This window comes from Zalophus californianus, chromosome 3 (assembly GCF_009762305.2).
Source record: "Zalophus californianus isolate mZalCal1 chromosome 3, mZalCal1.pri.v2, whole genome shotgun sequence".
Lineage (NCBI taxonomy): Eukaryota > Metazoa > Chordata > Mammalia > Carnivora > Otariidae > Zalophus > Zalophus californianus.
This window is the reverse complement of record NC_045597.1, coordinates 46,450,918-46,523,006: the sequence shown is the minus strand read 5'-3', so window position 1 is coordinate 46,523,006 and position 72,089 is coordinate 46,450,918. Positions and strand designations below refer to the sequence as shown.

The 72,089-nt window shown below is 34.7% G+C and overlaps 1 pseudogene; it reads left to right on the top strand.

Annotated features, from left to right (window-relative positions):
- Nucleotides 1-19,517: 19,517 nt before the first annotated feature.
- LOC118356842 lies at nucleotides 19,518-47,759 on the top strand (annotated as a pseudogene).
- The last annotated feature ends 24,330 nt before the right edge of the window (nucleotides 47,760-72,089 follow it).

Here is a 72,089-nt window from a genome sequence, read left to right as displayed (position 1 = left end):
GCCACTGCTTCACAGCCATGGTCATTTGGCTATGAGGAATAGCTCCTGGATAGGCTTTCAAGAAAACCAGTAACCGTCATTCAAAGACAGAAAGAGGGGGAAATTATCTGCCTATCTTCAGGCTCTTTCCTTTTGTTTTCTAATTCTCATTAAGTGAAGTTCCTCACCACTTCCCCCAACTCCCCACCCCTTGGTGGTGGTGGTGGTCATATTGTGGTGGTGATTAAATTCTACTCACAATACTTCTGGGTAACCTGGGCCTTGCAGCAGCTGCTGGGGAAACCAGCATGTCTCAAGGTATGGAGCTTCTTTGGGGCTTGGTAATGGCTGTAAGAGCCAGAGCCTCTGTGAATCATAATGAGTGGATCTAGGTGCCATTATAAACTTCATAAATACAGCATTTGGCTCATCAGTGGCATGTAACCCAAGTCAGGCTGTTTCATTCCCCAAGTACATTATTCTCACCCAAAAGAGAGATACTTTATAAGCTTACTAAGGGCTGATGATGTAACCCTTGGGTTGCCTGTGGTCCTCTCTTTCTTTGGAGGAAACCATATCCAGCAAAAGAGAGAGAAGCAACAATGAGACAAATGAGTGGAGAAAGTTTAAATGATTTGGTGTCTTTGGTGTCATTCCTTTGAGGTGGTAGATAACCCTAGGTTCCAACAGCTTTTCATTTGATTTAGTCAGCTACTGCAAAATCTTTACTAGACCACTTTGTTTAAGCTGCTTTGTGTTGGGATTCTGTCATTCACAATTGAAATAAATCCTGCCTAATGCAGCATGTATTATTTTCTTCATTTTTCAAAAAATAAAATGGAGACATTAAGTCATTTGCTAAGCATCATTGATTTAGTTATTTTGACTAAATCATAGCAGCCACTCTGGTATGTGTGCCATTGATAGCAATCAATTGTTACATATTTACTGAGAATTACTATATAGGAAAGTACATGAGGACACTAAGTTATATCAAATATAAATTAATCTGACAGTTGATTCAAAAAGTACTTTCCTATATTCCAGAGTTTCAGGCTAATCATTAGGAATGCAAATATAAATTGTATGCAACTCTAGACATTTTTAGGAATTTATAGTAAGTTTTGCAATAGGCATTTTGCCTGTTTGTCATTTCGGTCTTATAGTAAGAATGGGAGCTAATGTTTACTCTATCCTACTATACACCAGGCATATATGTGTTTCACATATAATATCTCACTAATCACACTTGTTTTCCTCCCCACAACCTTGTTATCCCTCTTCCGCAATGTAGAAACTGGCCCTCAAAATGGTTAAGTAATTTCCTGTTAAGTTGCTAGTATTTGGAGGAGATGGGGCTGAGTCTAGGTATCCCTGACCCTGGAACCTTTAATACATCATGAAACAAAATAATAGTACTAATATTTATGTTATTGTGGGCTTTGGATATATGGTAAATTTAAGGAAATTCTGTGTATTTTTGGCAGTAAACCAAATAAAAGTTATAAAGTATAAATATGTCATACACCAAATATCTCTCTTGTAGATACTAACTGAAATGTAAACTAGGATAAACTGCTTACTTACTTACCCTAGTTTTGCACAAATGTAGTCTTAAAACTCTAAGAATTTTGAATTCTGTTTTAAAATAGTTTCCTCAAATGTATGAAAGCCACATACAATAGATTAGTGCTAAAAAAAAAAGTAAACTGGAATTTTAATCAGATATCAATGCAAAGCTAGTGAATTAACATATACCAGAAGGTCTCCTTTCTTTTCTCCAGCATCTAATTACTCTAAATATATTAGCGCATATATTAGCATAATTGTTTCACATATTGCAGAGTACTCTTAAATACTCATAGAAAAGATGTACATACTATTCTATATCATTCAATTCACTGAATATTTCAATTAGTTAAACACAAGATTAAAAGTATATGTAAGTGTGTATGCACACACATATATTCAGGTGTTAGAAATGCATTGCCCCAGGTAATCTGAATATGCAGATTAGCCTTGATAAACACTGAGAGTGCTTTCTATGTTTGATTTGCTTGTTCAGATATTTTAACTCATTCATCTCCTTAAAAATCCTACAGAATATTTTATTCAAATTTTCTTCAAATATATTCCAAAGCTTATACCATGGCTCATGGAATATAATGAAACAGGAAGGGAGGGCTTCATATCTAACAATTATACAACCAAAAAAAAAAAAAAAACAGTTTAAACATGATAACAAGTTCACCTCCAGATACACAGGCAAGAAAAGAAAGAAAGAAAGAAAGAAAGAAAGAAAGAAAGAACACATATCAATGAGACACCAACATCCAATCATGACCTATTCTTTTATACTAGTTCAATCAACAAATTGGTACAGAAAATAATGTTACACACTTAGGAACACTTAATGTTTATAAACAAATTCAATTACATGTCTTTGAAAATTATCAGGTTTAATAGCTTAATATTTTATCAGAGCAAATATGAGAGATTTGCAGAAGTTACAAATAAAAACAGAATTAAATTGGAAAATACTAAGAAACATTACAGAACAAACTGTGTCAAACTACTTGATGCCCCAAAATAGAAGAAAAGACTAATGAGGGATATTTAAGATAGACATAAATACATATTAATATGTATATATTTATCTGTTGGGACATGAGATCTTTCCAAATAGTTGAGTTTGTATTTTAATAATAGTCTTCAAAAAATTAGTAGTGTTCACATTGTTAAAACACTCTATTAAATTCACCTGTAGTGTTGTTTACCAACTATTTCCAGCTCTGCATTCTCCAGACACGATGGCATGGCCTATATCCCTGGAGATTGGATTGTGAAGTTGTAAGAAGGGAAGGGAATTCATGTGATTGTTATGGCAAATGAATTATGAGGAGGCCAGAGCATAGATTAACTGATGAGAGACTCTGCAGAGCTTTCTTTCCTTCTGCCTAGAAGACTAGCTATTTCAAGACAGAGCCACATTTTTGGGGATGCAGCATGCTGGGTCAAGCCTAGGTCAAAAGCACTGAAGAGATGTGAATCAGAACCCTGAGTAGGACTGCAGAGGACATGTCAATTGAGCAAGAAACATTTTCATTATAATCTGTCATTAAAATTTGAGCCTTTCCTGTTAACGCAGCATAAATTATCCTATCCTGATTGATAGAGAAACACAATGTTTGTTCTTTTCAAATAGAGTAATAATTTATTTGGTGACATCCTGGTGATAAAAAAAAGTCAGAAAGATGTGTAATAGTTATAAATGTATTTCCAAGTAGTAGTTTAAGTAACATAAGATTGTCTCTCAAATTCTATCTCAGCATTTTAAAAGTAAACTCTAGAAATAAATGACAACATGGAGATCCCAGAGGAAACTAAGCCAAGGATTCACCCTGCATTAGACATAAATGGCTGTACCCCCAATGACTTTGGCATACTTCAAAATATACCTATAATGGTAAAGGATCTCACAGATAGAAAACACAAAAATGTAGCAACACTTAAGTTATCACTATTTAGTCTCTGTAAAATCAGAATTTGAAAATGTTTTTCTCATTAAAAGCAATTATCAGATTAAACTGTTTTGTAGCTCATGGCAAGATAGCACAGGAACTATAAAGGGGGTTTCATAAGAAAAGTGGTGCCAGAAGGGGTGACTAAAAGTTGAGATGTCAGGTAAGCTCTTCCAAGTGGGGATTACATAGGGTGAAAGGGATGGAATTGAAGACAGCCAACTTGGATTTCCATCTCTAACTCCGAATGGGAAACTGGTACAGCTATCAAAGCCCTGATCTGGTCTGAATCTCATTCTTTCTGATCATCTCAGAACCTAACTTTCTCTATGACATATTCACTCTCCTTTGTGCCCTGCACTTTCTCCTCCACTGGCTTCTGGGGAGCTTCGTTAGGTTCCTTTACTCTCCTCTAACTAAAAGATAATCCTTCCTAAATTTTCCTAACAATTTTCCTATCTACCTCTCTTCTTTACAGAGTTCCTGTATTGTCCCCTTCCAATTTCTGATCATTTACTTTTTTGATCTCCAGTTTTTCAAACCTGAGTCATCTCTCTTCCTCCCCAAACACCTTATAAACTGTTCTCACCTCCATAATGCTAAACTGAAGAAATGATTTCAAGAATGTCCACTTGTGGATCTTTCAACAACATTTGACGGTGTTAACACCTGCTTTCTTTCAAAGCAAAGCACTCTCTGCCCTCACTTTTCCATAGTGATGGCACAATGGTTTCTATATAAGGGGGATTAGGGACAAAAATTTGATTGTAAACACCTGCTGGGAAATATGCATTATAGCTGGATTTGCCTAACAACTTTTTCATGTATTGAAAAGTGAATTTCTGCATCAAAAGTGAGGTGAGGCCCGTGGAACAACTGGGGTGGGGATGGTGCCCTGCCAGAGCTTCCCTGACCCTGACCTCCTCTGCCTTTTCTTCTGCCTCTCTGATCACTCATCCCAGTGTCCCTTTCAGACTCCTCTTTATTTCACTTGTACCTTAAAGTTGCTGTTCATCAAGACTTACCCTAGGCCATCTGACCATGATGCCATTCGCCCTCTGATCCAGTCCCATAAAAATTTTAACTGACGTAAAAATAAAACTCATTTAAATAAACTCATAAAGCTCGGGATTCTCCAGAAGGGGAGTGGTGATCTACTGGAGCGATGCAATGAACAGCAATTCTGATGAACAGGAGGACAGGCATTGTCCCTGTTCCCCTAAGGGCTGAAGCCAGTCATGGGAAAGCAGCAGCTGCCTAAATTCCCTCTACCTCTCCCTGCGCATGAACCGCATCCCCTTCGCACTCTTTGGGTAGGCTTGCTCTATTTTCTGTTCCCAGGTTACAGATCTAGGTACCATGGAATGACTGCTTGATTTCCGGAATTTACATACAATAATTCTAGTTACCAACACAGATTGGCTGGCCCCTGCAAGTCCTAACTCCATGCCTCAGGAGGGAATCTTATTACACACATAGCTTCTTCTACCTATTAAAATGAGTCTGCTCTGATATTAAAACTGTCTTTCTTTCCCTAATTTTAATATACTTGAGTTGTTTCCCAATAAAATTTTTCATAATTTAGCAATTATAATGTATTTCAACTTTTAAACACCCCAGATATTTCATCCTGCATAACACCCTCTTACCACCCTCGCACTTGCACAAAGAAAAAGAAAAATATAGTATCAGTGTTGAAAGGTAAGCTCAGTTAGGCCAGTTCCTGTCTTGTCAGGAATTTTAGTCAAGAAAAACATCCCTTTTTGTGTGTGCCAGGCCACTGGAACAAGTCAAAAGCAGAGAAACACTACGCCCCAGTTTCCCCAAGTGCAGTCCATTGCTACAGTTGCTCACTACACTGGAAGTGGTCCCTCTGCTCCTGCAGTTTAATAAAGGTAGAAAAGATTGAATTTCCTAACTTCACCCAAACCAATTAATCAGCCAGCAAATTAAAGTCAGCCGTGGACTGAAACCCTCAGTCACAGTTTGGACACTCTACCATTAGTTATATTATTGACAAAGAGAATCAGATTTATAGATAGCAGCAGGGTATTCAGACACTTTTGGAAATGAATATGATTTTCATATTATTTTTCTTAGGTTGCCTGCTGTAGACTTATCCTCACACATCATTATTGAAAAAAAATAGCATAAGTGTTGCCATTTTAAGCCCACTTGCCAATACAGCGTTTTAACAATTAAATTCTGTAGTTATAATACTGCAAACTTTGCTTTGTCAAAGGATGTTTCCTTGTTTAAAATGTCATGTTCGTACTAAGCAGAATAGTTCTCTTCTAAAGTAAATGTATCAGTCTTAAGTTAATTGGAAAAACAAAACAAACATAAAAAATTGTAACATTTTATCCTTAAAATACCAGGTTTAAGCTCTTGCTACCACTGTGATTTTGCAGAGGCCTGGAATTATGTGCTTGAAGGCTATTTGTATTTTTTTTCTGAATTGGTGTCTACTAACTCCCCAGTAGCTATCATACCAGGTTTGGTAACACTTCAAATTTAATGACACTAATTATACCTAAAATGCTCTTGAAACAAGTATGTCAGTATTTTATATATTTTGTTCATAAATAAATGAATTTGAAGAGAAATACAGCACTCCAAGGCTTATAAATTGCATGATTACGCATTTGGTAGTCTTAAATCTCAATAATCTGAATATACGTCAATGGCACACCAAAAACCTCTGGAATTAGTTAGCAATAATGGTGCTTTTGAACATCTAATCTTCCTATCTGAAGGTTTACTGGGCATGTTGATTACCTTTTCACACTCTCTCATATATATTGTGCTATTTCTAGACATGCATATTCTAACTAATGAGATCATAGAGCAAAAGGAGAGAAGAAGAAATTAAAATCTTGGTGTAGGAACTTCTATTTCACTACCCTCCAATTTTAAAATAAATTATGTTCTCTGCTCTAATCATTTACCACTTCCTTATTTATGAACCCACTCAAAGACCTATTATACAATAGCATACATACCTATGTATTTTTTCAAAAAAAGTAATTCCATCACTTTTTTCAAAAGAAGTTCAAATATATAATTCACCATTTAAAAATACTTTAAATATGACAGTGAGCAGATGCCATTTGTTGAACACTTGTTCATGAAATGTTGTGAAGGCATGAAAATTCTGAGGTATGAACAACAATGACAAAATAAAATCAGCAACAGTATTCTTGTACATGTCTACATCAATCTATATAGAGTATCTATATAGAGTATCACTGTTAAAACCTTAAAAATAAACTCAGTTGTTTAAGTGTGAGGTGCACTCACAGACTAAATTAACTGAATAAAATTAGAGAAAGAGTCTGATTCTGGAAAATTAATATAAAATATCAAGAGTCATAACATCACATTATTTCCATGTGCATTTTAGTGTTTGATAGAACCTATTTATAAAACATAAATTCAATTAATGTAAATAAAATAATATAACCTGCTAATGTTATCTTGAGTACATAACAGCACAGCAGATCTAGACGCAGACTTTACAACTTTTGCAAAAATTATCTTAAAATGGATCATAGATCTAACTGTGAAACACAAAACTATACAACTCCTAGAAGACAACGTAGGAGAAAACCAAGAAGGCCTTGGTTAACAATGACTTTTTAGATACAACACCAAAGCCATTATCCATGAAAGAAATAATTGATAAGGTGGACTTCAATAAAATTAAAACGTCTGCCCTATGAAAGACAGTGTCAACAGAATGAGAAGACAAGCCACAAACTGGGAGAAATTATTTGTGAAAGACACGTCTGCTAAAGGACTGTTATCCAAACTATAGAAAGAACTCTTAAAACTCAAAAATAAGAATAGAACAGTCTAATTAAAAAATGGCTGAGAGATCTTACCAAACACCTCACCAACGAAGACATACAGAGGGCAAATAAGCATATGAGAAGATGCTCCAACATCATATGTCACAAGGAAAATTCACATTAAAACAATGAGATACTACTACACACTTATTAGAAGGGCCAAATTCCTAAACATGGACAACACCAAATGCTGGCAAGGATGTGGAATAACAGGAACTCTCATACATTGAACATGGGAACGCAAAATAGTACAGCCACTTTGAAAGACAGTTTGTTGGTTTCTTACAAAACTAAACATACTCTTGCCATGCAATCAAGCATCTGCACTCCTTGGTATTTACCCAAAGGAATGGAAAATTTATGTCAACACAAAAACCTGTACGTGTATGTTTATAGCAGCTTTACTCCTTTTTTTTTTTAAGATTTTATTTATTTATTTGATAGAGAGAGAGAGAGTGAGAGAGCACAAGCAGGGGGAGGGGCAGAGGCAGAGGGAGAAGCAGATACTCCACTGAGCAGGGAGTCTGACCTGGAGCTAGTTTCCAGGACCCTGAGATCAGGACCGGAGCCGAAGGCAGACGCTTAACTGACTGAGCCACCCAGGTGCCCCACAGCTTTATTAACAGACAAAACTTGGAAGCAACCAAAATGTCTTTCAGTAGGTAAATGGATAATTAAACTGTGATACATCTAGAAGAATGAAGTATTAGTCAGTGCTCAAAAGAAATGAGCTGTCAAGACATGAAGAGATATGGAGGAAACTTAACTGCATATTACTAAATGAAAGAAGCCAATCTGAGAAGGCTACATACTGTATGGTTCCAACTATATGAATTGCTGGAAAAGGCAAAACTATGGAAACCGTAAAAAGATCAGTGATTGCTAGGGGTTAAGGGGTGGGGCTGAATAGGTGGAGCACAGAGGATTTTAGGGCAGTGAAAATTGTCTATGATACTAAAATGGTGGACACATGGCATCAAACATTTGTCTAAAACTACAGAATGTACAATACCAGGGTAAACCCAAATATAAAGTATGTACTTTGGGTGATTATGATCTGTCGGTGTAGGTTTCTCAATTATAACAAATGGACCACTCTGATGGGGGGTACTGGTAATGAGGGAGACTACACACGTGTGAGGGCAGGCCAGAGGGTAGAGGGACATCTCTGTACCTTCTCAATTTATCTGTGAACCTAAAACTGCTCTAAAAAATAAAATCTTTTTTTGTTGTTGTTAAAGTTTTATTTACTTATTTATTTGACAGAGAGAGAGACCCAGTGAGAGAGGGAACACAAGCAGGGGGAGTGGGAGAGGGAAAAGCAGGCTTCCTGCCAAGCAGGGAGCCCGATGCGGGGCTGGATCGCAGGACTCAGGGATCATGACCTGAGCCGAAGGCAGACATTTAACAACTGAGCCACCCAGGCGCCCCTAAACGATAAAATCTTAATAAACAATCAAACAACCCAGATTGTAGACCTTAGGAACTTAAGTGGCATAAAAATGTAACAGTTATTTTTTAAATTTATTACACATTGAATATTTCTGATACTGCTGTAGCTTTTTACAAGAAAGAACAACTGTATATAAGTATACCCTTCCCTATGTGAAAAAGACAAATGATATATATCTTATTATAACTTTAAAATTTTGATTTTAGTAGTCTGAGAAATCTCAATGATCTGTACTGAGCTCTGCTAAAAGTAGAAGTTAAAAAGAGCATAAGGAATTAGTTTTTTTAATTGTATTATTCACATTAAGGTTTATAGGCACTAATCCTTTATATCACAACAGACAGCTCTCCACAATTCCACTGTGAATGTCTGACTTTTCTAGTCACATCAACCCCAGCTTTTGAAGTCTACTATGTCTTATATTATTTTCTTATCATACTTTTAACCCAGTCTATCTTCTACAATAACAACCAATGTGTTTTAGTTGCATATATCTTCTATCTTTGGAATTGTCTGGAATAGGTTTCCTCCTATCCTGCCACTCCATACTTCTTTTCGATATTTTAAACCTGTTATTTTGGATACTGTAGTATTCCACTCAGAACTCCTCTTCAAAGTTCATGCACTCATACCCCAGCTTCTGGGGATAGTAACTGCTGAACTCACAGATCTGCTCTTAAGGGAGAACTGCCCTTAAGCACAGGGGACTTCTTTGCCCAGAAGCTGCTCACAGTCAACAACAGGTTCATATACAGAAATAAAGGCCTTACCAGGTCTATCACCTGCCTCAAATTGGTACAACTATAAAAAATATCCCAGATCCAAAGCTTTGCATAATATACAGCAAAATCTGAAGTTGCAAATGCAGTGGAGGTCAACTTCTGATGTTTGGCCCAGCAATTCTCACTTCCTTACAGCTGTATCTCCTAAGACTGCTGCTCAGAGAATCTTCTGCATGCAACTTCCTACCTCAGTATCTGTTTCCAGAAAATCCAGTCTAAGACACCAACTCTTGAATTCTCTAAAATATATGGAGAACAGAGAAAGTTGAAGAAAAGAACACTTTGTTACGAGTAGGAGTTTTGCCCTAACCTCAGTATGAAACCCTAATGAATCAAGCTGCATTGCTTTTACTTACACCAGTGGTAGGCCTAATACTTAGAACTGAGTCCAAAGCCAGCAGCCTCTATTGCTCCATTCCTTTTGAGACCATACCTGAATCCTATTTCTTCAGAAATCCTGTCTCTGAATCCTATTACAGAATGGACAAACTTGTCCTAGGTAGAGCACACCAGCCATAAGGAGAAGCTGGCCAAAGCTGACTAATCTAAATCTTACTCAGGAAGGCTTAGCACCCGCTTAGCAGCTCTGGGATGCTCTTACGACCCCAGATAGACAGAACACAACATTCTTAAAAAACAAGCAAACAAAAAAGAAGGTGCACTTGATCAGATAAGACTCACCATTGCTATTAATGTTTGGTCCTCTAGAAACTTAGCCCATCCAGTGGATGTCTTTGGACTTCACCATAAAAATCATCACTACTTCTTGGGAAGGTAAAAATGGAGAGAAATTATGAACTCCTTCTAGCAAACATTACTAATTACGAAGTCTATTACATAGGACTTTATATATAGGGACTGACATATTTTAGTATTATTTTAATTATTAAGACAGATTCCCAGCCAAACTGTAGGCACCCTAAAAAAAAGGACCATGCCCTTTTACTTGTTTCTCAGCTTCAGTAATATAGCCTGTGACATATTATAAGCATACAGATTGTTTTTCAACAATAAATAATCATTTAATAAGAAAATTTGATAAAATATGTGTTTATCCAAGAAATTGATAATAGTTTGGAAAAATTGAGTACTGATCCATTTATGTGCTATTAGGAATTTTTCTAGTTTTGCACTGCTCTATTAATCAACAGAGAGTTCAATCATCTATGTTGTCTTCATAAGAATATTAACTCGAAGGTTTATCAAATGTACTCCTAAAGTTAAGCTAAGTGATTACATATATCTGCGTATATAGGGCCAGTACAGGTGACCATATAAATTGCTCACTACATTGTTGTGGGAACATCACTTGAATGGCACTGGTGAAGTTGTTCAATCAGGCAGTCCTCTAAAATCTCTCTGAAATGTGATCTACAGATTTACTGGAAAGAAATTATTTCTTCACATTGTCCATGATGAATGTATGTGGACTAATTGTGACCATTGATTTTATTTCTAACTACTTTCAAGTTATATGTTAAATTTGGCAGAATATATATTTTCCCTTTTTGCAAACAGAACATGTACTCATTACCAATACTGGAAAATCTTTAGTGTTTCTCATATTTCTCATGGATTACTTACAGTGGCTTTGTGGTTAAAACTATAACATATTTAAATATCTTGTAATTCTTCCAGTTCTGGAGACATAAGATTATCTAAATGATGAATTGCTTTTTGTGTTTATGTGCCACTTTATAATAGACATTGTCAGTGGTCTGTTCATGGCCTCTCAAATCCCTTTCCATTTTTACACATACTGGCTCCCACTGTGTTTTCATCCCTCAAGGCCAGTTTCTGCACTCCTTTATTAGAGTCTTGTTATTAGACTCTAGGTCTAGATTTGGGAGTGGCTGGGAAGTTATGTCCACCTGGGGCAGCCACTAATCAAAGAATAATAATACAATGGCATAAATACTCTCATTTTCTTATTCTTGAATAAGACAACTCTGAGGGCAGGCTGCAGTGTGTGCAGAGGTTGAAGTCCAAATCCCCATTACCTCAGAATATGACCTTATTTTGAAATAGGTTTGTTACAGAGGGAATAAATTAAAATGAGGCCACTAGTGTGGGACTTAATCCAGTATGACCAGTGTGTTTATAAGAAGAGAGAATTTGGGCAAACACACACACACAGGGGGAACAGCATGTGGAGATGAAAACGGAGATGGGGTGACATACCTACAAGCCAAGGAAAATCACAGATTGCCTACAAACCCCAGAAGCTGGGAAAAACATGGAACAGTTTCTCCTTCACAGCTCTCAGAAGGAACCAACCCTGCTGACACCTAGCTCTCAGATGTCTCCTCTTCAAAACTGAAAGAATGCATTCCTGTTGTTTATGCCAGCCAGTTTGTGGTACTTTGTTATAATATTCCTGGAAACTAACCACTCCTGTGTAACACTTTCCTACTCCCTCCCTACTGCACTGGGAATGTTCTCTGAAAAATCATTTTTATATATGGTACCCATCTCAGTGTTTGCCTCTGGGAAATCCAATCTAAGACAAACTCCTAATTTTATCTCAAATTATTGGTGTCTGAAAAGGATTATTAGGAGAGAATTGGAAAGCCTAGTCTTCTTACAGAAGAAATCAGACGTATTCAGGAATTGAGCATTTAGCCTTCATTATGCCATCGATGAATATCATACCTTTCTCTCTAAGAGATGACAATTACCTCATTAACTTCTCCTCTTATTCTAACAACAGATATCAGCACTTCTCTCATTAACTGAACTTATTTCTGGATTTAAGTACTTTAATTCTATTCTTAGAATTTCTTGGTTTCCATTTTCCTTTTGCCTTGGTTTTGTGGCCTTCCTTTCATCTTTGGAAAATGCTTATAGATTTGAGCCTATTAAAGATTTCCCCAAACTGTCATTTAGGATCCATTTACTGTCTCCTACTTTTCTTCTGCATTGCAGTTATGCAGAAATGTATCATCCAAATTTACTTGAGAGCCTTTGAACACTGTCAACACACATACACTTTAGAGTTACAGATTAGATCATGGGTTCACATTTACCTTTTTAAGCTTTCCGAAAGTCAAGAGTATGTCTTTGAATCTACTGAGCAATTCTGTCCTTCAATATTCTAAATTCTAAATAGGCACAGCCACTTTAATTGAAAGGTTTCCATCACACTCACATCCCCAGCCAATTTTCTTCCCTCATCTGAATGAAATCCAGCAATTGCCCATTTGCTTCCTCATGTAAGATGAAATTGTCAACAAGGTAAATAATAAATTTATTAAATGCCATCCTTTTAGCAGAATTAGATTTCTAACAGATGTTCACAGAGTTTAAGGCCTCCATTATTTCCATACAGATGGTTTGGTGTTAATTTGGAAAATCTATGAATTTTTATCCATAATCATCATTTGATTTGAATATATATCAGTCTTTCAAAACATATTTATTTTGCATTTATGTTGTATTTCTAGCAGTCAGATTTTGGCAGAGTATTAACCCACAATGACACTAATTCTGCTTATTTTCTTTTTTTTCACCTGTTTTACTCATAGACTCTGCTTCATAAAGCATGTATATGAAAATGAGGCATAAAATTATAAATGTTCTCAATGTTTGTCTTCTGTTGTCTTTTCTTTTGAATAAGATAGTAGTCATCTTGGGCTGCCATAAGAAAATACCACAGGCTAAGTGACTTAAACAACAGAATTTTTTTCTGTCACAGTTCTGGAGGCTGGAAGTCTGAGATCAGGCCTCCCAAGCTGCTGGATTTTGTTATGCAGGTAGCTGCCTTCTAATTGTGTCCTCACATGAGAGAGAGGGAGTGAAGTTTCTCGTACCTCTTCTTATAAGGGCAATGCCCTACCCTCATGACCTCATCTAAAGCTAATTACCCCTCAGAGGCTGCATCTCCAAATACCATCATATAAAGGGTTAGCTCTTCAACATACAAATTTTAGGGGGACATAAACATTAAGTCCATAACAATGTCCATTGCTCTGCTCTGCCAAGTCTTATTAATACCTACGGAAGCATACTGTCATACAATCTCAAGCTTACTTAATATGCAATATGAACTTCAAAATGCTATATAGATATCTTAAGGCATAATGTAATTTAAAGCCCTCTTTTACTTACTTCTAAGAAGTACTGGTTACTCCTTCAATATGGTCTTTCTCTATGTGTGCATGTGCATCTATGTGTATATCTGCGTATGTGACATACTAGAAGAGCATCACATTTCAAGTGGATATTTTCTTACCAATTTCAATAATTTTGATTACACTGGCAAGTCTGACAATGAATCTGTCTTCCCAGTCTTCATGAGTTTCAACTATCTCCTGCTAGGAGAACATTACTTTGTCACCAGAAACCAGAGTACTAAAAAACTGGTATTCTTTTTCAAATAGACTTTATTTATTTATGTTAGAGAGAGAGAGAGTGCAAGCGGCGGGAGGGTAAGGGAGGGTCAGAGGGAGAGGGAGAGAGAGAGAACCCTAAGTTGATCCCACAACCCTGAGATCAAGACCTGAGCTGAAATCAAGAGTTGGGTGCTTAACTGACTGAGCCACCCACGTGGCCCCCCAAAATTGGTATTCTTGAATATCAATAAAATGATCACCCTCCTTGCCCTCATTCTTTTCCAAAGTTTTGACTATCAATATGAAGACATGACTACTTTGCAGGTGTTTTTAAGACTTTCAGGTTTTTTTCACTCAAGTCTTCAAAGGCAATGAGAGACACATCAAGTTTCTCCCAACCAAATTACCTGTTTCAGGCATGAACCAGCATAAATGGATGCCACCACATACTGTCATTCTAGCAGCCACATCTCAGGTTTATGTCTCAAGTTATAAGACATATATATAACCACTTTTTTTCCATTTAATAAACGTCATCAGCTACATTTTAACACAGGTACCATTTTTTTAAATTATTTCATTAGCTTGTCTTACCAATTAGATTATAAACTCATGGGTGCCTGGGTGGCTCAGTTGGTTAAGCGACTGCCTTCGGCTCAGGTCATGATCCTGGAGTCCCCGGATCGAGTCCCGCATCGGGCTCCCTGCTCGGCAGGGAGCCTGCTTCTCCCTCTGACCCTCCCCCTTCTCATGCTCTTTCTCTCTCTCAAATAAATAAAATTAAAAAAATTATAAACTCATTTATATCTAGTAAATATTTTAAACTATAAGTGGCACTTGATAAATATCTAATTAATTAGCCATGTATGTGTTTGAAAAAGTTACATTAATTTAGTATGCTGGAAATAAAGTTTCTAAATGAGTTGTAATGGTATAAATTTGACATGGGATCCCTCATATAATGAGCAAAAGATTGTAACCACACGCTTTGCACAAAGTAATCACTCAATAAGAATTAGCTATTGATGTTTATAATAACAGCACCTACTCAAATTAATAATTATTAGATGTATATTTTTTAAGAGTAATTATTCAATCTTACTATTTTGTGGTCAGATGTTAAAAATTCATTAAGACAATTTCGTGAAGAGTAACTGTAGTCTTGACTCTGTGTTGGGATCCTTAAAGGGGCAGAGACAGGGAAGTGATATGCTCACAGTGGCAGATGGGACAGACTGGAAGACAGAGATTGAAGGCAGGCACTTTGTAAAGGACTTCACTTTTAAATGTGGATTTCTCTCTAATACAAATGTCAACAACGCTGTGTAAAAATGGCGATGCTTGAGGAATTCTGAATCCATAATGAAACATCATCTTTCAACTAATCCACTGTGGCCAGACACATGAAACACCTGCCTGCTTTGTAGATTCTATGTACTGCCTGGACTTGTTGAATGCCTAGATTCTGTAATGCTTAAAGCAGAAAATGTCACCATGATTTCAAAGGGAGTTCTTCATGGTTAGGAACTGCTATAAATGATTGATTTCCATGTCAGCTTAAAATTTGCTAGCTTTGTCAGTTCAAGCCATGCCCTTAATGTAGTTTTAATGTTGCTGGGTTTTTTTAAATTATTATTTAATATAGTCAGTGTACATACTTAACAAAACCTACCTGCAAGTGAGGCACTTTCCAATCAATATTTTAGATTTACCTGATTAAGAAAAAAGTGTGCAACTAAATTATAAGAATTTTCTCAGTGTTTCCTGATAACTTTGATGTGGTACATTTCATTTTATGTAAATATAGACTCCTCTTTTGCCAGAAATAATTGTTATAAATCAATGGAGGAATTGACATCAGTTTTTCAAGGTAAAGTTTTGAGTCATGCTGACACAATATAGATAAAAACCTTCAAAAACAGCTAAGCAACATCATAGGAAGTGAAATATAGGATTTAATTGTCATGATTGCTATGAATGAGCATTAGATTTTCAGTTTCTTTTTATAAGAAAATTTATATTTATTTTTCTGTAAAATTCTGTTATATTAACATATACAAATAAATTCACATTTGAATAATTTGTAACGTTCTTAAATATCTCAAAAAGATAAAATAGAATCAAGGGATGCAGTAAGGTTATATCTCCTAGGCAAATTTTCCAATACTTGTTTGATAAATATGCATAAACTTGTACATAGTTAATAATATATGTAGTTTCTTATACTTTTGAGACATGTCCTATTACTGAGAAGACAATCCTTTTTAGAATTATTGTAATTCATTAAAATCAATAAAGTTTCTCATTTTTGTCAAAACCAGGAACAATACAAAACTAACATAAAATCTCAGGTCTAAAAATCACTTCTAAAAATAATTTAATCATATATTCACTGAATAAATCACCACCAAAAAAGTAAAAACTTGAAGCTCCAAGTATTTTAGCAAACTGCCCAATGTCACAGGGTTAGTTTGTGGTGGAGTCAACAGTAGCACCCACTCTTTGTGTATTTGCTTTTACTTCAAAAACCACATTCTTCCTGCCATGCAATGCTTCTTCTCTAAAGCCCTAGTGTGTTGGCCAATTAATTATGTGTCATCTTTACATTTAAACAAATATTCTCTAATTTCATGCAAATATTTGTTCAGAAACTTTGAAGAGAGCTCCTTAATTTCACAAATACTCATTTGGTATCTACCATGTACTAGACACGATGTACCACTAAAAAAATGCATGTGGTCTTTGCCTTCATGTAGCTTGCCATCTGAAGAAATGATATCCCTGGGCTAAGTCCTTTAATACACATGACCTCATTTATCATAAAGTGAAATAAATACTGGTGTTCCTTTTTTTTTTTTTTTTTTACATTCAAGGATGAACAACTGAAAATAGTTTTAACTTGCCCAAAGTCACACAGTTCATTAAGTGGTAGATCTGGGGCACCTGGGTGGGTCAGCTGGTTAAGCATCTGACTCTTGATTTTGGCTCATATCATGATCTCAGGGTCATGAGAGTGAGTCCCCGCAAAACAGAAAAAAGTGGAAGATCTGGAATCCATCTTTTCTACATCTACCTAAGCCCTCCTAGTTTCATTGCAATTACAACTATTGATGTTCTTCACCTGTAACTTCAGGCCCTCCCCAGTATCTGAAACAAAAATAAGAGAAACAATAGAAGCAACATGTATAACCATGTTCTCCTCCCAGTTCCTTCTTATCTACTTGAATATAAAATCAAGTGAACTTACAAGCGCAGGGAGCATAACTCAGTTCTTAGCTACTTGGTCCACATTACCTGCTTATGTCTCTTCCTGGCTTCAGAGTTAACACATAAGAATGAGAGCCAGATCCCTAGATGGTACCAAATTAAAAAACTCTATTGCATTTTGTCTTCATGTTGGTCCAGTCTAAAGAACTAGGTTTCTGACTAGAGTCATTTCTTTAGTAGTTACTTTGATTAATATTCCTACTACTCTTCGCTGAATACAAAGTCCTGACTGGAAACCCAGGTTACTGTTAGCAGTAATACTATTAAGCTGCTGCTACCAATTATTTTTTCTTTTCTTTTCTTTTCTTTTCTTTTCTTTTTTCTTTTCTTTCTTTTCTTTTCTTTTCTTTTCCTTCCTTCCTTCCTTCCTTCCTTCCTTCCTTCCTTCCTTCCTTCCTTCCTTCCTTCCTTCCTTCCTTCCTTCCTTCCCTTCTTTCTTTCTTTTCTTTCTTTCTTTCTTCTTCCTTCCTTTCTTTCTTTTCCTTCTTTCCTTCTTTTTTTTTCCTTCCTTTCTTCTTTCTTTCTTTCTTACCATCATTATTTATTTGGTAATAGTAAAGTCCTCTTGGTTCTTACCAGTATCCCTCTCCATAATGGATAACCATGTTTTCAACCAAATAGCTACATTCCTATGCAAATTAAATGAAATTTTGCTGCTTCCTAAATCCCAAATACCTACCATTATTTGTAATCCCCAATTCTGATTCTGGAAGTCTCACTTACCAAGACAGCATTGACAGTTTTTTTAAATATATATATTATGAAAGGTTTTAGTAGTCTTTAGACACCATGACTTGTTACCTGGATTTTCTTTGAAATTATGTGTTCTAAGAAGCTCAGACCTTTAAGACACTCCTGTGCCTCATCAAACACACACACACACACACACACACACACACACACACACACACACACACGACACTAGATCTGGGATATGGCGTTTTCTGGACAAGTAGAAGACCAACCTTATTCTCTGTTCACGCTATGCTTATCCTCTCTACACCAGCTCAGCTCTGTGTCTGAGTACTCACTCTGCCTTGATGGCAACGTTGCATCTATCGTGGGTACCTTGTTCTTTCTGCTTCTCTAGACTCTGCCCCACTGCTTTCCATTCATGATGGTGGCTTGTCCTCTTCCTACCAGCTTTACCTGTTTAAAATGGTAAAAGACTAGCCAGAGCCTGGTTTGGTTAGTTATAGCTATATCTGAATCTCTATTTCTTATCTAATAACTAGATTGATTCACTATCCTTATCATGCCACGATTCATGTTTCATTCTTTATTCCAGGACATCAAGCAAATTCATGAAAGATGCTTCCCTGAAATTGAGGTACACTGTACTGACAGATTTATGCTGATCTTTAGCCTTGCTAGACTGCCAAAAGGAGAAATTAAAGAAGAAAAGAACCTTATTTTTGCCACGTAGAGCCAATCAAGAAGCATTCATTGCCCTGAAAGGAGATCACCAAACATTTTGCCATGTTTTGTTTTCAGTGAATCCATGCTGGTGTTGAACAGTTGTTACTTCTCATAAGCCACTCTTTAAAAAGTGGTCCTGGATTTGGTCTGAGATCAACATTTAGCCCCCTAGTCAATCACTAGGCAGCTTATGGCTTTTCCTCTCCTCTTACTCTCTATGTTGTTGTTATTACTATTATTAGTTTGAGAAACATTCGCTAATATTTTAGCACCTTTTCTTCTCTTTAAAAATGCCAAAGATCGGTTACAGTGGTTTGTTTGTCTCATGGGCAAATTCCTTCATTGTTTGGGATATATTTCATCTGAGCCAGATAAGCTGAACTATTCAGAGTGACTATTAGAATCTTTTACCCACTTTGAACTGAAATCCCTCTAAACATTCATTCTATCCTTTTTAGTTCATACCTCATCATTCACAGTGACAGAGAAGACAAGTAAAATAGAGTTGAGTGGTTTTGCCATGTTATCACGTATCAACATTCAATCATTAGCTCCAGGAAGCATACCTATCCCACCTTTTTTTTTTATTTTTTTATTTTTGAAACAACTTAAAAACCCTTTGAATTTATTACATTTTTTCTTTGGAATGCCTTGCAAAACTCAACTGCCTTGAAACTTCACCATCTTAGTGCCTTTTCTCCTGCCTGGTTCTGTCAAATATTATGCTGGTTATACCCTCCTCTTTACAACTTCCCTGCAGAGCCTTTTATCATTTGCTACTTTATAAATAGTGAATCCTGGTACTTGACTTCCACAAGCATAACAAATGTCACATTTTAAAGCTAAACTATGAGTGAGGAGAGGGCTGTCCGATTCTGTAAGAGCGCCCAGTACTGACCCCTGACGAGGTTCGGATGTTGGGAGAGAGTAGAGGAGACCTTGAAGAAGGAGGACAGAGAATGGACGGTAAGGAGAAATGAAACAGAAGCTTTAAGGAGTATAGGTGTTTACAACGGTCTAGCAGGCGGGAGGAATATGATGGAAATTTTTTTAAAAGTTGTGAGATATAAATGTGGGTGTGTATATTTTCTAAGCATCTATCTAGTGGATATCTTTATACATTTTCCATGTATCTATCTAGTAACTATCTTGACACATTGATCTTTATTAACTAAAAAGAAGAATTATCTTCCTTTTCAAATTGTCCCATTTTCCACAGTCATTTTTAAACACAGACAGTTTTATTTCCTTGACATACTAACTGCTAATAAGTAAAATATGTTTCTATCACTTTCCTGTTCCTATTAAATTGCTCATTTTTAATGCAAGTAAACATGGGGGTAAAAAGTTGTATCCTTCATCTTATAAGTTTTTGCACTAGATTTTCCAATGTAATGTGTTCTAAAATTATTAGAGAAGATATTTTGGTAGACACTGGAAATTTGCTTTCATTTCATCCCATAAATATACAACTACATCTATAAGTAAATATTTTATTCATGTTATATTTTAACTATGAATATAAATCAATGGATTATAGAGACCATATGCATAATTTTGCTTGTATAGGGGCACCTGGGTGGCTCAGTCATCAAGCGTCTGCCTTCGGCTTGGGTCATGATCCCAGGGTCCTGGGATCAAGCCCCACATCGGGAGTCAGACGCGCTACCGTTGCGCCACGAGGTCACCAAGCCCCACATCGGGCTCCCTGCTCCGCGGGAGGCCTGCTTCTGCCTTTCCCACTCCCCCTGTTTGTGTTACTGCTCTCTGTCAAATAAATAAAATCTTTAAAAAAATTTTTTGCTTGTATACCTTAGGTTTTCTTATTTTACTATTAGTCATAACTTCTGAATACATATTAAGCTAAGTATTTCTCAGTTTGTTCACAGGTTATTTGTTTTATTTGTAAAAAGAAAGTTTAATATTTAACTGTCAATTAAAATATTGATGTTGCCTAATACTGAACATTTCAGTAAAAAAAAAATTCTCAGGTAAATCAGAAATAAATATATTTTTTCTGAATTCTTAAATCTCTGTAATCCCACTTTTTGGCTAGAAGTTTAGAATTAAGCATAATTAAAAGAAGCACTCCATCGTCATGGCTATTGGTTCCTGTCACAGGGAAGAACTCTGCCTTTTTTGCCCAGGGTGGATATTTTCATTCACTTACCTGTTATTAAATTCGATTTCAAAAGGTGCAAACTAAAGTGTTGCCTGATTTGATAAAATTAAAACTGTAGTTTAGGATTATGTTAATGATTGGGATATTAGAAATCCACCAATACTGAACTCAAAAGTTACTTGAGCAGTAAATTTACCAGGAGACTAGAAATCTAGCCTCCTTTAGTGAGCATAACTCTCAGGTGGAAACTTGGTCCCTAGATGTATTTTGTTCTACTTGTGTTTGTTTCTAAAATAATTTTAAAGAAGCTAAATCTTCTTTCCTGTCTTAGAGGTTTTTCTTAGCTACTGGTGTAGTCTTTTGCCATGGTATTTCTGAGGACATGCAGGAAAATGAAGAACTGTGATTGGCCGTTGTCCAGTTTGGCCATTCGTTGAAGGAATATTATAGATATAATTCTCATTTTGGGTGAAAAGCTGAATCATAGAATCTCCAACACCTAGAAGTCGTAAGACCACAACATTCTTTAATATATGTGAAGAAAAAGTGGAGTTCAGCATATGTGGGGAAGGTAGAAAAAATATAAGAGGCTAGAAACGTATTATACAGTTTAATAGTGATCATCATTACGCACCCCATACCAGTTTACCATCATTTTAGTTTTAGGAAGCTATTGTTGACACTGGCTTCTTCAGAAGCCCAATTCTCTTCTCAATCAGATTCTACCAGGGGGCGGGGGGCAGAGACAAAGTATCGTTTCCAAGGTCCCTCTGTGTCCAAGAAGCCATCCTGTCTCTGTTTCTTGATTTTATATCAGAAACAGACTGAAGCTATTTTTCCCCCAAGATCTTTCACTAAACCCCAAACTTTTGAGAAATGTGCTTAAACAAGATGATCATGAAGGTATCTAACCTATTATGATTCTTAAAGTCCTTTCTTCTCCCCAAGTTTAAGTCCGTGCACCCTGGAGTGGGGAGAATCAAGCTCATTATGTTGTTTATCCCAGGTAACTATAAAAAGTGGGAACTTCTAAGTTTCATACCCAACAATTAGCTACTTTTCTATCTTTACTACTGTGAGTATAATTGGATTTGAATGAACAGGATAAATATAAGAGTAGTCTCTATATGGGGTGCCTGAAAAATTCAATAAACTGAATCCTATGTGAGCATTATAAATATATACTATGTTAAAAAATAATAAAAATATTATGGAAAATATAACAAACTCATATTAATGTCAGCATTCTATAAATCAATTTCTACATCACCGTTTAATATATATCTCTCATAACTGAACTCTATAATTTTATTTGAAGTATTTTCTGTGCTGTTTCTTTCTTCTGGTCCTCTTAGAAAAACTTAGCTCATAACTAACGTGTAAGCATTTAATACATGACTACTGACTGAGATTACTGACAAAAAGAATGAATGAAATAGGTAAATGGCATGACTACAAAATCTAATTCTAACAAATTTTTAAATAAAATTCAAACTATTTAAGTCACTCCAAGTTTAAAAACATGACAATTTATATCTCAGAGTACTAACAGATACAGATTTCTATCTTTCCTAACTATTTAAAGATAGAGAAGACCATTTTCCTATACAAAAATAATCCTTCTTCTTGTACTTGAGATTCCATACCCTGGTACTTATATCTAAATCATTTTCATTCCTGGTAATTTCTTTTTTTTTCAATGTGTAAAATTGCTTAGGATGCTTCATTTTTAACTACAACATCAAAAACAAAAGTGTTTGCCCTTTTCTCATCCCTCTCGCTACAATCAGTCTTCTTTGTCTAATAATTAAACTTTTAATCTGTCCTTTCCTTCATAACACCACTAACACTTAGTTGTCAAAATGCAAATATATGTTTCACTATTGCCAAAAGCAGGTTCATTTCAATCTCAATCTGACCTAATATCTCCATGGTATTTGAGATTGAAGCCCACTCTCTTGTCTCTTGGCTGCCATCTTATCTTTTTCTTGGATTTTCCTTTCCATTTAAGAGTTCTCTGACTATACAGATTTTTTCACTCTTTTAACTATTGGCTTTTTCTTCTATCTTTTGTTTTTCTCTTTTCATCTAATTTTAGTTTACACTAAAGGGGCGCCTGGGTGGCTCAGATGGTTAAGCGTCTGCCTTCGGCTCAGGTCATGATCCCAGGGTCCTGGGATCAAGCCCCACATCAGGCTCCTGGCTCAGTGGGGAGCCTGCTTCTCCCTCTCCCTCTGCCTCTCTCCCTGCTCATGCTCTCTCTCTATCTCTGTGTCTCAAATGAATAAATACAATCTTAAAAAAAAAAAAGAAAAAGAAAAACTCCTCTAATTCATGACTCAGTCACCCAATGATTTCCAAATCTACAACTCCAAGCAAACTTCTCACTTGAACTCAGGCATTGTATTTTTGTCCCTTTAATGGATATCTCTGTATATGTGTGTATAAATGAAAGCTCAGCTTTATTCTCCAAAATGAACTCATAGATCCTTAATACCTTCTTTGGTGCATCTCCCTTCCATTTTTATGTTCATATTAGTGAAAGTTACTCAACTAAATTCATTTTCCTCTCCTTATAACTGAAACACAATTAAAATATATGTTTCAACCTTCCTTGCTCTTAGATGTAGTCATAGGACTGAGTTCCAATGGATGTAATAGGAGAGTAAATAATATATTCTATTTACAAATATGGCCCCAAACAGTCCCCAGTCTCCTTTGTTCTAATTTTCTTTCAGTGAGAAGGAAGCGAGACAAAACTGATTGTTATAAATTGGAAATGAGAAAAATCTGTCAGTTTAGAAACCTGAATGTGTTGAGAGCTGCCCCACACAATCCCATTCTATGAGGAAGGAATACCTTCTATTGTACTTACACCATTAGCCATTTGGGGGACTTTACTAATTTAAATGCCCCCCAAAAATGGACACAGGTAAGCCCAAAACTTGGATGTCACTGTGGACTTCTGCATTTTTCTGACTGACTCAGTCATGTAGATATAGGCATATCCATACATGTGTACATACATATTATCTAGCGACCTATCTAGCTATTCATCTCTTTTTTCCTTTTAGGTCCCCACCATCATTTAATTCAGGCACCCATCTCTTCTTACCTAAAAATTTTCAATGAACTCTTAATAAGTTTTCCTAACTACAGCTTCACCCTTACTTATCCCCATCTCCGCTCAATCTTGTATACAAAGTAATGCTTCACAATTAAATGCTTATTTAACTCACCTATTTGAAATATTTTAATTACTGTCATTTTTAAATTATGTGATATTTAATGAGTGCTATGATTCATGCATCTCTAGATTGGCATATAAAAAAAGCATAATCCTTAATTTTAAGGTAGAATGAGACACATAAAAATAACAATAAGAACACAGACCTTCTCCCCTTGTGCACAGGATAAAAGTCAACCACTTGACATGGCATGAAAGGACTTAGTGAATTTCTAGAAGATACTAAACAGATGGTTTGAGAGCATTTGGGAGAAAAAGCAATGATCACTAGGAGCCAGCATGGGCTTACAAAGAATAACTTCTTTTTGATAGAGTTGTTAGACTGGCAAATTAGGTGAATTTTATAGACAAACTTTGTTGATTTCAGCAAAGCTTTGTGTGTCCTCAGTAAAGTTCTTTCACTAAAAATTTGGGAAAATATTAGTTAGGAGGCAAAATATTAGAATGTCATTTGATGGATACATAATTAAAGTCCTTCATATGTTTGTTAGTAAGTTCTTCCCACCTGATCCTTTTCGAAAATTTAATGATGTGTTTGAAATCATAAAAGACAAGCTAATACAATTTTAAATTTAAAAACCTGATTAAAATGATTAAATGCATTAAATGAAAAAACCTCAATTCAGAAAACTATTTCATCACACTAGGCTTAAATCGACAAAGATGATAAGGTATCTAAAATATATTTATTGTAAAACTTCATTCCAGGCATTGTGCTAGACTACTTAAAATATCAATTTTCTTCTCACCACTTTAATGAACTTATGAATTAGGAATTCATATTGTGCCTCCATCTTATAGATGAAGAATTCCAAGTTCCCACAAATTAGAAGTCACAATTAAAGCCATTCATCCCTTAAAGCTGTAAAACTAGATTTGGGACATAATCTTCTTACTATGAAGAACATGATCTCACAATCAGCTAGCACTGCATTTCTGTTGATATTTAATTAAAATATGTTTTAAATTATGTGCTTTATGTGTTTGTATTCAAATAACTCACATCACCAGCACAGCACTACAGAAATGTGACTTAGCAACAGCCATATGAAAAATAAAATGACAGCAGTTTAGGTAACTACAACTTCAAATAGTAGAGATCGAATCCACTAGGAAATCTTCAGTTACGCGTAATTGAAAACCCAGCTCAAACTGACTTAAACCAAAAGAAAATCTATTATCTCAACTAGAAGGAAATCCATAGGTAGGTGGCTCCAGGCCAGATGTGATAAATGACTCAGTGATGTTCCCATGGTCTGAGCTCCTTTCTAGCTCTTCTTGTTTTTTCTTACACTCCAATCTCAGCGTTTAAGTTTTGCCTGACCTGTTTTCAGGTAAAGCTGACTGGAGAGACATAGTTTTAGGCAGTTCCAGACATTCTTTATTTATGAAAACAAACAATCTTATGTTTTAGTGTCCCTTCTCAGAGAAGAGGAATCCTTTCCCAGAAGACCAGAATAGGTCAGAATCGGCTCAAATGGTCATCCACAAACAAAGAGAACTAAATCAAAAATATTATCTTACACCAAATATGATTTGCCCCTGGAGCTGGAGAAGGTGTCACCCTGCCTTAAATTTTTCTGGGGAGGTGGAAGACATCCAAACAAAATCAGTCTGTACTAAAAAGAAGAAGGAAAACTGAATGATTAATAATCAAAATGTCTACTATAACATCAATGTAATATCAATTACTTTCCCTCCAAATTCAGTCCTATGTGTTATTCACAAAGGTGGTCTTTGATTATAAACCAAATACTGTGAGGTGCCTTTAACTATATGAACTTTTTGTTTTCATTTCATATCCAGTCAACATATTTTTGAGATTCAGCTCCCAAATTCCTCTTAATAAATGAGCATTACAGAAGTGGCTGATGATTGTGTAAAGAACCGATATTGTGGGGAAAAGGGAATGGGCAGTGTTAATCAATGTAAATAAATTTCCCTATAATTAAAAATTCACTTTGTAAGGCATAATTAATAAACACAATTTATTTTATTACTATTGTTATTTCTATTATTATTTCACAATTGCCCTTCTCAGCCATAAAACCCTCGGTCTTCTTCCCTTTCTAATCATCTTCCCCCATGAGCAGTCAAATTTCCTGTAGTACTGTCCCCAACTCCTACCTATTAAACATTGATATCAAAACTCAGTATGGCTTGCCAAAACCCTAGCTCCTTAATTAGAACAAACAACCTTCCTTTAAATACTGTTTAGCACCTCTCTTTTTTACTTGAATATGCAACACTCAGCAACACCATCTGATATTATTTTTGAGACTATATCTTCCAAATACATAAGATATTCTCTCAAAGAGGAAGTCTGAAGAAAAGAAATTTCCATGAGATGTGGTATTTTCCAGTTCACATCAGTGGGACTATGCTTATTACTGGACACTACAATTTCAAAAGATACCATCTATGTCAGTGAGGCTTGTGGAAACTACCCCAGCTGCTAAGAAAAGCAAATAATCTGAAGATGAAATGACCAATAGAAAAAAAAAAGTTATTTTCAAATGTTTGAAAAACTTGAAAGGCAGAAAATGCAGAGAATGAAAGGTAAATCATTTTTAATCAAATATACATATTCTTCACTTTAGGAGGATTTTTATACAGATATACAAACACATAAAATGTAGGCAACAACTTTTCAAACTTAGAATACTATCATTTCATAAATTGGTATTTTTTAATGTCTAATGTGAAAATTTTTTCATGGAATTACATATTTTTAAGAGTATGCTTTTAATCAAAGAGTTTTTGAGCATGGGAATAATGTAATAAAAATTATTCATTATTAATATTAAACTAGGACTAGTCTGTGTGATTGATTTGATTACAGAAAAACTGGAGACAACAGAACTAGTTATCACTGCACCTTCCAAAATGGTAGACAAATAGCTGAATGTGACTTTTGAGAACTTGAAATGTGACCAGCATCACTAAAAAGCTAAATTTTTAATTTATTGAATTTAATTAACTCAAATTTGAATACCCACATGTGGTTAGAAGCTAGTGTATTGACAATAGAGATCTAGCACCTTTCCATCATTGCAGAAAGTTCTGGGATAGTCCTGATTTGATAGATATGAGAAAACCACAGACAACGGTGATGGGTTTGTGATAGAAAAGGAACTATCTCACACAGAAATCATTTCAAAGAAAAGGTCGATGAGCTTTTAAAACTGATTGACAACTGAAGTTTGAATGAATGAAGAAGTTCCCCAGCTCATGGGTTGGACTGATGCCTGAAAAGAAAACCTTTAAAATGTACACTTTTAAGCTACTTAGAAAAAGGTAAACATAAAATTTTTAAAAAGTAATTTTCATATATGCAGTAACAACAGGTAATTTAGACCTGGAATAGTATAATTATTTAATATTTAGTCAGTGTTTATTGCATTTGAGCTACTATTGTAGCACTTACTATATTGTTTTATTTAATCCTCAATGTAATACTATGATATAGTGTTAATTCAATGTGCAATGTTACTATTATCCCAATAGTGAGTATTCAGAAACAAAGGTTTAGAAAAAGTTAAATGCCATTTAGAATGCTACAAAACTAGATAATGACAGAGCAGGAATTTCAACTCTCATCTATTCAACACTGGCATCCACATTTTTTAAAAAGATTTTATTTATTTATTTGAGAGAGAGAGAGCATGCACAAGTCGGGGGGGAAGGCAGAGGAAGAGGGAGAAGCAGACACCCTGCTGATCAGGGAGCCCGACATGGGACTCGATCCCAGGACTCTGGGATCATGGCCTGAACTGAAGGCAGATGCTTAACTGACTAGCCACCCAGGCACCCGGGCATCCACATTTTTAATTGCTAGGCTCCACTACCTTGTATTCTATAGGGTGCTGCTTAAAGAGTCTTATCTAATATATTCTTCCTTTAGTCTTTACTAGTGTGAGAGGTAGCTGCCATCGATGGATATGCAGTGCTGTGATCAGTTAATACAGATATTTCAAAATCTATAATAAATCTGATATTCTTTTATTCTCTGAACACATGACCAAAGCACTTGTATTCTACATAGAAAATGTTCATTATGAATTTACTGAGGCAAAACTAAGTCCTATAATTAATATGAATTATAAATTAAAATATATACTATTAACATTATAGTAATTACTATAAAGTAAATTGTATTTTAAGTCATATTGTAACAATTTTATTTCTTGTGAGTAAAATCTGAGAACTATAAAGGCTGTGCATCAATAAATGTATCATCATGGCTATATAGTTTAGATTTTTAATTTCCAATCTCCTCATGTTTTTACTCCAACTCAAGAAATTATTCAAACTTATCACTATTTCTATTCCAACCCCAGAGTGTCCTGCACATGTTAATATGTAATTTGAATTAATAATTTATTACACACTTGCCTTGTGAAAAAGAATAAAACACTTTGCAATTACAACAAAATGAAATTATTAAGGCTAAAATGTGTTTCTATTTCCCTTGGCTCTTAGTAATAGAAAGAGAGGACACCTTGAAAGAAATCCATTGACTTCTTTGTCTTTTCTTCTCTGCTAGCAAGTAGCTTGCTTAGAACATAATCTACAGGATTTTCACCTCTCAGAAAGTCTGTTTCAAAAGAGTCTCTTTCACATGATTGTAAATAATGTGTTTGGTTGGCAGAAACTTCTATTATTTGGAGACGGACCCCAGAGTATAAAGAGCAATTCATGTTCAAAGAAAAGAGACAAATGAGATGTTTGTTGATGATATTAGAGACATTATTGATACTTTTCTCTCTGATACTATCCTAAGAAATGGAGGTCACCTTTCCACATCATAACCAAAGATACAAAAACTATATAGAAAAGGAAGCATTGTAAAATCAGTAACATTTGCTAGCAAAAAGAAGGAACCAAAGGCCTTAAGACTCTTTAGAGAAATGAAACTCAGAACTGGTAGCAAGAATACTATAGATAGACAGGTCCTTAAAGGGAGGGAAATGTTTAAAGAGAAAGAATAAGGAGGAATTAAGAGTGAGGAAGCATGCATCTAGGTCTTATCCTGAAGACTTGAGGCCTTTGTCTCTTACAGGTACAAACAAGGTAGACCCAGGCCTAACTTGTCTACTCATCCTTGCCCAGGACCATACAACTTTGGTACAATTCCAGTATGCTTAAGGTAATAAATATTTCAACTTGTATTACTGTTCACTAGTGAATATTAAAATCCTTTTTTCTTTCTTTTTTTTTTTTAAGATTTTCTTTATTTGTCAGAGAAAGAGCATGCTCACAAGCATGGAGAGTGGCAGGCAGATAGAGAAGCAGACTCCCTGCTGAGCAGGGAGCCCGATGAGGGATTCCATCCCAGGACCCTAGGATCATGACCTGAGCCAAAGACGCTCAACCGACAGAGCCACCCAGGCATCCCTAAAATTCTTTTTTCAATCCTGAGAAACGGCAAAAGTATGTGACTTGGTAATTTTTATTGTTTGAGAATTTTCTGATAGTTCCTTGGAGGGGAAAAAAAAAAAGGAAGAAAGAAATTTGTAACTGGTGTCTTTACTAGTTAGCCGTTATCTGACACTGTTAAAAAATAAAATTTTCTTGCTCAGTATCTCTGATCAGCAGCCACAGATGTGTTCTGTATTATTTGTTGCTTACTACAGTTTATTAAGAGTCACAGGTTCATAAGCTTATTATTTCTGATTAATGATCCACAGGTTGCCTGAGGTGGCAACTTCAGGTGATGGCTCCAACATGTCATGACCTAGGTTAATTTATATCATGATAAAGATGGAGTAGTTTCCTATCCTGCAATATAAACAAAAAGCTTGGGTCTATCCTCATGATCTTATGCAATTATTTCATGGGTATTTATGTTCTTTACCTACAAATTTTTGTTAAATTATCTGACAATTTAGTCTTCTTGCTGGTGCTATTGTTAGTAAAACTTTCACACACACTTAAGATCAATTTGTCTAAGACATTTGGTTTAAAAGGGGGTATTCCATATGGGTTCATGAAGAACAACTCCAGGGTAATTCCCCAGGGATCATCAGAAGGGACAACCTCCATCTGACAACCTGACCAGATAGGCTTGTCCACTTCTGTATATACATTCCACAGGACTAGAATTCTTATAAAATACAGTATGCCCAGTGAAATTTAAATTTCAGATACAGCATTGTTTACCTATAATGTATGGGATATAATTATATTTAAAAAGTATTTGTTATTCATCTGAAATTCAAATTTAACTAGTCACAGATCAGAGAAGGAAATAGCTGGAAACAGGTTATATAACTTGCCGAAAATCTTTCAAGAATAGAAATGATATCCTTCAAAACATGTCATTTGGAGAAATAAGTAGGAAGAGGTGGAGTTAGAGCCCCTAGCAAAAAGAGAGGCACTATAAAAGTAGGAAGAAGTAGGAAGAAGACTACAGGCATTAGAATTGGTTACTTTCTTTTGGGGGAGGGGGGTTCAGCTCTTATAGGAAATTGAATAAAGCATGGACCTTGCTACATTGTCACATTGGTTCACATTTCATCAGAAATCAAAAACAAACAAATAACAATTCCCTTTATTAATCCATACGCTAGCTTTGAACATGAAGGCATTTATATAATTTCATGTGACAATAACGGGATTGAAATTAAAAGTTTTTCCTCTGATTAACTGGGCAAAATATATCCTATTATCTAATCTCTCCAAAACTCACTTTTCTCATTTTAAATCAGCAAAACACCTAAGAGCTGTGAGAAGTTTTCATATAAGTAAGATACTCAATTCAGCGCCTGAATTATATTAATCACTCCATACAGTTTAACTAGTATCATTAAGACAATATAGCTCTAATGTATAAATAAAAATAAATGTTGGTGATTATTTTTTATCTAAATAAATATTTTTTACAAAACTAGATTTCATGTTGCCACAGTATCCTTTACTCCTGAAGCAGTGTTCTGGGACACAGTAATACTAAAAAAAATTTGTTAAAGGAATGAGTATGTTCAATTTAAGCATACAACTTATTGTCCTATAACAACTTAGAACCAGTTTCTACTATCACGCCTTGGATTTTCAGAACTTTGACTTTGGTCCTAGAAAAGTTATTTCTATGAAGCTATATTTTAATTTGCATATCATTATTAAAGATTTTGATTTTCTTGTGGCCTGACTGAATTTTATTTGATTAATCTATGATGGAAGATGCAAAACTCACATCTTAATTATCAATATGTTATTATAAATAAAGGTTTTAAAAGTATATAATATATAAAATGTATACAAATTATATAAAAATAAAGTTATTTTATTTTTAACTTTTCTTCCCTTATAGGAGTTTATAGCTACCTTGTTCATAAGCTATTGTGAACATGAATACTCTGGTTTCTCTTCAGATCGCATAAATCTTTCCCCTTTTTATTGTGAACATGAAATTGTTACTTTTGATTTCCAGATTAAAAAGGAAATAATTATGAAAATGATTATATGGTAAACTATAAATTATTGCTAAAACTATTGTTTTAATAGCATAACATTAGTTTTCATTATTCATAATTATTGAGGGAAAATATTAGTGAAATAAAACAATTCCTTGCCTCCAAATTTCCACATTTAACATTGTTCTTCCCAGCATTTGTGTACATGTCAACCATAACTCAGTAACTAAAAAAGATAAAGGAACTTTCTCTCTCCCACTAACAGAAACCAACTTCTAAATTAAAACTACTTCATGTATACAGTCTCTTCACAATAGGAATTGATGATCTATTATTTCACTGGATTTGGGACTTTTGACAAGAAGATCTGGTGACTCAGAGAATTAAACTGTGTGGATGAGCAAGATTAAATTCTGTATAAAAACAAAAAGAAAGAGCTAGAGAGAAATTCATATTGATATTGGACAAATGTTTTGATGAAGCCTTAGGAAAAAAGAATAGACACTAATCAAAGTAAGTATCATTTATGCACTATATTCAATGCAACCAAGAACAGATGTGAAAGGCTGATGTTAGAGAAATAATGAATAATGAAGTTGTTCAATGCCAACTCTCATTTTACCTGATTATTACTGTTTCTTTGATTGAATTATAGATGAGAAAAGTGCATTTGTAAAGCACTAAATATATTTCAATTATTGAATTCACCATGAATCTATCACCAAAAATGATCCACCACTAATATTCTGGATTGCCTACAAAGTGGCTGAATCAGAACGCCGCATTGTTAAAAAAGAAAAACAAAAACTACAGTAAATAAAAGCTGTGTTATTGTAAAATAATAATTGTCACTGTAGCTGAACACTATTTATGTAGCTGGTCAATGTGCCATATGCTTTATTTTTATTTTCTTGTTAACTTTTTCCAGAAACACCAAGGTAGATATTACTGTCATTTCCATTTTATAGGTAAGAAAACTAGCTTAAAGAACTTAACTAGATTACTAAATCTCATATGACCAATAAGCGGAAGAGCCAGGATTGACCCCTCTCTCTTTCTCTCTCTCTTTCTCTCGTCTGTCTATCCTTAGGGCCTCTGACCAAAAAACTCATATGATGCAGGCTCTGACTGGTCAATATGTAATCACAACCTGATTCAATTTTTCATCAGTAGAATAAAGTAAATAGTGATACTTAGCCCTGGGGGTTATTGTGGTACCAAATGAGAAAATGTTTGAAATCTGTGAAAAATGTAAACTGACACCATTATAGATACTTTTTACTATTAACAAATGGAATGTTCAGGCACTGGGTTTAATAAGAAAATAAGATATGGTGATTACAGCATAGTGTGACAATCTTATATATATAATTAAATATAGATGATGGCATGAAAGTTTCATAAGGAGTTCAGAGGAAGGAGAGATTTCATGTGAGAGACAGTGTGTTCAGGAAGGAAGGGAGAAGTCCAAATAGATACGAAAACTAGTACAGGGTGTTTTAGAACAGGGGCAGGGACAAAGCAGAAGTATTCAGGAGAATTTACATAACTCAGTTGGCTAAGTTTTGTGCAACATATGACAGTTTCTGATTTTTCATATCCTGATCAATATGTTCTACTCTTTAGTAATAACATAGGTAAAAAGTAATGTTAATTTTAATGAGCATTGTTTTTTTTTAAAAAAAGTGATTTTGGACATCTTTTATGGATTAAACATTTATAATTAATTGTTTGTGGAGATGTCTACGTGTATTGTCTCACTACTTGCTATTGATGCCAAGTAGTTCTTCACCAGTTAGAGAAGCTTTTCATGTGTTAGGATGTTAGTCTTATGTTTTATGAGTTAAAAATATTTTTCAAATTAATATGTCTTTTGACTATGCTTATATTGATTTTGCTGTGGAATTTAAAACATTTAAAACATATTAGTTTTTTTTTTTTTTACTTTATGGATTCTGAGTTTTGTGCCATGCTGAGGAAAGCCCTGTCCATTTTCAGACATATTTTTTAAAATTATTCTTTCATTTTTTTTCTAGGATTTTTGTGGTTTTTATTTTTTATATTTAAATATTTGATTCGTATGGAATTCTCCCTGGAGTAAAAATGTGAGACAGCATTCAAATGTTTTTCATTGGTTTACATAATTGTTGAAATAGCATTTATTATGAAAATAAAACTCCAACTCAATATATTTCTATGTTTTGGGTATGTTTATAAATTTTCTCTTATTTTCCAATAGTCTGTTTATGCATCATTACTATATTTTTTAAAAGATTTATTTATTTATTTGAGAGAGAGAGAGAAAGAGAGAGAGAGGGAGGGAGTAGGGGGAGGGGCAGAGGGAGAGAAACTCAAGCAGGCTCTGTGCTGAGCATGGAGTCCAATGCAGGGCTTGACGGGGGCTCGATACCACAGCATTGAGATCATGACCTGAGCCAAAATCAAGATTCAGGCACTCAACCGACTGAGCCACCCAGGTGTCCCAATATTACAGTATTTTAAAAAGCATTATAATTTTATAAAATGTGTTATAATGTAGTAGAGCTAGTCTTTCAACATTAGTCTTCATTTTCAGAAATTTTGTGGATACTTCTTACTTGATTATTTTTCCACATAAACTTTACATTCAGTTTTTGTAGTTCAAATATCTCTTATTTTTATTTGAGACCCCCTTAAATTTATTGATTATCTGAGGAGAAATTTCAGAGTTATTATGTTGAACCTCCTGGTTTTCAAGTAGCAAATAGCATAATTAAGGTCTCCTGGCATTTTCTCCCTCAATAAATATCCACAGCAGCTCAAGACATAGCAAAATAAACCTGACAGTCTAGCCTGATCATGGAGGCCTGTACGTTGAGCCTCACTGTACCTCTCACAGTACTTGTATAAAAAAGTCCCCTTATTTTAGACTCAACATAGAAGGACAAAATCAGCCCACAGCAGAGGCTAGGGTAGACCCCCAGGCTCCTGCACAAGTTGGAGAAAGGAGACGGGGGCATAGGGTCCACAGCCAGTGACGACGAGGGAGATTAAGACAACCCAGAGAAAATGGCCTCATTACCCAGAAGCCTCGTCTAAAGCCAAAGGAATAAACCAAACCAAACACCCAGCAGCATCATTGAGTCCAGCAGGGCTATCAAGTGTCCTTGCAGGGGAAACACTGCATTTTCCATAGACATCCTTCTCACAGTGTGAGTCAAATCAGCAGCAGCCCACTCCAGCCCAATTGTGTTACTTATTTATTGTCTATCTTCCCTCTTTAGAATATCAGTTTCTGAGTGTGGAAACTTGTCTAGCTTAATTACCTATTATATCTCCAGCAATTACAACACTACACTCCCATTTTTTTAGATGAAAATTCAATAAATGTATATCGAATAAATGAATTAAAAAACCCATGAATAAATGGAGTGATATTCTGCTAAGGATATTACCTCTGACTATTGCATTCCATTAATTTATTAGTGAGATGTGCCGTGAGAAAACAGAAAATAGAAAAGCTGAAAAGCCCAGAGATGTGAGATGTGCATGTGAGTTAAAGACAAATATGAATTTATTCTTTTGCTTGTATTGCTTGCATTGCATTATGTTTATCTATGTGTTCCAGGTGAAGCCAAATTATTACTTAAGTCACTTTTTTAAAATTTCAGTTTGTCTGTAGGTCCTTGACCATGATATTTGCCTGACAGAAAATTTTATTGGGAGTCTTACAATCATTTGAGACCTTGACCTTTCACTTTTCCTTCAAAAAGCAAATTGGAGTAAGCATTGACTTTGCTTGTTATCATTGAAAAAAATATGGTCCAGATAAAACTTTGCTTTCAGTGGCTAATGCACAGTTTCTTATTCATGTGTTCATTATGAGTGAACTTGACCACTGCAATAGTTTCCATAATCGCTTCCCTACCGTTAGAACAATTTTTGATGATATCACCCTCATGCTTCACTTGCTTAATTAGACCCCAGTGCATCAATGAGTCATTTTAACTTTCTCCAGTGAAGGCTCTTCATGCCCAGGGCTCACCCCTGTCTCTAAGTTTTATGCTGTTCTTCTTAGCCAAGGCTGTAAGATATTTGAGTACAGTTGTTTTCTAGACAATTTATGTTTTTGTTGATAACAAAATGAATCTTTACCCATTTCTTTGATGCTGTTTGAATAGGGAAGGGATATGATATTGTTTGAATACCTACTATGTGTGAGATTGTGTGCTACGCATGTCACACTTATGGTTTCATTTAAAATTAAGATATCATTTTCCTTACAGTAAATTAGTAATTGCTCACTGTAAATGTTTTGGAATGTAAAAATTTACAAAAGGGAGAACAAAATTAGCCAATCTTCTCTCTCAGCCCAGAAGTAAACATGGTACAATATATAGGGTTTCTCTATATTTAACACATGTATGTGACTGTGTTGTTCATATAGTTGTCAACTTATTAAATCATGGTCTTTTAGCCATTTGATTAAAATATCTTTAACATACACTGTTCAATGACTGTAAGTTCTATTACAAAGCTTTTATGTTGTTTCTAATGCGTAACTGGCATAGCAATTGATAGAATTAAAAGCATGAGTTGAAACAAAGAACAAATAACTTTGGGGATATAGTCTAACAGCTAATCTCATGATCTGTTACTCCTATGTTATGTTTGGTTTAATTTAAAACTAATTTTTAAAAAGTATGATTTCTTATGCTTTAAGATAATTATGTAATAATTTTCTATAATAAAGAGAATTCTGGCCCAAGTTTTATAGTTAAGTGATTTATCGTTAATTTCCAAATTATTGGCTAATTACTTCCATTAGCTTAAGTGAGAGGAAATGGGATTAGAGTGAACATGGGAGATGAGCTGGGTTATATGGGAGTGAAGAAAATAAATTTACTGGTATGTTGGTTCAAGTATGGTCTTGTCCAATATCAAGGAAATAATATGCATGCAGCTCAGTTTTGTAAGATTATTGGAAAGGGGGAAGTATGGAAACAGAAACTTTTGTTTGATATCCAGGATTCTCCAAATTCTTGCTTAAATTCCTGCTCTATTAAATGGCACTGGATATTGTTGGGAAATAGCATTAGTTAAAAGTTAGAATAATAACAGTCACCAAACACAGAAGCTCTCTTTTCTCAGGTTGAGTCAGCTGGAGCCCAGAATTACGGAGCAGGCAAGAGGAAGTCCCTCCTGTCCTATCCACACATGTCCTCAATATTCAGCTGAATCCATTCACTGGAAGGAAAGGATTAAGAAGAATTAAGAAATCATATTGATAGAGACATTGCCTATGGCTTCAACCTCTACAAGAATTTTCATTTCAGTTTATTTAGTTTTTTTATTATTATTGAGAATTGAGTTACTTGGAAAAATAAATAAAAGCTTAATTTGAAATCAGTGAGAAGAGTTGAGTACCGAAAAGCTTGATGGATGAAAAAAATACCCAAATCATAGAAAGTTAGCAAAGCTTTTGTGGAAATCCATTCCATTGGAGAATCCCACCACAGAATTTATTGGTAAAGCCTTAGAGACCTCGAAAGAGAGGGAACACATTGTTTATGAGTTTATTTTCTGGGACACTGTTTTGATAATGGTGGTACTAAAACTTCCTTTGAGATAAATTGGTAAAGCAGAAGGTTAACATCAAGGTAGTCCTGAATAAGACTTTGTAGATATATTCTGAGCAACCTCAGAATGTAACTATCATTTGTAAAATTGTATGTGTGACCCTCTTGGACAGGCTGATATTTCCTAGAGTTTATTCTGTGATAATTATTTGGAAATTCTAAATCACTCAAGACTAAATTATGAGCACAAAACCTTAAACTGGGTAACAATTCAAAAGAACCAGTATCATTTCTGTAACAGTTTTTAAAAGAAGTATGTCTCCTCATTACTGTTTTCTTTAATGTTTATAAGTATATGGGGTTATTTGAGAAACCAAATAATTTTCAGGAATAATTTGGTTGATAAAATGAATCCAGAATGAAGACATTACATTTAAATTATTCTCCCTGATGGCTTATTAATAAGTATAAAATAACTACAAATATAAAATAGTAAAATAAATGATTCATTTTAACACATACAGTGAAATACACAAAGGTTACATAATGGCATTTTGGTGTTGACCCTGAGAGCTAAAAGTATTTATTATTATTTGTTTGTTTGTTTGTTTGCTGTATTTACTGAGTAGAAATGCAGGGAGTTAAGAGAAAGTGTCAGGCAAAATAGAAGATGTTTGATAGGACAGATTTAATTAGCTGATACAAATATTATAATATATCAGCACTTTTAACAACATGACCTTTGATTGTTCCTCAGGGGACACAGCACAACAAAGAGAAAGACCTTTCTTCTAAAATGACAGCTGCTGATAATTCTCTGTATTTACACATTTTGTTCCTTCTAAAAAGCACATGTCCTTAATTTTGTGATGCCCCTCAAAGGTTAATGAGTCTGAACTCACATTCCTGATAATTCAGCTTTTGTACAGTAGGCCAAGTTCACTGCAAAGGCAGGGGAATAAGGATTATTACAAAGCTAGGACTATGAAAGGCCACAGAACAAGAATAGAGTGAAAAGTATTGAGCTAAAAGATTAGCATTGATCCTAGATTATCACAAAAGTTGCCTAAATATTCTCCTGGTGTCTGTGCTACCTCCAGATGCTCAATCTATCTTAACCTGCCTACAGATTTATTCCTTCTTAAACACATCTTTGATCATGCTGCAGCCACAAGTAAAATGTTCAATAGCTCCTTATAACTGAAGTGTAAATGCTATCCACTTAATCATTTGGCTGCTGCTTATATTACCACACTTATTCCACATGCCTCAATTGTGTGAAGTCTCCACTTCAGCTAGGCTGCTCTAGTTTGTCCTAGTTTGACTTAAAACAATACCGCCTCACACACTTGCTCACAAAACCAATCTCAAACACACGGGGTATGACTAGCTCCTTCACAATACACCTCCTTTTCATTGACATCTTCCCCAAATATTCTAGAAAAAAGCTTTGAACTCTCAACTTCTGTAACACTCTGCTCTTGTTAATAATGTATTTGACACACTCATGACCTGTTTTCTTGAGGTCAAAGTGAGATGCTGCAAGATCTGGAAGATTGCAGCTAGCATCTGTTCCCACTGCTTAGTCTTACAAGTACTCCCTTACTCAATAAATATCCAATGGTTAAATAAACAAATACTGATGTTTACCACAAACTCTGAAGAAAGTTATAGGAATTTTGAGACATGGATAATATAAATAAAGCATAGAATATATTCCAATTATTTCCAAATTTGTATTTAACAAAGGTCATAGGAGAGTTACTCAGGAAGAATCAAGAGGTAGGGGCCTCTTCACCTGCCTGTTGGTATCTTTGCCTTCCTCCAAGTCCACCCTGTGTCTTGCTTCCATGAAACACAGCTGAACAATGTTCTGCAGGATGAACATCCGACCTCATCCTGCAGAATGTTTATTGTTTCCCATGGTAGGATCCACCAGGCTCAGATTTTTCTACTCAATATTTTTTCTTAGAGGTTTAAACTTTAGATAACTGAATAAAAGAATTTAGAAAGAATGAATACACACTGTGGGTTGAATGTTTTAAAGCCAAATAAACAATTAACATATGGAGGAAAGTAACTAGTATTTACTGAGTATTGGTATATTTTGGGTGCTATGCAAGATTCTTTGTGAATACATCTTATTTATTTTCAATTTTAACAATGAGGAAATTGAAACTCAGGATGGTTAACAAACTTGCTCAAGGTCACACAATCAGAATAACAAGGCTCAGATTTCCATTCAATATGCTGTTCTTAAATTAAGACTCTGTTTCTCTTGCATGAGTGATATGCTGTGAGATATGCTGTGAGATATAGCTGAATTATATGATAGATGTATTTTCAATTATTTTAGAAACGCTCAAATAATTTTCCAAGTGGTTATGAAATTTTACATACTCATCAGCAGTTTACTAGTGTTCCAGCACTACCATATTTTTCCAGAATTTGGTATTTTCAGTCATTTAAAATTTTAGCCACTCTAATTGGTATGTATTAGTATCAGACCGAGGTTTGTACTTGCATTCTCCTAGTGACAAATATATTGAACATCATTCCTGTGCTTATTGGTCATTCATAAATCTTCTTCTGTGACATGTCTGCTCAAACCTTTTACCTATGTTTATTGGGTTGTTTGTCATATGTCCACACAAAGATTTCTACATAAATGTTCATAGCTGTTTTATTCACAATAGCCAAAATATGGCAAACAACCTAAATACCAATGATAGGTGAATGGATATATAATATAGACGATATATTAGTACAATGAATATTAAACAACAACCAGAAACTACTGACACATATAGCAAAGTGATTGAACCTCAGAATCATTGTGCAGAGTGAAAGAAGCCATACCCCAGGAGAACATACTATATGATTCCATTTATAAATAAATAGATGACTGATCGGAAGACATATATAGATGTAGACATATAAATTCATAATTCCAGAAAGTGCAAATTAATCTATAGTGACAAAAATCAAATCAACATTTGCCTGGGGCCATGGTTAGGGGACATCTTGAGGGGGATGAATATGTTATAGCTTCATTGCAGCAACGATGGGGCCAGGGTATACATGTGTCAAAACTCTTCAAATTGTATACTTTACATGGGAATAGAAAGTATTCCTCAAGTTGATAATAAACAAAAAGACATACATACAAACAAACGAACATACATACATTCATACCCATATACATACTAGGGAATGCATCAGATAAAATATGATTTTGGTATTATTCTTCTCACTGTGCCTAATAAGACTAAAGTAAGTGTCTCTATCCAGAAATATCTCTACCTTGGTTTTGATCTTATCTGTTGTACCTTTTGTTGCATCCCCTTATTTCCATGTCATCACTGATTTTTCCCACAACCCCATCAATGAAATTTTGAAAACTCTCAATTTGTTCATAGTGGCTTATCTTTAAGACTTTAAGTTCAGAGTCAACATTGCTTCTAAAGTCATAAGGTATTCTTTCTTATATATACATATATATATATATATATGGGCATATATATCACAAAATATTCTATTTCAAGAATGGTATTCTCTGCTAATGCATAACTTTCAAAACATTCATTACTCCTGAGAATTATCAGGAAATGGATTCTCTCTTTGCCAATTACAATCCCAGTATGAGTAATTAAATATACACAATAATTTCAACATGAAGAGGACAATTTTTAGGTTCAACATGATCTTTTTTTTTTAATTTCTCTCTCAAACATCCACTCATGATAAAAACTCAACAAATTAGGCAAAGAAGAAACACATCTCAACATAATAAAGGCCATATATGATAAACCCATAGTTAATATTACACTCAGTGAAGAAAGGTTGAAAGCTTTTCCTCTAAGATCAGGAACAACACAAGGGCTGGTTCGCTCTGACCAGTCCTATTCAATATATGGCTGAAAGTCCTAGGCAGAGTAGTCAGGCAAGAAAAAGAAATGAATGACATCAGAATTGGAAAGGAAGAAGTACAATGGTCTCTATTTGTGGGTGATATGATTTTATATAGAGAAAATCCTAAAGACTCAACCAAAAAATTGTTAGATCTAATCAACAAATTCAATAAAGTTGCAGGATATAGAATTAGCATACAAAAACCAGTAGTGTTTCTGGGGTGCCTGGGTGGCTCAGTGGGTTAAGCATCTGCCTTCAGCTCAGCCCACATTGGGCTCCCTTCTCAAGAGGGTGTCTGCTTCTCCCCCCACTCATGCTCTGCCTCTCTCCCAAATAAATTAAAAAAAAAAAAAACTTAAAAACAAATCAGTAGTGTTTCTATACCCTAACAATAAATGTTCTGAAAAACAAATAAATTGATCCAGCAAACAGTAGCATTAATTTTTTTAAATTAGGAATAATTTAACTAAGGGAGTAAAAATATCTCTACCCTGAAAACTGTATGACATTGATAAAATAAATCAATGAAAACACAAATAAATAGAAAGGTATCCCATGTTCATGGATTTGAAGAAATGATATTGTTAAAATGTCAATACTAATGAAAGCCATTTATAGATTCAATGAAATCCCTATGAAGATTCCAATGGCATTTTTTACAGAAGTAAAATTTATACAGAACCACAAGAGACTCCAAATAGCCAAAGACATCCTGAAAAAGAAGAGCAAAAAAGAAGGCGTCACACTTCCTGATTTCAACCTATATTATAAAGCTATAGTCATCAAAATAGTATGGTACTGACATAAAAACAGATAAGCAGACCAACAGAACAGAATCAAGAGCCCAGAAACAAACTCAAGCATATATGGTCAACTAATATTTGACAAGGTAGCCAAGAATACTCCATGGAGGAGACAGTCTCTTCAATAAATGGTGCTGGGTTAATATTCAATATGTTAATATTCACATATTAAAAAAAAATGAGAATGGGACCTATAACTTACACCTTTCCTAAAAATTAACTTGAAATAGATTAAAGACTTAAATGTAAGTCTTGAAATCATGAAACTCCTAAAAGAAAACATAAGAATAAAGTTCCTTGGTATGGGTCTTGGTAATAATTTTTTGGATATGACTACTAAAGAAACAAAATAAAAAATAAACAAGTGAGACTACATCAAACTAAAAACCTTCTGCACAGAAAAAAATCAACAAAGTGAAAAGACAATCTATGGAATGGAAGAAAAGTATTTTCCAACCATATATCTGATAAAAGATTAGTATCCTAAATATATAAAAACTCATACAACTTAATAGCAAAAAAAAAACCCATAAATAACCCAATTTTAAAAATGGGCAAAGGACCCAAATAGATATTTTTCCAAAGAAGATATATAAAAGTCAACATCACTAGTCATTAGGGAAATGCAAATTAAAACCACAATGAGATACTATCTCATGCTTGTTAGGATGGCCATTATCAAAAAGACAAGAGGGAACAAATGCAGGCACGGATGTGGAGAAAAGGGAACCCTTGTGCATTGTTGGTGGGATTCTATATTAGTGCAGCCACTATGGAAAACAGTATAGAGGATCCTCAAAAAATTAAAAATAGAACTACTACATGATCCAGCAATTCTACTTCTGGGGATATATCCAAAGGAAAAAAAAAACACTAACTCAAAAAGATATCTACACCCTTAGGTTCACAGAAGCATTATTTACAATAGCCAAAATATGGAAGCCACTGCAGTGCTCATCCATGAATGACTGGATAGAGAAATTGTGGGATATAAATACAATAGAATATTATTCAGCCATCAAAAAAAAAAAAAAAAGGAAATCCTACCGTTTGCGACAATATGAGTGGAACTTGAAGGCATTATGCTAAGTGAAATAAGTCAGACTAAGAAAGACAAATACTGTATGTTCTCACCTATATGTGGAATCTGTGGTTACCAGAAGTGGAGGTTGGGGGGGGAGGAGTATTGGAGGGACCTGGTCAAAAGGTACAAACATTCAGTTATAAGATAAATAAGCACTAGGGATGTAATGTATAACATCATGACTACAGCTAATAAAGTTGTTGTAAGATATATAGAAAAGTTTTTAAGAGATTACATCCTAAGAGTTCTTGTCACAGGGAGAAAGTCTTTATCCCTCCTTTCTTTTCTTTTAATTGTCTCTATATGAGAACACGGGTATTAGCTGATCCTGTTGTGGTAATCATTTCACAATATATGTAAATATATGGAATTTACAAAGTAATGTATACCAATGATTTCTCAATACAATGGAAAAATTAAAATGAATTAAATTAAAAGTAAAAAAAAAAAAGCCTCTCCCAATGCAGTCATCATAGCTAAGCCGACAAAAGCATCTAAAGAGTAAAACTCCAGCCCACCTGCAGCTTCTGGGTCTTTACGGTCGCATAGACTTTTGCAGATATACTGGCATCATAAAAATAATGCCTTCAATGCTAAAAATGCTTTTGGAATCCAACATTTTCTAGTAGTGGAATGAAGTTCCTCATAGTGGGGTCCTTGCAACACTTCAATCACTTCAGCTATGGTCAACCTCAACCTTCTACTCAATGGACAAATACAGCTTACAAACTATATCTTCAGAACAAAATCACTTTGCCAGAATTATCTAAAGAAACTATGTAAAATCAACAACTCAAAACTAAATAGTATTTCTATCACCTCAATGAGATTCATTTTATTATTATGGACAGAAAATATAAGTACCTATACCTATAGATATCACATATGTCATCATACTCTAGAGCTATAAATGCTTTTTAACATAAAAAAAGAAACAGTCAATATTTATTGAATGAATGAATTTCAGATTAAGTCTAAAAATAATTATTTTAAAAATTGTTTAACTTTCCTCAGAATCAGAAATAAATTGCAATATATTATGGAGACTGATATTAGTACGCTAACATCACCATAACACCTTCCTCTTTAAACAGCTATCTCATGCCTTTAAAATCTGACACCTGAAGGGAAATACATAAAAGAAGAAATTTAACTGAGACTGAGTGGGAAATCTAGCTCAACCATGACATTTGAAAATGAATGCTCCATCTGATTCCTAGCTTTAAAAATTAGGCTGGGTGATTTCCACATTTCCCCATGTAGTTATGGGTCAATAAATCACTTGGAGGACTACCCCTAATAAATTAGATGGAATGCAAATATAGAGATTTGCTCAGGTTAAACTCAGAGTTTTTTTTTTTTAATTTTCTGATCCTGATATTTCAAGTATCCTCATACCCATCTTTCAATGGAAAAAAATTTCCACCTATTTGGTCTCGCTCTAAATAGAGCTAGAGCATTCCTTCAGAAATCTATTCTTGTTTCCCTCATCAATTTCCCAAGATGTTCACCTCTCCCTAACTCAGTTATTCCCCTTTTAATTGTCAGCATAAGCTAATTTTGTTCCAGATATTTGCCAGGGAGTGCAATATATATAAATATCTACTGAGGTAAGAGGCGTACATATGATATATATGCATCTAGTTGTTCTGAAATTTAATCCTAGATAAAGCGAGACTAATAGAAAGTTCTGTGTGCACTGACTTACTTTACAAAAATCAGTAAAACACTGGATTTACTGATTTACTTTTTGACAGAATGAACTAGAACATTATAATATATGAAATATATATATATTAAATATGTATATATTTAAAGTCATTTACCAATCTTTAAGAATACTGGTAGATCTATAAAATTTTATTTTCAAAGCAAAACTTATTTTTTTAAGATTTATTTATTTGAGAGAGAGAGAGAGCACACAGGGAGTAAAGGGGGAGAGAAAGAGAGAGAGACTCCCAAGCAGATTCCCAGCTGAGCATGGAGCCTGGCACGGGGCTCAATCTTACCATCCTGAGATCAAGACCTGAGCTGAAATCAAGAGTCAGAAACTCAGTCAACTGAGCCACCCAGGCACCCTATCAAAGCAAAAAATATTTTTTAAAAATGAAATATATCTATGCATTTTAAGTAAAAAAAAAATCTGTGGTTATATTTTCTGAAATTTTAAAAAATACTTAAGCAGAATGATTTCTATACATATTTAGGTTTTGTTCAAATTTAGATTATAGAGGCTTAACTGTATCAGTTTCTATTACAATAAGTGTATTTCGTGAAGAATCTCTTTTTAATAGGATTCTTTTTTTTAAGATTTTATTTATTTATTTGACAGAGAGGCAACACAAGCAGGGGGAGTGGGAGAGAGAGATGCAGGCTTCCTGTTGAGCAGGGAGCCCAATGCAGGGCTCGATCCCAGGACCCTGGGATCACAACCTGAGCTGAAGGCAGACGCTTAATGACTGAGCCACCCAGGCATCCCTTTAATATGATTCTTTAAATCTTTTTAATAAGTCATCTCCAAAGCTGCATTTTATGTTAATAAATCTGAAATTGACCCCACCTTCAAATAATTCTCTTTAGATCATTATATTTTTAATATTTTTAATGGAGAAAATATTGTCTCTATAGGTTCTGAGGTACCTGGAAGATCAAATCATATTCTGCAAAAAGGAGGATATTCTTTAAGTTTTTCATATTGAAATGCAAAAATATTTCAGTCCAAATATTTTTCAAAAGATTCTCTCCCTCCATTCAAAATGTCCTTCTTTAATATTTTTATAAGAAAATACAAACAAAATAAGTTATTTCTACTCATAACTTGTTTTCCTAAATTTGAATAATGCAAAATCATAGACTTCATCAATTGTGTTCCACTTTACCAAGATATAAATTTACCCACTTGAAAAATATAAGCTCCATGGAAAGACTTCTCTCACAGGTCAAAATGCTACAAGTAATGTTACAGATTTTCAGAATTATGCATTAGCATAATTCAACACCTTTTTTTCTTCTTTTTGTTTTCATAGGAATACATTTCATGTTCTTCCAGTTTACAAGACTTTTTCAATAACTACAATTCACTAAATTTCTAAACTGAAGATTTTAGTATTCCATTTGTTGAACATTTGACTAAAATTTATTTTTAACAAATATTTTAACAAAAATATTACTAAATTTAAAAAATTGTATATTTTGAGAACTACAGATTTTGATTGATAGAATATCACTTTTTCAGATGCTTGCAGCAAAGTTTATCCCAAGTACATTTATGTTTCATAGGCTTTTTAAGTTAGTGGGATAGATTTATAATCCTATGTTATATTCTACCAAACTTATTTTGTCTTTTCACCACATAAAATACATACATTTATTTTTGGAGTTAACTTTTTAAGTGAATTTTTTTTTTATTTTTTTATTGTTATGTTAATCACCATATATTACATCATTTGTTTTGGTGTAGTGTTCCATGATTCATTGTTTGTTCATAACACCCAGTGCTCCATGCAGAATGTGCCTTCTTTAATACCCATCACCAGGCTAACCCATCCCCCTACCCTCCTCCCCTCTAGAAACCTCAGTTTGTTTTTCAGAGTCCATCATCTCTCCTGGTTCGTCTCCCCCTCTGACTTACTCCCCTTCATTCTTCCTCTCCTGCTATCTTCTTCTTTTTCTTTTTTCTTAAAATATGTTGCGTTATTTGTTTCAGAAGTACAGATCTGTGATTCAACAGTCTTACACAATTCACAGCGCTCACCGTAGCACATACCCTCCCCAATGTCTATCACCCAGCCACCCCATCCCTCCCACCCCCGACCACTCCAGCAACCCTCAGTTTGTTCCTGAGATTAAGAATTCCTCATATCAGTGAGGTTTTTAAAAACATTAATAGTAATGTCAGAGGGTCCACCTTAAACAGAAGGAACATCAAAAGTTCTACACTGATTTTAAAAAATTGGAGGAGAAAAAAAAAATAAACCATTACTAGAATTAATTTATCTTGCTCTTTGAAATTTCTAATGACACATGTAAAACTAGGCATCCTCTAACTGTTCATTAAGGTTTTCGTGTGCTAATGTAGCCAACACATTAACAGCTAGCACTTACGTCTCTTTCTTTATGTGCATAAGAGAATTTGGGATAAAAAAAATGAGTGAAGTTGGAAGTTCAGCTTCTGGATGAATTTTGTTGTATGTAAACAATACCCTAATAGAAAAATAAATGAAATTAAATTTAGAAGTCATTGGATCCAAATGAAAAGGCATCCTTCAGAATATGTCAATATATCTTTTACAGCTTCATGTATTAGAGCATCATCAATGAGCATGGTCTATTGAAAATAACTACAGACTTTTAAAGTAGATGTTGACTCTGCTGGAGCAGATTTGTGTTTTCTGATTTTTATGTGGTCAGGGCCCCCAGAGTGGATAGCAACTCTTGACAAATATTTTGTGCAAATTATATATTCATCTTCATATTTCTTTTGAGAATTGAGGTTAGACAATGAGGCAGGAATTAACTTTTTATTAAATATATACTTTGTTCCCTTTCACGAAGACAGCGCCCAAGGCAAAGAAGGAAGCCCCTGCCCCTCCCAAAACTGAAGTCAAAGCAAAGGTTTTGAAGGACAAGAAAGCAGTGCTGAAAAGCATCCACAGTCACACAAAAAAAGAAGATCCACAGGTCACCTAGGTCCAAGATACTGCATCTCCGAAGGCAACCCAAATATCCTCCAATGAGCACCCCCAGGAGAAACAAGCTTGATCACTACGCCATCATCAAGTTCCCTTACTACCCAGTCAGCCGTGAAGAAAACAGAAGACAACAACACACTTGTGTTCAATGTGGATGTCAAAGCCAACAAGCACCCGATCAAACAGGTTGTGAAGAAGCTCTATGACATCAACATGGCCAACGTCAACACCCTGATCAGGCCCAATGGAGTGAAGAAGGCATACACTCCACTGGTTCCTGACTATAATGCTGTGGATGTTGCCAACAACATTGGGATAATCTAAACTGAGTCCTGCTGGCTAAATATAAATATAAATTTTTTCACCAAAAAAAAAAAATATATATATATATACTTTGTTTCTGTGAGCCCATTTTTACCAAAAAAGGTATATTGCAAAATTAAAAAAAACAATAAATTAAATAGGTTTAGATGTACATTATTCATTTTAAAAAATCACTCTAGCAAGAGCATTCATACTGCTCTTTATATTTTCTATGGCAAGACTGTTCAGCTTCTATTTCCAACACATATTTCCAAGGATTAACAGCTATCCTATTAAATAGGGACCTGGAAGCTTCATAAACCTAGCAGGCTGCTGCACATGGTCACAGTATAACCAGCTATGGCACCAAGTGGCCACCAGGAACAGCAAAGTGGATAAATGGAAGAAGTAAGTTATTCCTACTCTCTCCGGTGTGGAGGGACACTTCCTTTTAATAGAGAGCTTGCAAGCTTATTTTGATTGGGAGGTGTTAATTATGTTTTATCTGATAGAGGTTTGAAAAGGAAATATCAATTATCTACGACTGTGTTTTAGATTTTATATTAAAGAATATTGTTAATTGCATAAGAATCACCTACAGTCTTAATAGAAACTAGGGCAGTAAGTAAAAATTGGGAGTCAAACAAACTGATCTTATGCTTAGTTTAATGCAACTATTAATAAAATGTTACTATAAAAGCAAACCAACAAACTCTGGCACAATTCATGACAGGACAGGATGTGGTGCCAGGACAATGGGTATAAGCTGGATTCATCTTAGACAAACTGGAATATGGTCACCTTTATTAAACCCAAAGCCCGAAATCTTTGATCACTCAATTTGAGTTTATTTTTCTTGATAAGCTCCTCCCTTAAAAAAAAAAAAGTCACTGTAACCAATTTCTCTCAGCTTCTACATATTAAATCCAAATCTGCATGGCTTTTCCTTTGTGTTTTGCCTTGAAAATTTGACTGCACTTACATTAAATAGAAGTCCATAAATCTCCATACATTTCATGTTTCAATTGATTTTGACCATTAACATAATAAAAAAGGAAAATTACTGAAGACACTTCTCAAATTTTACATCAATGTTTAGCAAATTTGCACACATTTATTTTGAAGTCTTGGCTGATTATTCATTTTCCATAAATTTCCTTTAGTATTATTAATAATATACTGTACATGCTGCATCTCTAGGGATTATAGAACATATTTATGTTTTACCATAACTTATCTAAAAGGTTAAATTTTAATTAGAGTCAAATACAGCAATTCTCTAGATACTTAAGGATCCTTTTAGAATGCAATTCTCTTCTGAGATTAGGGACAATAAGAATAAATATACGTTAACCCATGAACACATATCTGCGTTGTTCCTAGCAGCTAGTTACTATTACATTATGCTTCATCCTATGTTGCTGCAGAGTAATAAAATTACCTTATTCAGTTTTTCCAATTTCATCAAAGCAGTGGACACTTGTTTATATTCCCAGCATCTATAGCCCCATCTTCTGATAACAGCTCTAATGCTACTCTCAGTAGATATGGTTTGGGGCAAGGACAGAGCCCCAGAAGCTATACTACCCAATTTTCTCAAGATAGATGATAAAATAGGTGATACATTAGGTAAGTAGGTAAGTATGTAGGTAGGTAGACAGATATATTTTCTTCAACCAGTGTGAAATGAATTTTGTGTCACTTGCAACTGATAAAATTCTAATAAAAAGATGACCATAGCTTATGGAATAACGAATAGTTTACCACATGGTTTGGTCCTTATTTTAATGTGATATGACTCTGCCTTTGGGAGAAGACCTGAATGACAAATGTAAAAAATAACAAACTTTGCATTAAGTTATGCTCATGATGCTTTAACTCAAATAAAACATAAGCAGGTTTACTTGCATTTGTCCTCATGTACATTAATTTCCCCATTAGATACAAAGGAAGACTGGTATTTTCATAGTATACTTCCAAACACTGGCATTCAGACACCTAAAGAATGGTTATGACCAAGCCAATGTTTCCTTATAAATTAAGTGCTGACCACCAAACAGGTGATTTCATCCACATTATGGACATCAGTTAATATGGAAAAATAATCTGTTGGTTTATTTTTAATTTTACATGTCAAAGACAGTATACATGTTCTTCTCCCACACCCACAACTCCCATCTTGATAAATATTTCAGAATTTGCTCATCACATTGTTCCAAATGAACAGACAACATTATACAATTGCAGATGAATCAGAGTGCATGCAAAAAAGGAGCTGAGCAGCTGCAGTTCATGAAGTTTGTGCACAGGAATCTATTTTACAGCCTGAGCTACAGCACATCCAGTATTTCTGTCATGAAATTGCCTTGATTTCTCAGATCCCCAAGGACTATTAAATAAGATTTCCTACCTTTACGTAAGTAGAATAAACCCTCTGGTTCAGATGACGGGGCTGTGCCTGGGAGAGTGGCAGCAGACTTTGTTTATACTAGAGATCTAACCAAGGGGTTATAAATGTATAAATGTTCTGTAAAAGTAAGTTAGTTTATAAGATGAATTGATTGAACTGATTTTAAAAACCTCTAGGAGAGATCTCATGCAAAGCACAGGTTACAGGAAGACTCGGCAATATTGACTGGGAAAGGAGAACATCAGAAATGGTAAAGGAAGAAAAGTTGTGTGTTTCGGAGAGAATAGTCCCAAAGAAAGAACCGCTTGGCTGGACTTTAAAAGCATTGTGGCGTTTACCATTTTCCTTCTGTAGTTGGTATGCTTTATATGTGTCTATTGACATCGACATTGTCTGTCTCACAATGCAAGCTCTAAAAGGCACGGACTGTTCTATAGAGCTTGGCAAGGAGCCACATAGACATGGACATTTAATAAATGCCCTTTGATCTGAAGATCTGGAGGAAAATGGGGATGAAGAAGACTACATAAGAAAAAGAAGGAAAAAGAAACATTTATTTGTAAGATCAAGGGAATTAAAAGTGCCATTTTTTCTACTTCGTGAACTAATGTTCAAATAATCCTGAAGGGTTATATTCTTTATCTTGCATAAACAATTGACATAGGTAATGACAATATTGTTAAAAATCATCATTTACCTGAGAACTATGCAGACCCAAAATTAGTAACTGAGAAGAATCTTGACAATGCCGGCAGTGGTGCTCCTTCCATTTGGTCCTGAGAGTACTGTGGTGGCTTTATGTACTGGCATACATCTTTGATGACTTCCTCAGTTTTAATAATACAAATATTAATTTTGGATCACTGACAAGCTCACCACATAATATTTAGCTGCCAATAAAGATGACCCACACTCTAGACTTTTGTCAGGGCACATAATATTAAACTCACTACTGCCCAATATCAAAAGTTGATTTAAGAGAAAACAATATTTAGGAAGGATTGCCTAAAGATTCTATAATCTATTTCTCTAGATACCAAGATACCTGTGCTTTTCTTCAGCTCTTCAGATAGCTGTACATCTGAAGACAACTGTATTGGTGCCCCATAGGACTAGTTTGATTAAATTGTGATTTGGTGTAATTCCATAGCCTGATATTGAGTGACATTATAAGAAGTAGCCCAGTGCAATTCAAAGCTATGTTTACCAGAAGATGGGGCTGAGAATTTTTTTTTTTCATTTGACTGTAGTATACTCTTTGGGAGGAACTCAGAAAAAAAATATTTTTTTCTATCTTACGGACATTATGAATCATCCATTTATCCTATTTTCTCTTCTATTTTTCTACCATAGAGGTTAGAATGAAATTATGACCAAACATTTTGTGTTCTAGCCTCATTTCAAGGTCTATTTATATGTCTACCCTGGTAACCAATTTATAGCATATTTCTACTTTATTATTTTGCTGGATTTTTGGTATTTCATAAATCTTCTTAATTGTCTCTGGACTGATAAAGGACATAAATAAATAATTTTAATATAAATAGATTTTTTTAAGAGTTTATTTATTTATTTGACACAGAGACAGCGAGAGAGGGAACACAAGCGGTGGGAGTGTGAGAGGGAGAAGCAGGCTCCCCGCTGAGCAGGGAGCCCAATGTGAGGCTAGATGCGGGGCTCAATCCCAGGATCCTGGGATCACGACCTGAGCCGAAGGCAGATGCTTAACAGCTGAGCCACCCAGGCGCCCCAATATAAATAGATTTTACAATAAATACGGTATATTTTAAAGTTTAAAAAGAGCACTGAAAAACTGAACTTATAAAATATGTATTTAAAGGGTGACTCTGTGTGTGTGTGTGTGTGTGTGTGTGTGTGTGTGTGTGTGTGTGTGTGTGTGTGTGTGTTGGAAGGGACTGTAGTATAGTTGAAAAAATTTAATTGGGAATATGATACCAAAATTACTGAAGGTTATGAGATGAATCTAATTATATTTACCATATACTGGGTGCTTATACTTTGTGTCTGATACTGGGCTACCCATACTTCAATCATTTTGTAGTTGAGAAAAATGAAGCTCAAAAAATAACTTAATTTGACCAAGCTTATACTAAGACTGTGTGTTAGAACTGAAACTTTTGCCCAGGTCTTTCTGACTTCAAATATAGTATAAAAGCTCCTGGGAAGGCTTTCAAGATAATATTTAAGTTATGTGCTTTTTAGTTAAAGCAGGAGCTGAAGAACAGTAGCTCATACCTCAGAGACACAGGCCAGCTTATCCTTTCCCTATGGAAATCTCAACAGCACCAAATTGCTGCCAAATGGGCAATTAAATCTTGAATGCAGCAATAGTGATATAAGCATAGAAACAGATGAATCTATTCTATTCTGAACTGGTTGTGCCACATTTTATACACATTTGGAGAAACACAATTTCAGAAGGAATCTGGCACACAGAAGTGTTCACAGGGAAGGAGTTCATATGAAACACACTGCAAAAATAGACCATATTTAACCTATTTAAGAAAAGTACAATGTCACTTATTACAATTATATTGTGTCATAAGCAACCACAGAACCTAGTGGAACACTAATGAACATTATTTTGGTCCTGAATCTATGATTAGGCTGAATGGTTGCTATCTGAAGCTGGCCTTGATAAGGTCTACTCATATGCCTGTGTTCAGCTGTGGGTTGACTAGGCACTTCTGCTCATCTTGGCTGGCATTTCTCTCATATCTTTTGCCCCAGCGAGATTAACTAGACAGCCCGCTGACTGTCCAGTCTATTCTCCTGAGAGGTTAGTCAAGGCATGCTAGCATGGTAAAGCCACAGGAAAAAAAGACAAAATGAAAGCAGGAGTATATTTAAAATATACCTATATTTGTTGTTAAATCTGTTTATGTTAATATTATTTATTTATGTATTTTATTATTCCAGAGAAGATTAGGAAGATTTATAAAATGCCAGTACTACTTGGCACCTAGGCTGAGGACTGGCATAATGTAATTTGTGCTATATTCTCTTAGCTAACACAAATCACAAGGCTACTCAAATACAAAGAGTAGGGCGACAGATGCAACTTGATGGGAGGTACGGGAAAGTCACTTTGGGATGGGCATGGATACAAGAAGACTGGTGGAGAATTGGGACCGTTTTGCAAACGTTTTACCACAAATACTAAGTGAAAACACAATATAGTTCTTCCAATATCTGTTAATTCTCTGTATTTCTCGAAACTATTAAAACTCTAATTTGGTCTTTTTCAGTTCTCCAATTCTTTGCATTCCTCTTCCTTAAATCTCTAGGCACTGAGGATTCATGTGCTACTCTAGCTTGTCTGAATCCCCGCGGTTCAATCATTTCAGCACAGCCAACTATGATGCCTCAAGAAAATTAATCATTTTATTTGAAACTCCACTATTCTCCTCATACCAATATTAACTATCAGGCAACATTCAACATTTGGTCTCCTACTTCCACTCAAGAAATAATTTTTACAGAAAATTTTTGAACATGACTAAATAGATCCAGTGTCACTTATAATACTATTTCAATTGGGCTTTCACTGCTATATCCTTTTATTCATCTTTTGATAACACCATTGTTTTATTCCCAAAGCAGCTCTTCCAAGACTTTTTTATATTCTTTAAATGCATCACATCCCTTATGCTCAAAAATAGGCCAATGTTTTAATTTACTGACAAGACTAGTATTGTGAGATATGCATGCCACGGTCTCAGCTTATGGCTGTTGCCAAACCCTCTGATCGCTTTAAGATGTTTCCTCTTTCCCATTATTTCTATGTTGGAGGAAGAGGTATTTTCCTCATCCCTAATAAGGATTAACCTCTTTATTTCTTTCTCTGCCATTGCACATCCTGGGACTTAATCCTCTTTTCTTTTCTCTTCCCAGAAACTCTACTGAGACTTCTCCTATCTACATGAGAATATGCTCATGGCTTTCTTACACTAAAAAAAACAAAACCAGAAACTTTTCTTTTCAGGTTTGTCTGCTATTTTCCCCTCAGGCTTCTATTGCTAATTTCAAAGAATCGTTTACATTCTGTGGACATAAGTTTACTACTATCACATTTCTTAATCCCTTACTATGTGGCTTCTTCCTCATAGAATTGAACCTTTAATGGAAATGTTCTGAAGCTTTCTGATGACTTATTAAGCACTAGTATTTGCTCTCTATATTGTTTATTCTTGACATTTTCTGCAACCATCAATTCTCTCTTACTGTGTAAAATTTATACATTCTTTTCATGTTGTAATTTTGTTACTTTGATTTTCTTTTAACTATGCCTCCTTTGTTTTATCTCATTCTTCTCTAGGGTCCTTTTTATTTTTGTACTCCTCACTAAATAAATAATAAATTTAGTAACATTTGCTGAACACCTACTTTCTACCAGACATTATACTACATTATACTTTCTACCAGACATTATACTACTATACAACGCAATTTTTTATATGCATTTCTTTTGACCTCATACAAACCCTATGAGGGAACTGTAATAAATATTTCTATTTTGCAGATAAAAATTTTGAAACTCAGGTTAATTAATTTGGCTAAATTTGCACAGGTATTACATGGTAAATGTTGGATTCAAACTGTCTACATTCAGACATTGATCTTAATTACTACTATATTTGGCCAATAAATAGTGTTCCTACATTTGTCCTTCAATATTTTTCCCTTTATTTGGTTGTTAACTTCACTCTTTCTTTCATTTTTCTACTATCCTTTGTATTCAAATACTCCTACTAGTCACTCCAGTTCTGACCCCTCACCTGTCCTTTGGTCTCCTAAGGTCACCTTTAATTAAGTGTAGCTCATCTGTAACTCACCCATTCTCTGGTCCTACATCCACCTGTCCTCTTGTCATGTATCCCCTGTCAAATGGAGAATAAAAGAGGTAAATTAAAATTTACTGAATGCCACACACCCTGCCATCATTCTCATAAATAATGACAGTTACTATTTATTGTTTCATGTTTATGAGGGACTTTGAGAAGCATCCTCCACATAATTATCTTATTTAACCTTCTAAAACTTTTGAAAATAGAAAGATCTAATAGTACTGGGCTTACATTAATACATGCCAACAGTGAAATAAGAAGTAAAAATAAAAATATTTATACTACTGTCCACAATATTTCATCTTATGCCTGATTTGCTTCATTAATATAGATTTCCCAAGTTGGGCCTGAAGCATTTGAATTTGCAACCCTGACTTAACAAATAAGAACTCTCATTGATCTCTTTCTCCACTACATTTCTTCTGCCTGAATTCATCTCTCTCAAGAATCTTTGTCTTTTAATGTTTTAGTGCAACTTGAAATAAAACATACAACAGTTAAGAATTTATTGACTTGTTTCTGAAAATTCATTATAAAGGTAGGCTTATACATTTTTTTCATGTTTTGGCTCTAGTTCCTTATGATTTGGGAGGCTCTGCGTCCAATGTGTGCCAGCTTCGTTGCTGCACTGGGTTCACAAATAGCCACAGGCATCAACCAACCACAAGTACCTTCTCCATCTTTCATATCCAGGGAGGAGCATGTTTCCTCCCCTTACCATCAAATCGTATCCTGAATTACACCTGTGTGGAACAACCTGGAGCCCTTGGGCATACCATTTATTCACAGACATGGGTTTGGGTTCCTTGAAGCAATTACCACAAGAGATTTAAACTGACTCCTAGACAAATCAGGTCTACCCATGGATACCATAGAACAGACAACCTAAAACCTTTTAATCTTTGCACAATGTATGAGGCTGTAATATATGATGTAATGTATAATGCTATTTTCTTTATCTTCCTGCACGGGTGAAACTCCAGCTTTTATACATTTGCATCCTGAGGTTACCTAACACAGCGTCTTAAATATAGTAAGTTACAACATATATTTGTGAGCAAATATTGAGCAGCTTGACAGTCTGAGAAGCAAAAAAAAGTCCAAAGTTAATGTGTTTAATGAGCTCTAGCAAAGCAAGCACAATTTAAAGTACAGATACTATATATATTTATATATATCTGAAGCTTATAAGTTAATCATAAATTTATTCCCTTTAAAAAATACACATAGCTCTACAGCATATAGAGGTATACATTTTAATTGTGAAGGGAGGTTACTTTTTCTCTGTCCATTCAAAATTTTATAAATAAAAGCCATATTCTTTTCTAAATGGATTTTCTTAAGGAGGCATCTGGAATTCTATTAATAAAATATTAAATTTTGCATAATGTTAGAAAATAATTTATACAACTTTAAATCACAGAATTTAAATTTCTCGGCTGTTTTATTTTTCAGATATATGTGACATGGCACCAAAAAAAATCCAATAGAATAGAATCTATTCTCTTGACAACAGACTGCAGGAAATATAGAGTTACTGAGTTGAGTTGAATAATTCCATTCAGAAGTGGACTTTTCCAGTATTTTGGAATACAAACTAAAACTTTAAAAGTGATCTACATTACCCATATCAGAAATTTGTGAAGATATTCACAGAAGCAAAAAATTATATTGCCTGGAGATGATGCATTAGTTTTTATTCATCATAGTACAATAAAGTCTTTTTAGAAATATTTTCTAAAGGATTGGGTATTTGAGCACTACATATGAGAAAATAATTTCTAAGGATATACATGGACGTTTCATTCTAAAGGATTATGTTGCTGTGTAATTCTTCAACTAAAATGGATGTTTAAGCCTCACCATCCAACTGTACCCTTGACAAAGCATGCAGTGATATGAAACTTTCTTCTTTAAAGTGGTAGTCTACTTCTAATGCCAGGCTCAAAGGAGAAAACATCATGCTGGTCTTACTTGAATTTCTGAAATGATGTCTGTCACAACAACTTCATGAACTACTTGTAAACATGCTAAACATACTGTAATGATGATCTTCCTTTGGTAATGGCAGATCTGGAAAGAGCTACCATTGAATTTTCTCTGTGCTCTGAGTTAAAAACAACAACTGCCTAATCATTTGTTAAAAAAAATTCTAAAGTTCCTCTCCCATTTGCAAAATTTAAATCCTGAAAGTTAACTCTACTCATGGAAAAAGAAAAAGTTAACAGAATACAAAACCCACTTGAACTAGACCTTCTAAGAGTTGAACAAAGAGAAAGTTTGCAGAAAGCGGTAAGAGAAAGACACTAAAGCTCGAGAAAGATTATTTAAATAATATGTTAGTTAGGGTATTTACCTTACTTGGATCAGAAACTCTTTAATTTAAAAAGAATATGCTCTCTATGTGTGGTCCATAGTCTTCTTGGAAGCTTCAACAGCCTTTGGGGGTGGGGAGTTTGGCCTGTGTTAAAACAATTTTTATAATAACAATAAGATATTTGTCATTTTCACTGTGCAGGCTTTTGCACTGATGGTATAAAACCAACCATGGGTAAAACTGCTAGTCCCTTAGCATGAATCAAGGCAGTGACACCAAACTATACTAGTAGCCACAGCATTCTTCACTGCCACCATTCCCAGTAAAAATAATGAAGCAAGTTAAAGTTACTAATGTTATTAAATACTGACTAAATGTGCAACTCTTTAATATCCCGCTGATAAAATGAGGCATATCCTTAAAGCATTTTTTACTGCCATGTTCAGGTGCTATGACTGCCTTCAGGAAAAGTGCTTGTGAGAGTGTTTGAAATTAGAGTTGAACTAGCCATTATTTATTTATTTATTATGATGATTTTTAAGTGAAACATCAATTTTACATAAAAGAACAACAGACGAGCAGCACCTGGGTGGCTCAGTCGGTTAAGCTTCTGACTCCTGATTTTGGCTCAGGTCATGATCTCAGGGTCCTGAGATCAAGCCCCATGTGGGGCTCCTCGCTGGGCATGAAGCCTGCTTAAGATTCTCCCTCACCCTCTCCTTCTATCTCTCTCCCACTTCATACTCTCCCTCGCTCTCTAAATAAATAAATAAATAAATAAATAAATAAATAAATAAATAAAACAACTAACAAACTATATGGTTACTCATACTGTTGGCAAACATTTTCTCAAAAACAAATGATGTGAGCCTGTCATTTTAACATAGTTTTTGTTTTAATAATAAAATTTGAGTTCACAAGCAAAAGTTAGGATTTTAAAAAGTTTAAATCTAGTATGCCATAGGATTTTTTTTCTTATCTTAAATTTATCATTAACATTTACTGTGATTTCATTTATATGAAATGTCCAAAATATGCAAATCTATGGAGAAAGATTAGTGGTTGCCAGTGGCTGGGGCAAGAGAGAATGGTGACTGCTAATGGCTTCAGAGTTTCTTTATGAAATGATGAAAATGTTCGGGAATTGAATAGTGTTAATGCCTGCACAACCTTGTGAATATACTAAAAACTACTGAACTACACTATTTTAAAAGGTGAATTTTAAAGTATGGTAATTATATCTCATTTTTAAAAATTAACATTTAAACATTGCTCACTTTTATTTTCTAATGTGGTGAATATCGATGTAATCCAAATGACTAATGCTCTTTGTCGGTCCTCAGTAATCTGAAGAGTGTGAAGATATCCTGAGGCCAAAAAGTTTGAGAACCACTGGTGTAGGCTACATAAATAATCAGGCTTTTAAATAATGATACTTATAACAACAATAATAATGATTATGAAGAACTGATGGAATTATCTGGAGGTTGACAATTATCCCTATCTTTTTGTCATGGCTAAATAATTTATTTTATAGGTATTCACACTAATACTGGCAATCTGCTATATTACCTTTGCAAATGAGTGGCCAACTGTCATTGCACTCTCTAAATCTGATTGCAGAAGGAACCAAGCTCATTGGTTCACTTATTACAATTGTTCCTAAGGTTGATCCTTTCACACCAGGCTACCTCATGTGCTGTTCTTGCAACAGGTATCCATCTCTGGATCTTTACACAGTAGTCATATGGTATCAAGAACAGCTTGGTGTTCTTTCCCCATATATTGGTTCTACATGCACCAGGTTAAACTAGTAAGAGAAATCAGTTGGGACATGACATGTACATTAACTGACATATCTTTTACCTCCAGGCACAAAGGTGAGGCATATTTAAAGGACTGTGTCTAGGTTTCATAAATTTGGAGTATAAGGGACAGGGACAAGCATAAAGTAATGTTAATGAGGTAGTTAGAGAGATTTTCTCTGCCTTCCATATTAAATGGTTTAGAATTTATTCTTTAGGTACTGGGTCACCAGTTATTAAAATCTATTAATATGTTTTATAATTGTGTCTCCTAGTAAAACTCTAGTAATTACAATGAACATTTCTTACCTTCTTATCTGCCTTTATAGCCTTTGATAAGTAACTGTCTATACCTGGCTTGCTGTTAATTAATAACTGTATTATTTGGAGGTAGATTTATAAGTATGCAGAATAAAAAAAAGAACTCTGCACATGTGACTAAGAAACTTTGGATGGGGAGTGCCTGGGTGGCTCACTTGGTTGTCCTGCCTCTTGGTTTCCACCCAGGTCATGATCCCACCATGGTGAGATCAAGCCCTGCACTGGTCTCCCTGCTCAATGCAGAGTCTGCTTCAGATTCTTTCTCCCTCTACTCCTCCCCACTCATGCTCTCTCTCTCTCTCTCAAATAAATTAATAAAATCTTTAAAAAAAGAAACTTTAGATGGGACAATTATTCTGGATTATCCAAGTTGATCCAATCAAATCACTTTTCCTGGCATAGTCAGAGTAATATGTAATACTGAAGAGTCAGAGAGACACAATGGGATGGCTTTGAAAATAGAGGAAGGAGGGCCCCACACTTGGGAATGCAGATGGCATCTTCAAGCTAGAAAAGGCAAGGAAACAGATTCCCCTCTAGAGCCTCCAGAAAGGAATGCAGTCCTAACAACAATTTGATTTTATTCCAGTAAAACCCATGTCCTATTTCTAGCCTACAGAAATGTAAGGTAATAAATTTATGTTGCTTTAAGACACCAAGGGTGTGTATTACCAGATTGGTGGTAATTCGTCACAGTGACAATAGAAAACTAATATTAGCAATCACATTATATAAATGAAGAGATGGATGAAGGATATGGGAAACAGAACAGAGGGATGGAGTCGAGTCCGAAGAAAAAACAAGTGTAAGAATTTCTTCATTATCATTACAGAATTACAGTAGTGTGGAAGAATGATATTTTTGCATTGTGTTCTAAAGTTTATTTTAATTGCAAAATAGATTTTGCAAAGAGTAATGATTTCAGATATATATCTTTCTACAATAATCTGCTCTCTGTTTTCAGAACCAAATCAACATATCCACAGCCAGCAGGTTAATGACTAGCACAGTTTACACATTTAAATGAAGAAATGGTTTACTTAAGCATTCTAACATATAATTTCTTCTTACAAACATTCATATTCTCAAGATTAAGCCATTAGTCCTTGGAGTTATTAAAACCAAACTTTCAGAATTACAGAAAAATTCTTCGTATCAAAGACAAAATAGAGTTATATTTAGCTTCCATTTTACGGCAATAGTTATGTAAATATTTGCTAAATTTTCTTATCTTTTTTTAAAGATTTTATCTATTTGACAGAGAGAGAGAGAGACAGTGAGAGAGGGAACACAAGCAAGGGGAGTGGTGGAGGGAGAAGCAGGCTTCCCGCGGAGCAGAGAGCCCGATGCAGAGCTTGATCCCAGGACTCTGGGATCATGACCTGAGCCAAAGGCAGACGCTTAATGACTGAGCCATCTAGGCGCCCCCTTATCTTTTCATTGTGCACGCGCACACACACACATATATAAAAGATTAACAGTGCTTCACATATCCCATAGTAAAATTCTACATGAAATTTCTTTCATAGTGTTCTGTTGTTGTTTTTTAACTTGTATCCTTTGGTTTCAATAATAATTTAATTTAATAAGTGTATACATATGCATACATGTTTATTAGTGTGTGTACATTGTGTATATATATATATTAAAAGTTGTAATTAAAACAACAGAAATATAGTTTGAAGCATATCTTTTGACAGTGTAAATAGCACTACTAATAACACTAATAGAAAAAAAAATAAATTACATGTCATGTTTACATATAAACCTACGGAGTTGAAAACCTAACAACCCAAATTTAAAACAAGAAAAAAACAAAGAAAATAATAAAACAGATGGAAAGTATGTTAAAAAAACATACAACAAAGGAAATATCAAGGAATTTATAATCAGAATTCATAAAACCTGATCAGTAAGCATACATGTGAAAACATTTATTCATAAAAAAGACATACTTTCAAATTAGCCCCAAATCAACATGTATCTATAAGAGAGATGTGTAAATAAGCCTATTTGAAGATATCTTTGAATTAATCTATATATTAAAAGTTCTTTAAACATCTTTATGTTTTATCACAAGGTAAAAATTGTAATTTCTTTTCAAGATATCAAAATATTTGGAAGGATGTGAGTACATGCTCCAGAAAAATCTATTTTGTGTTTGGCAAATAACAAATAATCTGAACTCTTATTTCTAATTCAGAACTTTCTGATAATATAGAATAGGTGATGATTAGTTCTTGCTTATAATGTGGACTCACTTGGAGGCATCAGAGTCAGATCACATGACTGCATTATTTCAAGGTTCTTTATTTAGTGTAGTTGGCGGCTACAGGAAAAATTAAATTTGGACCTTATTATAAACTCAATGGAATTTATAAAAAAATAGATTATGATATTTTAAATTACCATCAAAATGTTTTTTGTGACTTAGTAAGGCTGTTTACTACACATTAACACCTCTCAAGATACATCCTCTAAACTGCTAAAATGAAAGCCAGGATTGCATAAGTGTAATAGGGGATTCAACTTGCATTTGAAAAAATAATTTTTGGGATAGTTTCTCTTGTCTACTATCCAGTAGGAAGAGAAATTATGTAGCTGATTATGTCTAGATGCTTTTCCAAGACCCTTGTCCATAGACTGACCAATGGCACCCCAAAGTTGTCCACTCCTAATCCCTGCAACTTAATCCCTGTCTGTGTCACTTTATATGGCAAAAATGACTTTGTAGATGTGACTGAATTAGTGATTTTGAGATGTGGAAATTATTCTGCCTTATTCTACCTGCCTAATGTGACTGCAAGAGTTCTTATAAGAGGGGTTAGGGAGGAGTCACAGAAAGTAGTAGACATGAGGCCAGAACCAAAAGGTTGAAGTGATGAGAAAAAGGGTCCAAGGAACACAGATGACCTGTAGAAGGTGAAAAAGGCAAAGAAACAGATTCTCCCTCCAGAGGCTCCAAAAGGAACCAGGCCTGTTGAAGCCTTGACTTTAGCCCAGTGAGACTGACTTCAGAATTCCGAAAATAAATTTGTGTTGGTTAAGTCACTAAGTTTGTGGTAATTTATTACAAAAGCAGTAGCAAACTAATACAACTACTTAAAGAGGGCTCATGAGAGCTAACATAACACACCACAGAAATTAGGAGTTTCTCTCAGGTGCAGTCACAAATTCAAATGTTTTATCAATGCTCGAGAATTCCTTCCCTAAAAGACAGCATATGGGAGAGTACTTGTAACAGGTAGGGTTATATATAGATAAGAAAATAGAGATTACTTGGCTTTGTTCTTCAACAAAGAAATAATTGAAAAGTATGTTTTTTATTTACTTCTTAGAACATGTCACTCTTCTTTAAGAAGCAAATAGTAAAAAATAATTAAAATAACAAAAACCTCATTAGAATAATAAAATCAAATTAACTTTTTAAATTCTTTGTTATATTTTCCGTTCTTCTATAATTTCCTTTCCTTGTGATGAATGTCCAAAATAGTAACTGACATCCAAATTCCTACGTGGAATCCTAAGACAAATCAACCCTGAAATTGAATGGAAAAAGAATCAAGCACTAACAAGGAATTTTGGTAAATTAAAATGTTTGTTAGAAGCATTTTAAATTATATTTGTCAAATGTTTTTAAATTATATTTTTATTGGTATAACAATATTGCACGTGGAACTGAATGGCCAGTTATAAAGTTTGTTCAAATAAAAATATTATAAATACACAGATTAGGGAGTTTTTTGAAAAAAAAAGTTCTGTTATAATTTGTTCTCATAATGTTTTTAACTGACTTTTCAGAAAACACTTGAAAACTTTGATAAACCTTGATATTGCACAAAACAAAGGCGTACTAAATGAGTTTTAAAAGAATCACAAACACTGATCATCTGCATGTTATTTTTAAATGTAATAAGCACATGGTTAAAAAAAAATTCGAACAGCACAAAGGCTGTATTTAAAAAAAAAAACAATCAATCTCTTGAGAGACCCTGGCCCCAGTCTCATCCCAAAGGCAGACACTATAGTCAGTCTTCGAAGTATTGTGGTAGAAACGCTCAGTGTTGACACACAGAGTTCACACACATATCCTCTGCCCTTCCATTTTAACCCCTGTGGTACATTCTCACACTCATCTGCATTGCTTGTTTGTTTTAAATAATATGCCCTGCAGTTCATTCTATTACCCATTTTTATAGGTATGCTTACTCATTTTAATGCACACAGCTCATTTTTACTTTATAATGTTCCATCATTTACTATATCAGTCCTCTGTGTGTGTGTGTTTGTGTAAAATATCATTAGTCACAAAGAAAAACTGAAAAGAGAATTTAGATAATGCATAAAAAATAATTATCACTAAAACTAGTTACTTCAATGAAGACAGCAAAGAAGACGATGAAAAGGAGGAAATGTTACATCTGCTCAATGTTTGCGTGTTTATCGTAGACGACAACTACAGATTTGAATCATTTCTCCCCTTTAACCTATGGCGTATATTCCTTAGTATGGAGCTGAGCACTAAATGTGTGGGTGATTAATATGTTATTGCTCATATTTATATTGAACAATGATATCCAAAACTTAGTTCCAATTGATATTTTCATTTAAAATTATTCATCTTTTACAAAATGTGACTTCAGTAAATAAGTCATAAAATAGATCTTATTGTCTCCTTAATTTCCATTATTTTTTCTGGGTGGTATCTTCATAACAGTTTTTATGCCTTTCTATAGAAGTTGATAATGCTCAGATGAATGGAAAAACTGATTCCAAATCCAAAAAATATCATATAATAAATTCTTCTGTATTAAATTACATGTATTCCCATCCCAGATTAGCTTCCACGTATTGAATAAGCTACTATACCATTTGAAGTTTAAAGTATGAAACCCATTTTGAACATCGTTTTATTTCACATTATGACAAACACAAATAAGATATCAAATTCTGATCAAATGCTAAATGCATGTGATAATATAGGAGAATCAAATATTCAGAGCCAAAATAAAAAAATTCCCCCTTCAGCAGGTGAGTAATCTTTGATGATCCATTTGCATAATGAGTCATAGTTTCCCAATATGTAAAATTCAATCAAAAATGTGAACCACAATGGTGATCACAAATTTGCTGCTGCTGAACCACCTGTATGTCATTCTAGGAAGGGCCCTGATGAAGTTGTCCTAGAAGATATCAGCTCCTTAATTGAAGGGAGAGAAACTAATGTCCCTGTCAAAGTCACAGGAGACAATCTGGACCATATGATCCTCGAAAATGTCAATGTATAATTACCCTTTAGGACCAAACAAACCTCTTATGGAAACAAACTTAGCATTAAGTATTTCAATGTTGATGAAGACATGATTCAGAGAAATTCTGAGTTTTCAAAAGTCACTAACACTATTTTTTGTGGTCTTGTAACAGCAACATTGATATAAATATTTAAAATATTGTATTTACTGGTCTAAATAATTAATGTCCTCAGAAGGTAAATTATGACACCTACTATAGACAAATTCATCTTGATTTTCTACAATTCAGTTGCATTTATTCAGTGATCACTAGCTACAATAACCCATGTAAAATAATGTAGATGAAAGAGATGAAAACCATGGACCCTTAGCTTACAGATTAAATTTTGTTTATATATACACACACCAATAATAATAATAATAATACAGTTCTAATTATGAGTCTTCATTTACTCTTTTTTTTTTTTAAGAGAGGGAGAGAGGTGGGGAGGGGGAGACAAGAGGGAGAACCTTAAGCAGGCTCCACACCCAATGTGAAGCCCGACTTGGGGATTATCTCAAGACCCTGAGATCATGACCCCAGTCAAAATCAAGAGTCATACACTTAACTGACTGAGCCACCTAGGCACCCCTATTTACTCATCTTTAATTAAAAGACTAAGACTAGGAAGTCTCTAGGGTTCTAATGAGTAAATACTGGAGTAAAAAATAAGTAAACTTAGAAAACCTATGGATGCTATCTTTTTCATACTTTTCCAGCCATTTAAATAATGAAATTTTGAATACAATTGGCAGATGAGGGGCACCTGGGTGACTCAGTTGGTTAAGAGTCTGCGAAGAAGACATCCAAATGGCCAACAGACACATGAAAAAGTGCTCAATATCACTCGGCATCAGGGAAATACAAATCAAAACCTCAAAGAGATACCACCTCACACCAGTCAGAATGGCTAAAATTAACAAGTCAGGAAACGACAGATGTTGGCAAGGATCCGGAGAAAGGGGAACTCTCCTACACTGTTGGTGGGAATGCAAGCTGGGGCAGCCACTCTGGAAAACAGTATGGAGGTTCCTCAAAAAGTTAAAATAGAGCTACCCTACGATCCAGCAATTGCACTACTGGGTATTTACCCCAAAGTACAAATGTAGGGATCCGAAGGGTCACATGCACCCCAATGTTTATAGCAGCAATGTCCACAATAGCCAAACTATGGGAAGAGCTTAGATGTCCATCAACAGATGAATGGATAAAGAAGATGTGGTGTGTGTGTGTATATACACACATACACACACACACACACACACACACACACACACACACACAATGGAATATTATGCAGCCATCAAAAAAATGAAATCTTGCCATTTGCAACAACATGGATGAAACTAGAGGGTATTATGCTGAGTGAAATAAGTCAATCAGAGAAAGACAAGTATCATACGATCTCACTGATATGAGAAATTTGAGAAATAAGACAAAGGATCATAGGGGAAGGGAGGGAAAAATGAAACAAGATGAAACCAGAGAGAGAGACAAACCATAAGAGACTCTTAATCTCAGGAAACAAACTGAGGGTTGCTGGAGTGGTGGGGGGTGGGAGGGATGGGGTGGCTGGGTGATGGACATTGGGGAGGGTATGTGCTATGGTGAGCACTGTGAATTGTGCAAGACTGTTGAATCACAGACCTGTACCTCTGAAACAAATAATACATTATATGTTAATAATAAAAAAAAAAAGAGTCTTCTTCAGCTCAGGTCATGATCTCAGGGTCCTGGGATCCAGCCCCACGTTGGGCTCCCTGCTCAGTAAGAGAGTCTACTTCTTCCCCTCCTTCTGCCCCTCCCCCTGCTCATGCTTGCTCTCTCTGTCTCTGTCTCTATCTCTCAAATAAAGTCTTAAAAAAAAATCTGGCAGATAATCTCATAATTTTGTAAAATGGGTAATTCACACAATAGATTTAAAAGCTTTTGAGATGTTTTGATATGTTCATAACCAATCAATTTTAATTCTAATGTATATATTCTAGAACAATGAACTATATAATTCATCTGTTGTCAATGAGAACTATTTTTTTTTTAAAGATTTTCTTTATTTATTCATGAGAGACAGAGGGAGAGAGAGAGAGAGAAGCAGGCTCCCAAGGAGCAGGAAGCCCGATGCGGGACTCGATCCCAGGACCCTGGGATCATGACCCGAGCCGAAGGCAGATGCTTAACCATCTGAGCCACCCAGGCGCCCAATGAGAACTATTTTAATTACTGCATAATTTATGATATCAGGTATAACAAAATATTGCTAGGTTATGTTTCTGCTACCTCACACTTAAAACAATTTACAAATTTCAGGATTTTTTCCCAAATAAATGTCTTCATAAATTTTTTTTATTTATATTGGTTTCCAAAGGCTGTAAGGATTATTCCTTTTGTCTGTTTTCTCTACTGATTTTTTCCACTTATTCTTCACTCCCATCATTATTTGCTTCATTTTCTTACTGTCCAGACAGCATTTTTTTTCAATGCTATTTTATTAAATTTAATTTTCACCTCTTTTAAGATTTTTTTTTCACTTAATACAACTAGAGCCTCTTGACGTTTATCCTTTCCTTCAGAATCCTTCCATTATTTGCTACAGGTTGGCTCTGCCATTCCCTTTTCCTCTCCCTCTCAACTGCTAATGGGAGAATAGTACTACACGTATTTATATGCCACCTTCTTGCTCCTTATCACATTCTGAAGAGCATCTAACATTCACCCGGAGTGAGAGAAAAGAGCTTGAACAAAGAAAGGGGGAAAGCCTACAGCTTATGGCCTTCCAGCAGGATTGTAGAATCATTGCTAGAATGAGAAGCCAGCTGTTGCCATGGCATTTTGCCTAGCGTAATTGAATCAGGTCGCTTCCTTCTTGATTGGAGAATATTGGCATCTTATTACCAGGTACAAGAGATCACATATGTCACATGCACTTATAAAGTCTGTGAACTACTTGAATGAAATCATGGTCACTCACCAAGAATCAGACATCTGATTTCAGCTCTGCTTCTGTCAGTGAAAAGCTACATAAATCAGTGCAGATAATTAGTTTGATTCTGTTTTTATTTAACCAGTGGTAATCAAGGTTAATGATACCTATTTCAAATGGTTGTTAAGGCACTTTATTTACTATTTAAACCTGAACCCTATGTTAGCATCAGTGTGCACTGAAAACTATGATATTTGGAGTTTCTTAGATAAGCAAAGAAAAAATATTCCAAGCCTAACATTTAAAATTCTTGAGAACTTTCTAAATAATCATATTGTCATCAGGCTTCATATAAGACAGATAATCGCTGAGTTGAGCAGAGCTTAAATTACTCATGTAATTTATTTTTGTGATAAAAATAAACAAGTAAGTTCTCAAGGTTATTAAATGACATACTGCCTACTGCCAAAGAAATATTTAGGAGCTTATGAAGGTGTTGATAATAATAAAGAGTATTAAGTTTGAAAGATAATGTCACCATCTGGGCAATAGATGCCATGGGGAAAATGAGACATGCTTATTCACCATTACTTCTGAGCACTAAGAGGCACTTGGAAAGAGCCAAGATGTCCATCGACAGATGAATGGATAAAGAAGATGTGGTATATATACGCAATGGAATATTATGCAGCCATCAAAAGGAATGTAATCTTGCCATTTGCAATGACGTGGATGGAACTGGAGGGTTTATGCTGAGTCAAATAAGTCAATCAGAGAAAGACATGTATCATATGACCTCACTGATATGAGGAATTCTTAATCTCAGGAAACAAACTGAGGGTTGCTGGAGTGGTGGGGGGTGGGAGAGAGGGGGTGGCTGGGTGATAGACATTGGGGAGGGTATGTGCTATGGTGAGTGCTGTGAATTGTACAAGACTGATGAATCACAGATCTGTACTTCTGAAACAAATAATGCAATATATGTTAAGAAAAAAAAAGAAGAAGAAGATAGCAGGAGGGGAAGAATGAAGGGGAGTAAGTCGGAGGGGGAGATAAACCACTAGAGACGATGGACTCTGAAAAACAAACTGAGGGTTCTAGAGGGGAGGGGGATGGGGGGATGGGTTAGCCTGGTGATGGGTATTAAAGAGGGCATGTTCTGCGTGGAGCACTGGGTGCTATGCACAAACAATGAATCATGGAACACATCAAAAACTAATGATGTAATGTATGGTGATTAACATAACAATAAAAAATTATTAAAAAAAAGAGGCACTTGAAATTTGATGGAAAGAAAAGGGCAAACATATTCTACTAAAGATATGGGGTTATGTGCACATGCCCTGGAGAGCTAGAATCACTATTCTTTACCTGGCTTAAATCTGAACTCATTATGTTAAGGATAAAGAGAAATGACAGTTAATTGTGTTAGTTGCTAGTGTGCTTGGTACAGGGCAGAAAAGTTTAAGAAAACATTACATTCTTTTCTCTTCAGAAAAATGGTATCTGTTAGGCTCTAAAATAAATTTTAGTATAAAGATACTTACTAGAAAAATAGTGCTTAGCATTTGTATTCAGAAACCACATACTACGTTTTATTTGTCCACTTAAGGTATATTTCAGATGGCTGAGTACACTTATCTCATGGCTTCACATTCAAGCCACAAATTTGTGCAATATGTTCTGTTAATTAAATTTGATTAATACTATAAATTTCTGGAATAAATACTTGATTTTCTTTATGTCAATGCAGTTTTAAAGATTTATTCTACTTCATCAAGGGATCTCTTTATCCATTATAAAACAGTTTATTTTCTTTGTCATGGGATAACTCATTTTGAAAATTCCCTACTTTTTTCCAAAATGGTCACAGTTACATAAGTTCAAGATGAATTAGTGTTTTATTACACATCTAAGAGTAGGGAAATGAGAATTCACGGAGAATGACCTTGAGAGATCACTTATTGTTGACTAAAGGAAGCTAAGACCAGAGGATCCTGCTTTCACCAGCAGAGTTACACATAAACTGGGCAAAATTTCATGCCTACAGAGCACTTAAGAGAGCGGATTAACAAGCTTCATTTCAGATAATTCTTATAAGAAATGAGTTTTGCTATAAAATATAAAACTGGGAAACATAATTAGACATAACTACCCAGGCCAGGTTTAACTTGGAGATGGTGAGTTTATATTCTTTCAGAAAGCTGCTTGTCCAAAATTCCTTTTTTCCAGTAACCAGTATATTTCCAATATCAGAGCAGGTACCCAGCAGCCTTGTTCATTCCCTGTTAAGAAGGTGAGCTTCCCCAAGATTCTCTATAAAAAGTGAGATCTAAGAAGGAGGATTTTCATATTGAAATACAGGCCCACATTAAGATTCCAACACAGCCTCAGGCTAACACATCTCATGCAATGATGGGCATTCAAATGAACCATCTCTTCTCTTTTACTGCTGTTTTCTTTGCTCTAAATAACTTTATATTTTATCCAATAAGGTCTGTTCTATAACCCATTCTATAAGAAATTGTGGAATTTGTCTGAAGCCATTTTTCATGACACAGAAGGACTCCCATGAATGATATGTGGTAATTATGAAAAGATCCACCCTACTGGACAGCAAGAAAATCAAAGACAAGTATACTTTTATGATAATCCCTTCATTTCACTCACCTAAACCCCTCTATACTAAAGATAAAATAGAAGTTTCTGAAGTCCTCTATCATCCCTCCTATGAGTTTTTACCATAAGTCTATCTAAGTAGTAATAAATTTTATTAAATTTTTCTTTGGACTTTTTTCTTGAAAAAGAGAAATACATTTCACAAAGGCTAAGTAATCCTAAAAATTAAGAAGCAGTATTGAAATATTCACATTCTAGAGAAAAATGCTCCTGGGGAAAAGTAAAACCTTTTGCAGTGCTATAAATGTGATGAGTGGGTGAAGTATCACATTTACAAATGTTAGCAGTTTATTATAACTGAGCAATCACTGAATGAAAAACAGATTTCCTTTTCAATGAACATTAAGGATATGACCTGGAGCTGGTAAGCACAAGACAACATATAAGATTTAGTACCAGATTTTAAAGATGTCTACTGTGTCAAGTTTTTGCCTTCCTTTTGTTTTTTGTTAACCAACAATGCAATTCTAAGGAAACTGCAAGCAGTAACCAGAGTGTTTGTTTTTAACATGTATCACAAATGTAATGTACTAATTTTGTGGAATTATTTAATAACTGTCTTTTCTCCTTGTCTATGTTCACTGCTAAAATCTCAACATCCAGTATAGCACTGGCAAATGGTGAGCTCTCAATAAATAATTACTGAAAGAATTTGCTACTTAGAAAATCAGTATGATCAATAAAATGAAGAAATGAACTAGAAAACCAAGTTTTTTGGCTTACAATAATTTTTGTTTAAATTTCTCATTTTTCCAAATGGCAAACCTGGACAGTATGTCTGAAAAGTAATTTAAAAAGTAAGTTCCTCGGGGCACCTGGGTGGCTCAGTTGGTTAAGCGACTGCCTTCGGCTCAGGTCATGATCCTGGAGTCCCGGGATCGAGTCCCAAATCGGGCTCCCTGCTTGGCAGGGAGTCTGCTTCTCCCTCTAACCCTCTTCCCTCTCGTGCTCTCTATCTCTCATTCTCTCTCTCTCAAATAAATAAATACAAATCTTAAAAAAAAATAAAAATAAAAAAATAAAAAATAAAAAATAAAAAGTAAGTTCCTCTATTCTTGAAATATGAAAATGCTTCATTACCTGCCACCTTGTTGTATTTCTAGCTGAGAGTGCCAAAGCCTCACAGAACTCAAAATTATCTTGTGTAAAAATGTAGTTAAGTGTAAAATGAGAGTGTAAAAATGGAGTTAAGCTATATGCTGTAAACATTACTTGGTAACTGTAAAAAAAAAAGCTCTAATTTTAATAGCTTGTTTTCTAACCTACAAAATACTGTACTTGTGCTCAAATCAAAATTGGAACCAAATAGCCTAGCTTCAGTACTATTTGTAACACTGTCATGTATCTGTACTAATCATTGAGTTTGATGTTAAAACAACAGAGACAAAACCAGGATTCCCTTTCTCAGGGAGTTCCTTTACTAGATTCCCACAAATACAATTCAGAACCAAAGCAGGAGTAGGTGACATGTGCTAACAGAGGTCATTACAGAAGCTTACCAAATGGGAACCTAATCCAACTTGAGGGTATAATGAAAAGCCTCTTGATACAGGTGATACTGGAGCTAATACTTAAGGATTAGCAAGAAATATCCTGTGTAGGAGTGGAAATGTAAATTCCAGAAAACTAATGTAAAAACATTGAAGTGTTTGATTAAATATGTTGTATTTGCCTTGGAATAGCTGCAAGCCATTCAGCATAGCTATAGTTAAGGTGCCTGTGAGGAAAGTAATGAAAGA